The sequence below is a fragment of the Perca flavescens genome, chromosome 20 (genome assembly GCF_004354835.1).
Source record: "Perca flavescens isolate YP-PL-M2 chromosome 20, PFLA_1.0, whole genome shotgun sequence".
NCBI classification, from domain to species: Eukaryota; Metazoa; Chordata; class Actinopteri; order Perciformes; family Percidae; genus Perca; species Perca flavescens.
The window spans coordinates 19,694,924-19,767,012 of record NC_041350.1 but is presented as its reverse complement, the minus strand read 5'-3'; the positions used below and the strand labels follow the sequence as shown (position 1 = coordinate 19,767,012).

The 72,089-nt window shown below is 40.7% G+C and overlaps 1 protein-coding gene across 3 annotated transcripts; it reads left to right on the top strand.

Annotated features, from left to right (window-relative positions):
- Positions 1 to 15,797: 15,797 nt before the first annotated feature.
- On the top strand, positions 15,798 to 69,764 carry cdin1 (CDAN1 interacting nuclease 1). Of its 3 annotated transcripts, none has more exons than XM_028566793.1 (12): positions 15,799 to 15,957; positions 16,265 to 16,408; positions 26,220 to 26,265; positions 27,262 to 27,326; positions 28,164 to 28,224; positions 31,343 to 31,415; positions 38,871 to 38,950; positions 39,327 to 39,376; positions 40,948 to 41,015; positions 42,447 to 42,512; positions 42,767 to 42,872; positions 59,808 to 59,872. In XM_028566793.1, the coding sequence occupies exons 2-12, from the start codon at positions 16,302 to 16,304 to the stop codon at positions 59,842 to 59,844; spliced, it is 759 nt and encodes a 252-aa protein (XP_028422594.1). In that variant the 5' UTR covers positions 15,799 to 15,957; positions 16,265 to 16,301; the 3' UTR covers positions 59,845 to 59,872. The 3 variants fall into 3 exon arrangements, with proteins under 3 accessions (XP_028422595.1, XP_028422594.1, XP_028422593.1); XM_028566792.1 differs by lacking the exon at positions 59,808 to 59,872 and adding an exon at positions 68,776 to 69,764 and having other exon boundaries at positions 15,808 to 15,957; XM_028566794.1 differs by lacking the exons at positions 26,220 to 26,265; positions 59,808 to 59,872 and adding an exon at positions 68,776 to 69,764 and having other exon boundaries at positions 15,798 to 15,957.
- The last annotated feature ends 2,325 nt before the right edge of the window (positions 69,765 to 72,089 follow it).

Here is a 72,089-nt window from a genome sequence, read left to right as displayed (position 1 = left end):
ATAGAGTAAAAGAGAATCTGTGAGGCCTTTAGCCACCACAGGAGAGAGCTGAGAAATAGGGAAGAGGATGAAAAACAGACTGCATCATCCACAGTAGTTGCTTCACAAGTACTATATAGAAGTGTGGTGTGATTAGGCCGTTACCGTACCTGAGTCAATGTGAGCAGCATGCATGCAGTCATCTTGATAATTTAATTTGAGTGTGCCCTGAGGTAGAGCAATCTTTATTTCATCAGCTCAAAGGAGTTTATTTCATTAAAACGTCTACTTGTCCATCAGTAAGAACCTGTTCCTTTTGAGATAAGCTGGCGGAGTTCATCATAATTGCAAATGTTTGCCCATAATGTAAAGACCTTGTGGGGTCTAGTATTCTTTGAGATGAAAAAGGTTGTCATGCATACAAATCAGAACAAGTGACAGTAATTCCTGCCAACATTTTTCGATTAGTGGCAATTCATAAAGAAGTGTCAGAGTTGCTCAGACCTGCAGGGCATTATAATTTGGCCCCACGGTTAGTTTTGAATCTCTGCTTTTAAATGTATTCTAAACATAAAGTTATGTGAAAATTAAAAATGTATTCTTTTATTTACTTCTGTCTTTTTGTCAACAATTTTATTGAACAGTTAGGCATGAAAATGAGTCCTCCGCCGTCGCTTTTCATTTGAGTTTGACTTCTACTTCTCCTGTCTCCCACACGTTTACAGTATGCACATTAATGTACACAGAGGATCACACATGCTCACACACACACACACACACACACACACACACACACACACACAGACACACACACACACACACACACACGTCTACACCCCACTCCCACCCACATTTCATGGCGTAGCGGCTGAGACGGGACTAACTGACAGAGATTGCTGGGTAATTCAAGCCAACATGATTGACTTTATGATCACTTTAAAGCCCCAACTAGTCTTTATGCTTTCAAGAAATGCCAAAAGTTTCCAGCACAAAAGTGGCAGGGAATCAGGCATGAAGGGAACAAGAGGTAGAAAACCCCCACAACTGCTTTCACTTCAGAGTCCACCTCCCTCCCTTCCTTCCACCCTCACTCTTTCCCCCTTGGCACTTTTAATGGCATGAAATTATGGGCCTGCAAGAGCGACAACAACTGTCTAGGTTTAAAACATAATACGTTGACAGGAGTGACATGGCCATTTTCTCCTCCTCCATTAAGCATTGAGACGTGGCCACCTCATCATGTCATTACCCGCTGACACTGTGACTGCTGCTGCTTTCATAACGACACAAAGAAAAAATATCAAGGAGTTTGAAAGTATTTCAAGACTGGTCTCTCCATATTGTTACATGAATGCACTCCTTTTGGTGGTGAATGTGAAAATTTAGAAATATCAGTAAGTCTCAGAACAGATATCATAGATTTGGGGTTTTACAAAGAGCCTCACAATCACGTTCAATTTCAGAAAAAGAAAGGTCATTCTTCATGGCATTATTATCGCATATTGTATGACTTTACTATTGTAAAGTTTTCTTATTACTTAAAATTCAAAATTCAACTCCTTCACAGCCATTTTGCCTAATAGTGTAAAGTAATAGACCCCGACATATTTAGCACTGGATCAGGATCAAAAATGCCAACTGGTTCAAGCTTCTAAATATGTATGTCACCTAGTGCTTTGGGAAATAATGATGTGCATTTGTTCACTTTTCTCTGACATTTTATAGATTAACCGATTGGGTTATAGGTGGATTAATCGAAAAACTAGATGAATTAAATAAGAACATATTAGAAAGCGCATCTCTTAATACATTATTTGCTAAACTAATCAACAACTTGCCTTTTTAGACTAGATAATGTTTATGAGAATACTTGTGATTGTAGCCTTTTGAAAAGATTATAAACTTCGCACTTTGCTTCAAAGTGCCAGATACGTGTTAGGCCAGGCAGAGACATACTACTGTACTGTTTATGGCCACTTTACCAATCAGGAACACTGAGCTATCATAAGTCCCTCAAATAAGTCATCAACACTCCCAATGATATTGTAAATGTTGTGCTGAGAAACCTCCTCCCATCCCTGCAGGATCTCAGACCCATTCCAAACCTTTTCTCAGCCCTGGTGCTGTGATGATCCGGAGCATGAAATCTGTCCCGCGGTGAAAGGGCCTCAGCTTCTGAAACTGTAGATCTATCCGTTAGCTAAACATGTCGACCACATTCTGTGCTGTTTGTTTCTGCGGCCTAAGAGAGGGAGAGAGCGAGAGACATGGAGAGATCTATAATTCAAATAAACAGGATGAGGATTATCACTCATAAGCTGCATAAGAATGTCAGTTGAGAATGTTGGGTTTGCTGTTGAGACCATAAATAAACAAGATCTCTCGAAAGAGAAGAGAGTTCAGAGGCATGTACTACGAAGCAAGATTTGGCGTTACCAAGGTAACTTCAGGTTCAACCCAGGGTTTTGTGTATCACGACGGTGGATCACTTGTTACCGGGTAAAATCACCGTGGTAACTTATGCTGAACACCCTAACCTGCTCAGGAGATCAGCAATAAACCGGTGTAAAAGCACCGCCTTCTGACCAATCAATACTCGACTGATAACTTAGAAGATCCGGTGGAGCTCGGTGCACGCAGAGAAAGAGGTGCGCTCATAAAAGTTAAAACATTTGGAGACCGATAACCCAGTTAACATTCCCTGATGGGTATTTTTTAATGAAAGATATAGATTTTCAGCGGAGGGAATTATGTATAGGCTATTTGTCTTGCTTCTTCTTCCATGTGTTGCCAATGCGCACATCGGTTTGAATTATCTTTTTATATATTTTATTTGCTCTCACGATTTCTTACCACTGCCAGGTTTGCAACTGAAATAATAGGCTAAAGCAACGACAGTTTATGGAAAGCACAAGTGTAATTATGGTAAGATCTTGTGCCTGACTGATGAGGAAGTGATATTGATAAGCGTTGTGATTTAGGCATAACAGCGTCAGCTTTTTTTGCCAGCTTTCCTTCTTGTTTTAGGAAGCAGCGACCGTATTGTGTTTTGCCTGTAAAACCGTGTCTGTGTTCTTCATATTTATGTAGAATTATAGTTTGCTTTTCTTATGTAAAATATGCGGCTCTGGTAGATGTTTGCGATTGGTCATGCTGAGCAAACACTCTTTTATATAAACCAGGGTTGATTGAACTAGTTGTTAACCACCGTTGTGACACAGCTTATGTGGGACCAGGGCATGTTGATCTTGATTCGTAGTACAGGGCTCTGGTGTCAGCTTGTCCCGGCTTAATACGTGTGTTATTGTTGATCTAACTACGTTCTCCCTTACATACTGCCTTGTCCCAGTAGCATACTTCAGCAGAGCCACAGCCTTTGTTTAGCTAATGTCCTGTGGTGGCTTCTGATTGGTCTAAATGACCTGTGACAGCTCATTAGCTGCTCAAGTTGGCCTCTCTGCATTATATTATTAATGGCAACATTGAAAACAGAAGCCATATTAACCACCTCACACTTAATGGTGTTGGTTTTGATTAAGATCACCAACACTAAAATGACAGTGAGGTTAATGAGAACTTTGAACAGGACCCCTAAAACACAAACATACACACACACACACATACACAGGATAGGGTGTGATATTGGGAGATCCTGAGAAAAGCTGTTTGCATGAATTAACAAATGTCACATGTAAAAACTGCAAAAGTATAGCAGTTATTGTGCCAAAAAAAATAGAATGCAGGCTAGCACACAAACACACATACATTAGCATCTTCCCTATCTTGGCTGATATCATCTTACCAGGGATTTGGGTGGTTATCATAGTGAGCATGAAAAATAAGACTGAACGGCCCAGGAAGCCTCCACTGACTTGTCTATATGGAGCCTCATTAGGGACATTGATGGATGGGCTATTGCCACCACCGGGCTCGCCCAGAAAAGCTCTGGGTATTATTAGTGTTTGTGTGTTTATAAACTGACATTTAATTACAGGTACAAAATCATACCACATACGTTAACGAGTTACGGCCCATTGGGTATAATGCAGCCTGGATATTTAAGAGAAAGAAGAACTAGAATTACAGCACTGTGACCAAGAATTGGTCAATGTTTGATGATTTAATACTCAAAAGAAAAAAGGAGAGACATAAATTATGCATTTGACGATTTATAAAAACCCTTACTGGGATTTACTGCAGGAAATATGTATCTTGAGGCAGCCAAAATTAAAAGCCCTTTCAATGGAGGGGAAAAACCTTTTGAAAGTTAAAATACAGGAGCTGGCAGATAATTTGTACTTACTCTTTTATATTTCCAGGTTTGGGAAAGCTTGTGTCTTTTTGTAAAAAGTTTTACAATAACCTTTCGAATACTAGAGAAAATGGCAAAGGTTATGCTTTCTGAGAGCTTTTTTTTTTTTAAATCAGCAACCTTGGTTAAAAAAGGGCAGAAATCACAATTAGAAAAATGAAATGCATGGTATCTTTTTTGTTTTCCCATTCCCCAAAGTGCAGCTACTCAGCTTGAGTCCAGATGCAAACACCAGTACCGAGTTTTCACGTTCAGCCAGACATTCTGAAAGCGATGCAAGCATGTCAGAAACAAACCTGAAATATCCATAATACTTTTAGTTTCAAATAGATCAATATATCAAAAATAATTCTTGGAAATTATGTCCAACACCTTCATTGGATTTTACTGCAAGAAACAGCTGATCTTTATTTTACCAATGAGCCCCATGTCGTAGACAACTCACTTCCCTTCCACACACACACACACACACAAAATCGGATTTACAGCTGATAGTTTTCTTTTATACCAGAGGAGGTCATACGATATGATATTTTCTGTTTCCCAAAATGGCTTCAGCCAAGGACCCAGACATATAAAACATACTCCTGAGTCCTGACAGCGATACATTTCACGTGATGACACTACTCTGAAACAATCTTGATATTGCCTTTCCATGTCATAAACAAAACCTGACCACAGTTCTGTTCGCCGGTGTGTGTGTTGCTGTCGATTTGTCTATCCAGCATGTGTGTGAAGGGGAAGGGAGAGAGGAAGAATGGTAGAGGGACATGGAGACGAAAACTCTCTCAGCGGTAGACAGAGTAAGTAGATGGGTTCACTCTGGGGAGAGCGGTGGGAATGGTTGTAAAATGCACAACTCCATGGTAACTGAAGGAGGTGTGGCTCTGCTGAGAAAAGAAAGGGCAGGAGACAGGAAGGAGAGAAGGATGAGAAAGAGAGAGAGAGAGAGAACGGAGGAAGGAAGAGTGAAAGAAGAAAAAAAGCGAGAGGAAGGTAGGCGAGCAGATAGACAGAAAGGGATGGAAAAGACATGGGGGGAACTCTGGCAGGTGCTGCATCATCTGCTAAGGCTTTGTCGGGCTGCCCGTAAACAGTCATTGGGCTTCTCGAGGGAGCAACCTTCTCCATAACTAGCACAGGTATAAATCTGCCTCTTAGCCACTAAATTAGACACATTCTTGAGAGAGTCTCACTCTGCAAGTGCTGCAATAACCTGAGGGAAAAAAGGAAGACAGAAAATTAAGCAAATCCACCGAGAGCAGTAACGGAGGTGCATGAATAAGGTATAGCCTATGTGAATTCAACCAGATGGCCACTTTGATCCATATGAAAAATTGTTAATGTTTTTACATGCAAAGCTGTTATGAATAGTGTTCTTTACACTGAGCAAGAATTCATTTCCCCACCATCTCAAAGAGCTGTCACCGACTGCATCACGTGTAAGAGCCTGCTGTGGCTCAAAGCCGAGGGCCAAGTCCAAGGTCTGCGCTCTGTCACCTCGTCACAATGTTTATCCTTCATTACGACTCTTAAAACAGCGACACACCCATGCTTTTTTTTTTTTTTTTTTTCAATGAATTTTTCTAACCTATATGAAGCGGTGACATTGTGCGACAACATGACACTTGGATATTGTTTTAACACTTGCAGGGGTTGGTGAAGGGAGGAAAGGTCAGGGTAAAATACACCAAGAAGAGTGATCTAGTGTTCTGACATAAAGTTTTTACGGCATGTGTCTGTAAACGTGTAGCCATGAGTGCATACTCTACAACCCAAGCCTGGGAAGAACATTACATTCTAAAAATAGCAGGACAATATGTGGATTTCCATTAGAATTGTATTTGATGAAAGGCAATTTAAATAAAGTTTATATATAAGGTTGCCCAATTATAAGAAAACTGTGACACACAGATACAAATACACACACACACACACACACACACACACACACACACACACACACACACACACACACACACACACACACACACACACTTTTAAACAACATGTACTGTAACTCAGTGAAAAAGTAAAACAAGTGTACAAAAAAGATTTTTTGATAAAGAAGGAAATAATTGTTTACTTGGTGTATATGTACATGCCATATCTGCTCCACTCAATGCTATCTGCTGCTTTGAACAACTTTTTTGAAGTCAGAGGTCCGATTTGTCATAGAAAAGCCCTGCAAACCTGAAACTCAAGTGTGCTGCTCTGTGTTGTAACAGGATGCTAATCTCCTAAACACTCCATCTGTATTTGCAAAATGTGCCTCACTCACAACCTGTTTGCTTAAATGGCACTTTACTTAGTCATGTTTTCAAAAGGTATCCTGCAAGTCAAAGGAAGGGGAAAAGTAGGTTAATGTGCAGGTTTTTCTGTGATGGGGAATAATTAAATACTTTTTATTTTAACAGCTATTTTCAAAGTGTTTAATGAAAAAAGTTGCATCGACAAACTGTCTTTATGATGAGGCTGTTGTAAAAAATAAACATAAATATAAAGCACAATAAAGACAACCACCCTTAGGTATTAATTATAGGCAACATAAAAATGGGAACACACTGACAAAAAAAAACCCATTATTTTATAATTCAAGCGGACTTTTTAATTATATATCAGTATAAAAAGATAAGAGAAACAAAAACTTATCTTCAATATAAAAAATGTAAGTACTATTATGCATTATGTAATTAACACTTTAAGTCTCCGGTGGAAGTTGCAAACAGGAAAACATGGACTGTATTGATCTATGCTAGCAGTCTCGGCCAAGGTTTTGTCAGTCCTCCAGTTTAGCACGACTATTTTATTAGTTTCCCTCTCAGAGAGTTTCTCTAAAAAAAAATCCCCTCAGGACTTTTTAACATTCTAATAAAAAGAATTTACAGAGTGGTGTGAGTGTGAATTTTCGGGATGATGCCATGGAAAAAAAGAAAAAAGAGGTGAGCACAAGATTGTCAGTGAGGGACAGGAAGAATAAAAGGAAGGTGCTGAGCATTTTTACTCATAAATCAAGAAGGCACCATATCAAGCGATATGTTAAGTTGAACCATGCTGAGTAATAATAAAATGATCAGATCAATGCACTCACAGTAAGTTAATGCTGCTGTGCGCTTCAGTATAAACAAATATTAAAATAAGAGATCATGCCAATGTGAAAGTTTTAAACCAACTTTAGATTGATCAAAATGAAGATTTTTTTTCAAAGTAAAATTTGAAATGAGTTATTTAAGGGAGTTTCATTGCATTTTTCTGATTGATCACACAGACAGTAGTGCATACTAAATCAACCAAGCCCTAATCAACCTTTGATACAATAAGCCTAGTGCTGACAGAAATAATCCACTGGCCACCTTCTTAATGAATAATTGATGTCCATCGTAACAGGCTAATGAATGAATGTGGTTTGGGTTTGAGTGATAGCCCTCTCGTTGGAGAGCTATCCCAGGAGGGACGGGGCACTGGAGACGGAGGTGTCATCCTCTATAACAGGTATAATTGGTCATTTGACATGAGGGACTTGACTGTGGGTCCATGCACCGCCAGTGGAGAGTGACCCTTTTATCCTATTGTTTATTAGCACTGTTCCAGGTTATCACACCAATTAGGACTGGGATAACAGTGATCAGGAAAGGAAAACTAAAAAGTACAAAAAGGCATACTATTAGCTGAGGGAACAGGGATCAGCTCAGCTATGGCAAGCATAAGAGAGTACTCTTTTGACCTCACTAAAAATATTCTAAAAAGAATACTTATCCAAGAAGTAATTATAGAATGGGATGAAAAGAGTCACAGATGCAAAAAAAAAGAAAAGCTTTTTGTTTCAAAGTGCATGTCGTGTAATGTATCTCAGCTGAAAGAAAAAAAGAAGTGTAGAGAGGTGACAAGGCTCCAAGGCTGTTCCCTGTGTGCATTTGTGTTGGGCTTGTCCAAACAATCATACTTACATTTTAGCACTATTATGCGCTCACACCCTATTTTCCACAGCTCTGATAACATTCTCACTGCAGTTTCGGTGTGGCACTCTCACTAAACAATACCTTATTGACATGAGCTCTGGCCTCACAATAGCCACAAAACATCAGGGTTCCTGTTTTTGTTGACACTGTTTGAGCCCTCCATTGAAGGCAAAAGCCACTGTGGACACAGCAATGCATAATTGGAGCTCTCTGTCATACAATACAACAAATCAACCTTTTAAATGTTTGAGCATGATAAGGCAGAAAGAAGGCACACAGAGGGGGAGTGGGACAAAGACAGGGGGAAGTCAGGTGAATGGAAGTGTGGAAAGTTGATCGAAAAGGAGAGAGACTGTAGAGTGGTGCACCACTAGGGGACAGTAGTAAGTCATGGACGGCAGCAGGAGCGGTGCGCGTGTATGTGTGTGTGTGTGAGTGTGTGTGTGTGTGTGTGTGTGTGTATGCATGCAAGTGTGTGTGTGCGGCAAACAGTGAACAAAAGACTTTCTTTGTTGCACTCTCAGATAATAAAAGAATTCAGAAATAGCTACTTGACTGCTTTAGAAAAGATCTTGACAATGCGTCGACCCATAATGCACAGGAAAAGCTCCAGATTTACATAATCATATGTAATGTAAACCACTACGAGGCTCCACAGCCAACAAACAAACTGACTGGGGAGAGTGTGACAGCAGGAGAGGGATCCGCTTTCCCCTATGGACTTGATATACTTACTAAAAGTACATTTCGCTTCATCCACTCACAACAATAAGACGTTTGCAAATTTTGTGGGCTTGTGTGCTGATGATTCAACAGAAAATAAGCTTTTCAGGTATATACCTAAATATGCTAAAGCACAGAATGAGAGGTACCTATTTCAAACAGTATTTTTTTTTTTATTATTATTTACTTACAATGATTTATAGCATTAATTATTGCAGTTTCCAAAAGAGAGAAACACATGATTTAATGCTGATTCAATAGTAACAAGAAATTATATCTGGTATAAAAAAGAAGCCTGTGTGTTAATGAGACACAAAAATACAGTGTCCTTTTCTTTGACCACAGATCAAGTTGAATGGCCAGAGGATTCCAGAGGATTCCACCCTGCAACATCCGGCATTACTACTTATATCTACTCTCTTTGTGTTAACTGGTTAAACAAGAGAAGTTAACACCTCCACGTACCTCTGACGTTGGATATAACTGTCAGGAGGGAGCCAGTGTTTCTTTTTTTGCTATGGTAACCAAGGACGTATATTCAAAACATGCTGCCTCCTCCTCCTCCTCCTCCTCCTCCTCCTCCTCCTCCTCCAGCAATTAAAAGCTGAACAATAACAATATTCACCAATGACAGCAGCGTCTGTACAGTAGTTATGCCCTTCGTTAGTTTCACAATGTTCCTCATGAATTAGTTAAGTCTGTTAATTGCACATTTATTACACTCAAGGCCACAGAGAGATACACTAAATGGCTCCAGAATAAAACACTTGCACACATATAGGAATCATGAAAAATAAATTAAGCTTTTAGATTACAGCTTAACCTTGTGTTGCAAAAATAAGTCTCACAAATTTTATTTATTTGCCTTTTTGTCTTTTAGGGGAAAATGGAAACCTCTTAACCAATCATACAATTGGAGTAAAAAGGGCTTAATTCATAATTCCCCACATTTTACTTTAGTCTGAAATTATTGTTAACAATATGTATGCCTTATGAGCGGGACAGAGTGAAAAATCACAGAGTAATAAATAATAAAATTACATTTTAGGAACTTCATTTTCAAGAAACTAATATAATATATAAACAAAACCAAGAGCCCTAATTATGTCAATATTTACATTTGTGTCGAGTGCTTCGAAAAACAACGTGGCAACGATCATATTTATTCAGAGACAAGAAAAAGAAGGCAAATATCAAAATCACCCAGCAGCATAATCTCTTTGTGTTTACACTTTATCATCGCCTTTTCTGATCTCCGCGTGTTTCATTATGGAGTGACGTGTGAGTGACACTGCGCCGGCTGTCACAGCCATGTGCTGAGGTTCCCTCTCATTTCCAGCACCAACAATAATAATGACTATTCCATTGCTAGCCCCACTATTTGTGTTATTGTTGTAGGGTGTCAGACACAGGCCCTGACGTTTGCTATGCTATCAGCAGGAGTGTACAAATACAAACACATTTGCCTGAGTTATTGACCTTTATCTCCCCACTTTCTTGACAGCCTTCTCCAGTTATTGACAATACAAACACATGGGACGACGCATAACCTTTCATTTACAGAGCACGCTCTCTCTCTCTTTGTCCCTCTCCCTCTCCCTCGCTCGTTCTTTCCCTCAGTCTGTGTCTCACTGCTCTTGCAATTTGTTTAAATAAAATGGGGCAGACAATGGTACCGCTCATTTCTGCCATTTTTCTTTCACTCCAAATTTCAGAGGATAATATCATTAGACCGATACAATGGCTGCTATTCAGCCTTAGATACACAGATATTTCAAGTATTCAATATAGTTTTGACATGCTGACATTACGGGAGAGTGTTGTTTCCCTATTTGTTTGCTTACAATGTTGATTTAGTCATAAATCTTAGATTCCTGAGGCAACATGTTTGTCTTGATGATGTTATATGAAATATAAACGTGGTCAGTACAATCAAAACACAAATAATATGCAAAAGATGCACAAATAAAAATCACTTGGAAAAGTAAAAATTCCAACCGAAAAATAAATATTTACAGTGTATATATGTAGCATTTACATTTATGTTTTAAACACATAGAAAATGATGTCGAGTAGTTTTATTTATGCAGAATGAGGGGCAACATAATTATTCTGAAAATGGGACTGAATCCATAATTTACTGCATCTCAATACTGCGTTGAATAACAATGGTCGTAAAAACCACTAGTATTCCACTAATGATTCTCCTCCAGAATTTATTGTGTTTTTTCAATGTGCTCCCTTTTGCATTTCAGTGTAAAAAATAGCATACATAAAATACGGGTGTCCCCACCAGTCAGCCCTTCTGCAGGTACTTCAGAGCCCCAAAATTAAATTTTAAACAATCCAGACCAGTGTTTGGTGACCATGGTTAATCATCAAGAAACAAAGACATCAAACAATATTTGATAATGAGAAAAATGCCTCCAGGATATTAGAGGATGGGGGAGAGCACAGCGTGAGCCTCGGCAGCAGAGCTAGGTAGAGAGGCCAGACCAGACACAAGCCGCATTCACATGTCTGTGTGTGGTGATGGTGGGCGTCTGTGTGTGTGTCACACAAAAACCCACATACACACGCACGCACATATGCGTCAACTTCATCTGCACATACACACATGCATATACACATAGACCCCCCCCACACACACACACACACACACACACACACACACACACACACCTCTTATGGAGTTAAAAAGCCATTAAAACATTGCCTCTTTTTTTTTAAGTTCATGACGAGATAATTAGAATTCAGTGTATTGAGCCAGTGGTGAGGTTACAGCTTTGTGAAATTGTGCTTCATTTTGAACTTGCATCACGCCTCAACCCAATTATCCGCAGTTAAAATGGCTTAGTGATGCTCCAAACTGTGACTGACAAAAAAAAGAAATACAGACCAACCAAAAAAGTTTTCTTATTAATAAAAGTCATTATTTTCCCCCAAATTTTCTAAAAGGCTACACTTCTATTTGATGTATCATTCAAACCAAATAGTATTACATTTGGATGGTATTAATTTATCTTAAATGTGTATTCATATACTGGAAAATTAAATATTTAAAATATTCAAGTATTTCAAAATAAATCTTTAAATAACACTCAAATGTATAGTTTCAGTAATAAATGTAATATAATGGTTTCATTTTTCATCAGACCAGTGTAATTAGTGCTAACTAAAATGAGAAGTTGGGCAGACAGGGAAAGGGTGGGAGGGGAAGGAGCGTTGGGTAATGAGGAGAAAATGTTTTTTTCCCCCTCTTCCTCTGTCATATTCTTATTGGGTTATCCTTGATTGACACAGCGTTAACGGTCTGGCCAAATCGAGGCAGATCCAGCAACTATAGGCCGAACGGCAGCATGTGCAGCCACCTCGGACATGCAAATTGCACCCAGGCAACCCGTTGACTATGATTAATGAGCCTGGGCTTCAGCCTTTGTTTCCGTGTGCAGCCGTTTAAAGGGAAATACAATCCCAAAATATTATCAATCCCCTATTAATCCAGTCATTTTGTTCACATCACACATGTTGTTTTGAGCAATTTACAGCCAAATGTGTGCATGTGTGTCTGCACGTGCGTGTGTGTATGTTATTGGGGTGAGCACGATTGCATTTAATTACATGTCCTGTAATTAAATTCATTAAAGGATAATAAAATAAATGGAAGAAACAGCTTTGAAAGCTAGAGTGAAACACATGTGTCTCGTCTCCCGTGACGTAAAATATGGATGTGGGATTTTCAGGGGCAGTCATGCTGTTCAGGGGGGAATGCATGAATTCGATACCTTGCTAATACTACAGGCATTTCCTGGTTATGGCTTGCCTCATGTTTAAACTGTGATTTTTAGAGCTGAGATCCCAGACTCCCTGAAGATTGGAGAGCAATTCTGTGGTGCAGAGGAGTGAAGTCACTGACTTCCCAAATGGAAAAAAAAGAAACATTATGACAGTAATGTTGACGATCTAGTGTAACAATATGCTCTCTATGTATGGTGAGTAATATCACTGGATATGGTAAGGAGGGACTTATGTGCCAGACATGGTGGGACCTGCAATTTCCTTAAACTGTGTGATGACTAAAGGAAATTACACAACCTCACAAATCTTACATTCATCGACTGAAGATGCTGTCGATAAAAAGCTATTTCTCATGCACACACTCTCCACAGCCACACACTTTACCTCTGCTGCAAGCAAAATGTTAATGTTTCCCAGGCATTAAGGTATATAAGTGCCATTAGTGGCACAGTGCTTAGCACTACAATGGTGTGCCGAGAGCAGTGGAGCAGAGATCAGTGCAGCGTCTCCTGGATATCAGAGGGAGACATCCTTTGTAAATTCATCTCCCACTGTGAGCAGGCTTCACAGCTGGTTAACGGCACTGTGTGTACCACTGCCCTGTTTACACGCAGCCTCCAAAGCACTCGTCTTTCCCCCTGCATCCTTTCCCTGTATCCCCTCCATCGCCTCGCTCTATCCTTCAGCTCTCATCACAGCCCACTGTGGCTCTCATAGCCATCAAAGATGCACACAAACTGATTCAATGCAAGGGTGTGTGTGCGCACACAGAAATACATACATACACACACACACACACACACACACAAGTAGACACCTACACACAACAAAATCTTTGATCCCCTCGCTTTTGGGGCCATTACAGTGCACTGCCTTCCAACCCCTTTGCTGATTTTTATCTTTTTATACCATCACATTACACTGATCCTTTTATACCTATTACACACGCAGCTCCCCACCAAACCCCCTGATCCTCTGATACCTAGATGAGTAAACTGCTCCTCCTGCCCCTGACCTCAGCCCTTTGTAGCAATCAGACCAGACTTCCTCAGAGGCCCTGATCTTATCTGGCCATACCAATCCCACTACACAGCTCCCTTTTGTAGCCACCACAGAGCACTGAGCCCTTTCAGGTCCAGGGACTGTGCCGGTGAACACACAGCCCGAGACCTCAGCTCATCTCAGACATCATACTACACTGCCCAACAACAATGAGCTCTATTTTCTGATGCACCACAGGTCAGATAGAGCCTTTCTGCTCACCGATGCATTGTTCACCCACAATGGAGGAAACCAGCAATGTTGTTGTCAAAAGAATGTTTGACTCTACCACAGAAAGGTTTGATGTCGTCATAGGCTTGCACACAATGATGCCAATTTGAGTTGGGATTTTAAGGCTAATTATTTGCAAAGATGATTTTGTTGGTTTATTTTTTGCTAAATTTGTTGGCTTTTTTTTAAATTGAGAAATGTGAAACTCACCATAAAATGACTCTGGGACTTCTCTGAATCTGTCTGTTAAGAGGAGGTTAAAGAGAAAATCTATTAGGGAAGACTGAGGTTCAGCACTGTTCAGAGACTAATTACACAACAATGCCATTGTAAAATTATATTGATCTCAAGGGATGTATTTAACAAATTAGGTCTTAAAGATTGTAGTCCTCTCTAAGTGTTGTCTAAAATCAACACTCCAGACAAAAGCAACCATATGGTTCAGAGGAAAATAAAGAAACAACATTAATCATTAATTAACTATTGACTATTTTCCTTCAAAATCTGTTTGCATTTGTGACTATTATAGATATAGATATAGATAGCTATTTCTATTGAAATGCAAGCAGTTTGGAGTTACACATGCAGGCTGAAAATGCATTTGTCCTTTACATTCAATGTTATTATTTTATGTTTTACACATTTCTTTTTACTACAGTACTCTACAGTACATCATCATCCTTAGCCTAATTTACATATTTCTGCCGGGGGCATTTAAAGCTCTACCTTCACTGGTGAGGTGAACAGTGTTGATGATTCTGGGGACCCATGGCTTGGGATAGCCCACAGAAATTCCTGCAGGATGTAAGAAATAATTAAGGAAAGCCCAGGCCAATATTCTCTCAGGAGGGCAGAATTCCTGCAAAGGTAAAATAATACAAATACAAATTACTGATGTGTCAATGCAGTGGAATTTGGTACACTGTATGTCTCCTTTAAAGAAAATGTAATCACTGCACTTACATGGAAAGTAATCAGTATAACAGCAGTTTAAGAGGTTGCATTTTTTAGGTTTAATATAATAAAATAAAATTTCTGATGGAGACACTTTGTTTTCATGGGGCCTTTTTGTTAAGAATTGCAATTGTTTCAATTTAAATTTTAAGAAAGGCAGAATTGACAAGAGCCTAGGCCACTGAAGTTACCACACATCAAACTTTGTTAACCATTAAATATAGCTTAATTTAAATGTATGCAGGCCTACTGTATGTCTTAACCATGTGTTTGAAGTTCCATTAGACTGTAGGCTATCTGTATACAAATATGACCATGATCAAAGCGAAAGAGCATGTCTTTTTTGGGTGGCACCATCTTTCAAAGCATGCTGTCAGGCTATTTTGTCATAAGTGATTGCAAAATCTATGCAAGCACAAAACTAATACTGTCTTAAAACTATGGAATTATTGACAAAAATTGTGTATGTAAAGTAGGCCTCCAGTATAAATTCAGCTATGTGAATTTATATTGGAGACCTACTTTACATACACACCCAGGCTCTCCATTCTCTCTCCTTCTCTGTGCCTCTTTTTCTCAGTCACTCTCCCTCCCTTCTCTAAAATACAATTTTCCCCGTCCGTACAGTTTCGTCATTTTCATTTTTTTTTTCATTGTTCTGTCGGACCTGAGAGCAGACAACGAGCATTTCAGGTATGTCTACTCATTTTAAGTACCTCCTGCCTTTGTATCGCTTGTATTTGACGAGAATCCAGTGATGCTTCGGTGACGCAGTGAGCACTGCAGCATGTCTTAGCCGGACACCGCCTTCTTGCTGCCAAGTAACCAATCACCGGCAGTTATGCTCAACTCCTCGGATGAAACGACCAATCAACTCGCTGCTCACACAAAAGTCACCTCTTCAACTTCCTAGCGGGAAGCTGCCTATCGGGAAGTGTCCACAGACAGCAGGAATCAGTGGTAAACAACCCCTTTACATGTTACATATTCCTCTAGAGTCATATCTGACAATGTGTTGCATACATAGCCATGCAGTAATCTCTTTCGAATACGAGACGAAATGTTTTTTGTTTATTTTTATGTTATGATTTGCGTTTGGTGTGTCGCGATAGCATAACATAAAGCTAAGTGCAGCAGTGCAGGTAGCTACAGCTGTTATTGACAGCTGTCTGTCGTCTATGGTCGCCTCTAGAGAGTTGTTTACCTCTCGAAATCAGATAGCGTCATGAGCATCCGTTAATGCAACTCTCCCTCTGTGTTCTCACAGTTAGATACCGTCAAAAGCATACAGTCATACTAATCAAATGAAGATGAGGCTATCCCGAGCTGAATATAAAGAGATTGTGAGATGGACTGATCAACTGAGACCCACCCGCCAATGCATGAAGATGCTGAAGGAAAGATTTCCAAAGTAAGTTATAATACGCTGGACTGTATTTTGTGAGCTTCCTTACATGTGCGAATGTATTGTGTGTAGCTACTGTACAGTAGATGTGTGTTCATGTATGGCAGTGTGAAAACGCTAAACTGCTGTCCATAAGCATCTTTTACAATACCTTGTGCATTGTGAATAAATAATCAATGTCTAATGTGTTTAGATAATAATTTAAATACATTTAAGACCACAATTCATTGATGAGTTTACCATCTGTCTATCTATCAACTCCAACAGCATTTTATTTTTTATCTCCCATTATTTTATATTTATAATCCCATTTAATTCATTACTTATGATCGCTAATTAATTCCACACAGGTTTCTGCATAGGCTTCCACCACAGCATTAGCCAATGTTTTGCCATGCAGTGCTTGCACCTCCCAGAAATCGAAGAGAGAGGTTAATGGTTGTGTTTGCCTTTCTCCTTGACACTGAGGGCCTTCACTTTATTGAACGTAACATGTGTAATCCCCCAAGGCCACCAGGACACCATGGCTGATCCTGCCGAGGTCACTTACAAAGTCGTATGTATTTGGAGCTTCCTACTTCCATTGTGCCCTAATCACCAATCTAGCAGAAGGTATCAGGTCCCCAAAGGGGACACAGCGGAGCTTGAGCTTGTCTTTGTTCTCACCGTCAGCATTTTACAGAATATGTCATGCGTATAAAGTTCGTCCTATATCCTGTATGTTTAGGCACCAACACTAGGAGGTCCTTTTCGTGTTTATTTTGAGTGTTCTTTCTCCTTTTTGGTTTCGTAATCCAAACTGTCTTTAACAAACAGTCCAAATGCCAGTATTTCAAAAAGTTGTACTGCTGGGTGTAATAATTAAAGGAAAACATTGGGCCGTTTTCATTCCAATAATTCTGCACGATCTCTCTCTCCTAGAGGTGCTGGCTCTTTTGTTTAGTCTTGCTGGTTATTGTTATTATTTCATTCACCATAACCAATCTTGGGGAGGCCCTTGCTCTTTAAAATCCCTGAGTCTCGTCACTGGGCCTGACAGACAGGCACGGCAGCAGTGTTTTCACAGCCTGCAAAATTATTCTGGTTGTCCAATCAGCTGAGCTGGGCTCTGGAGGGTTAGTGATTGGACTGGCAGGAAATCAGGCTCTTAAGACATAACATATCGACTAGGCCATCCATCATCTCTTAGCATGCGCTCAGGCACGGCAGTCAGCCACCCCCGCCCCACACCCCTCCTGTCCCCTCGGACTGTGTGGGAGCCCTGCCACTGCGTAAATATTGGCCAGGCAGGGGCTGGCAGGAGGGAGGGTGGGGGGTGGTCGAGGGGGGTTAGGGGTTTGTTGTGGACAAGCCTGCACTCCATCTCACTGACTATAATACTCAGAGAGATAGAAAAGACAGGTATCTGGATATCAAATCATTTCACATCGCACTGGGTCGATTTCCAAATGATGCAAGCAATGTTATGTGAACTATAGATTCATGTGTTGTCTACCAGCATCATGGCGGAGGCTGTGGTAGTTTTTTTTTTTGAAGGGGCATGTGCCATATTTTTGTTGCAGATGACACCTGTTATTTATTTAATTGCTAATTTTATAATAAAGTATTATTTCTTATATTTTTAAGCTTCTTTTGTTTTTTGTTTTTTTAAATATGTCGAATCAATATATGGAAAGTTTGGGGTGCGCTGGTAGCTGACCTGTTTTAGCATGTGCCCATAAGGCTTGGTCCTTACAGCAGTGGCCCTGGTTAGAGTCCGACCTGTGGCCCTTTGCTGGATGTCGTCCCCCTCTTTCCTGTCTTCAGCTATTCTATCAAATGAAAGCCCAAAAAATGATGAAAAAATATGTATTTTCTAAGCTCAGGCAGGAAATGCACACTGATAGTATTTAGTTGCAATTAGAGGTGGACTATAGTTCGGTATTATCTGTTATTGACTTAAAGTGTAATCATATTCTGATGATATCATGGTACCGTGTTATCATTTTTTTTTTTTACATTTTGCTGACTATATTATTGTTTTTTTAGCAAGTTGTGATTAAAACATAATAGACTTGTGTGTATTTGATTAGTATATAGTTGATTTAAACTATATTGCCTAGTTTTCTTTATATTAATACATTAGTTTTGAGTTCTTATGATCTAGATCAATATGAATACTCATTATTGTAAATCTCTGAATGCTGTATTGAGTTCAAGACCATTTCATAATCATTGCTTTTGATTGGGGACTTAAAGGGAGGAAAATTTAAACTTTGAACAAAAGGATTGTTATTGGCCATTTCAAGGTAATTTCCACGGGAAGTCTGTCAGTCTTTCTGTTGTACTAGGAGTATGGGCAGTGGGAGGGGAGAGGGAGTGTCCCATACACAGACAGAAAGAGAGAGATTGCGATGTGGAGTCCCTCATCTGTAACGGCTGCATAACACAGATGTTGGGAGTCATCTGTCAGCCTGGCCTCTCTTGCCGGGCCCGAGCTGCTCTGGGGGGAAAAGAATTGGACACGGTGCTGTCACTTTTTACCCCCACTCACAATGGAGGGACATGCAAATATCAACCCCCATTCTTGCCCTCTCTTCCTTGCCCTTCTCTTAGCCAGCCGTGGTGTCCTGCCTAGTATCTGGACCGCGGCTAGGCAGCGAGGGGGGTGGGAGGGCTCATCGCAGGTCGGTGCGGGGAAAAATGTGACATCAGTCCCATCAGGTCCTTCTCTTGCCACGTATTAGAATTGGAAATGATGGGCTGCTCTCTGAGGCCTTGCCTGGCTTCCCTTGGGTCTAGAGGGGACCCCAGTCTTTCCACCCTCTGTCCCCAGAGAGAGTCTGTGTAAGAAGGGCAAGAAAAAGAGGGAGGGAATGTGAGAGTCCTCTGTGTCCTTCTGTGCTGTATTATGAATGAATTTGGATGTAATGATTACCCCCCTTCCATTCAGCTCACTACTCATATGGCGTTCACAGTCATGAAAATAGGAGGGTGTGCAAAAAGGGGCAGATGCCTTAAAAAATGCTTAAAAAGTAAAGTGTGAAGCTCCCTCCCCTCTCAACACAGCCACTGCCTCTCTCTCTCTTTTACGCACGCACACACACACACACACACACACACAGCTCCCCAGTGAGGAGTCCCTGAACGTTTTTCGAATCGGGCCCTAATGTGCCGTTTTCATCAGCACTGAGGCGGGCTGCAATATGGTGCTGGGGCTCGCTCTGGGAATATGAATGTTGATTAAGCATGCGTTCAGCCTTTTGAAATTCTGAAGAAGTGTCAGAATAATGGATGTTGAGCAAATGTCAAGCATTTGTTAATTTCTCTGTTATTTGGGGTTTATCTGGCATGATCTTGGGACAGGGTTGTTGTGGCATGTGCCATTGATATGGTGATTTCTTGGCTACAGACACTTTGTTTTTGATGGTAATATCTCGGCTCAGGACGAAGCTTAGGGACTCTCATTGATTATTTATTGTTGCTGTAGTGTTTATCTGTTTTTTTTACAATCCAGTTAAAGCTAAGGATTTGGTAACAGGCACGATGCATTAAACTGGCAAGCTCTTCATACATTTAGTTTAACTTCATAGCTCCAGAACTCAACAAAGACCTGACAGATTATGATTTTTATTTTTTATATTCATCAGCAAAATCCATGTATTTTTAAAAATCCCTTTTTTAGTATTCATTTCTACCAGCCTATATTTAACAGTGTGGTGCAGAGATTTGGGATTCCAATTACAGTAATCTTTTTAAAAAATGTGTATCTTTTTCAGACTCACACTATTTCAGACCAAGGTGCCCCAATCACTTTGTCAGTCAGTATCAGAAGATTAGGAATCTTGTTATATAACTTAATTAGAAAGTCAACTAAAACATATGCAAATCAAAAAATGCAGTAGCCTTCATCAAACAGCTAAATTATTTTCTGTAACCATGTTTGTTGTTATATTTGCCCACTTAATATCCTAAAAAAAATATGTTTCAAGTTCCAAAACCTTTCGCTTGGATCAAGGTTTTTAAACACGTGCCTTTTTATAACTTGAGAGGGGACCTGAAGACGTACACACACACACACACACACACACAAGCGCACACAAGCGTGTGTGTGTGTGTGTGTGTGTGTGTGTGTGTGTGTGTGTGTGTGTGTGTGTGTGTGTGTGTGTGTGTGTGTGTGTGTGTGTGTGTGTGTGTGTGTGTGTGTGTGTGTGTGTGTGTTTTAACAGTGCTGGTGCTAAATATCCCAGTTGAAGTGTTTCTATATTTAACTGTGATCGCCACTATTGTCTCTGTGGAATCAACTGAGTTGCTCTATTGTAGCTCTTGTGAAGGTAGAATTCTACAGCTTTTTTGTAGACTGGAAGTGGCAATGACATTACCCAGAGACTGATCTAGTGCAGAGCCTGTGGGGGCAGCCACGACGGCCTCCGGTGCAAGGTCTCACACTTCTGGTCGCCCATATTGAACAAAACACAAACTGGCAGTTGGGGCTTAAGGGTACAACCCTTGAAGGCTGAGAGGCTGGCAAACTAATTCCACAGCTTTATGTGGTTAGATGAGCATTGGAAGGGTGAAGGGATGGATGATGTGTTAGCAGAGAGGAGAGATGTAGAAAGAAGAGAAGCTGTGCTGAGTTTACAACTTCATGTCAGGCTAAGAAGTTAATGAATAATAGATGCAATCAATTACCTGATTAGGAAACCCAAGAATGACTACTTCCTCTTCAAATCTTAGGGACGTTGTCTAAGCACACTATAGATTGTAAAATCCTTTTCGGCTCATTGGGCTAAAACCACTGAGGTTAGCAGCCTGTTGTTTAAGTAAGCGATTATAAGGGACACTATCTTGAAGTATAAAAACTGCTGTTCTTGGATTTCGAGACAAAATAAGATGTTAATATTAGTGGGAAATACAGGAATATGAGCAATTGTGAGTAATACCAACATATTATGTGCTGTATTTGGCGGTAGCATCAGTGTCGTCCCCCAACCCCCAAAGCCAAACACACACAGAGGGATACCTAAAGCATAGAGCAGCACGGTTCAGCCGGGCAGCTATGGTAGAGTCTCTTGCCCCGGGTTCTCTTTGCATACTGGGATCAATTGCAAAAGAAGAATGAAACAAATTGCCCAGAATGGTACAAGTTCCTTAGCCACGCTTGGGGGGGAGTAGGCAATTGGTCAGTATAATGTGTTTCTTTGCCAGACCAGTGGACGCTCGGCACTTGACAGACAACATGGACCTCATTTTCAATTTCCACAAGAATTTGCAGAAGCGCCGATGACAATAATTACACTATAACAATGGCAACGCACCGTAATAGTTATAACATGTTTTGTCACACACAGAGTCATGAAGATGCCTAGCTTTCAGGAGGAATCACAATTAGGGTGGTGATCGTGGGATCTTTCCCGCACTTTTTTACCACCGTTATATAATAGTTCTGACATCTCAGGGCATCTCAGCAGACAGAAATTTTAAAGATTGTAATAAAGTGAAGAGGGCTGTGTGGGATCATATTTTTCATCTATTAGGACAATTGTAGGCAGTGAGATGCCCTGTTGTGCTTCTGCTAAAGCCATTTCTGTCCACAGTCCCCCGCAGGCTTGTAGGTCTGTATGGCCTTCTGCAGAGAGAGAGTATGGAGGGGGGCTACTATGAATAAATGTAGTGGAATGTGTACTTTCAGTCAGGCTTTTTGTAAATCTTTCTTCAGTTATGGAAAAAAAGCTTGAAAATATAGTGAAACTGTTGATTTTCTCATACTTTATATGCTAACTAACAAATAATAAAAATGAAAATAATAAAGCATTTCTATGACTACAGTAAATGTCATACATGACTGTTGTTTCATTGACTGTAATAGGAAGAAGGATTTACAGTTGTTTTGCAGCGGGGGAAAAAGTAAAACTAATTTGAACTGTAAACACGTGTGCTCATTGTGCAAGTATTTGTTTGAAGCTGCGTGACACACTGAGATTTGTGTTTGTTTCTATCTCTTGTCAAAATATATCACATTTATACATTAACATGTAAAGATTGTTTTTGGTACACATTTGTTTTGCTGCTGATGACGGTAGGCTTAGCTGAGAAACAGATGTTAGCATTTTGCCTATCAGCATGTGTAATTAGCAGCATTTGCATATCCAGAGTGTTTAACCCGTATTCAGCTGTTTTTTACTTTTTATAATATTGATCTATAGGAAAGTAAATGCGCAATATATTATTGTCCGCAATCTTGCTTGAATGAAATGAGATATAGATGAGATATTAACCCTAAGTATGCTAGGGAAGCATTAGGTAATGACTAAAGTGATAAAGGTGGGGATAACAATAGAACAAAGTATTAAAACTAAGCAATATCTCATTCACTTTGTAAGTGTGAATCATTTCATCCATGCCATTCCCTTTTTTTTTTTTTTTTTTTTTAAATAGCTTCATCGCCATTTGTAAAAATATGTGCTGTGCCTTAATTAGCCAGTTCCATGCCCTGAAGAGTCGCACCATGCAACACTCTCTGCATGCAGATCCACCAAATGCTAAGTACTGTCGCAGCATATGATACCAATGCCATTAGCCAGGTGGCTTTCATTACCTAAATTACAGCTATTGTTTATAATTAATTATTTGTAAATAGGAAGAATCTGAATATAATTGATAGCTTGAATTTCCCCAATCTCCTATTAATTAGGTTGATGGGACTTTCTAGGATTTTCGCTACTGCTTTTCCCTGTATTCTTAATGTACTGTAATGCTGGATGCACGAGGAGATAAGGCAATTCAACACTCAAACACGGATTTGTCAGATTCATAAGCAGTGGATAGCCTAACTTAATAGGGCTTAAAGCACTGACCAGACAGGCATACCAGATCTGTGACAAAGTGAAAGTCCCTAATTGTTTTTAATTTAATCTGCTGCTTTACTATTTTGGGTGCCAGTGCATATTAATGCTCTGTCTTATGTTGTAAGGAAGGGTAATTAGGTTGAGAGTGAATGATTCCCTAACCACTCTTCTGTCTCCCAACCTTCTGTTTCCCCATGTTCTAAATTATATCCAAGAGGGAGGGATTTTTTTTTTTTTTTTTTTTCTCCTCACAAAGGTCAATGTAAAGATGCGCTGCAGTGTCACACTCTTTTTGAAATGTTTTTGTTCAGATATGTTCATTGTTTTCTTTAATACATTTTAATAATATAACACTGGTTGGAAACCAAACCATCAAACGTCTCTCTAATTCCTAATATACAATCAAGTAGACTAATTACATACCGTAGGACGGAGATTGATGAGCTCAGTTGTTTACATAGACATACATTAGATAAAAAAAAAATTAAGATTTGTCTGTCCAGGATGTTGTTTTAGGTTTAATTTTGAGAAGAAAATGTTCAAATCTAACAATTATTTTAGATAAATGAGATCTTGTTACCTTTTTTACTTTTTTCTATTTTCTATTTATTTCATATCATAGCATTATACAATGTTTATACAGAAACTAATCTTTCTGCTGAGCTCATCATGTGTACACATCTGAATAAAATGATGCTCATTAGCTTTGGTTAAAACCAAAAAGGCAGAGAGAAATACATCTGGTTTTGGTATAATTGTAAAATAACCTTTCATAATGTAATTTATTAAAATTAGTTAATTTATTTTTTATAACCACTTGGATAGAACAGTGCTGCAGTGAGTGAGCAGACTGTGCCCAGGAGAACACAGATTGGATATACATTATTGTAGAGCCCGCAATAATTTACTATTAATGTCTGTTAAATGGAGAAAAAACAGGGCATTATACAATATGAGTGCAGTGTAAAAGTTGACAGACTATAAAACGCAGACAACTCTTGGTTTGGATCCAGGAATCTGTCCTTATCTCTTTACATTGCTCCCATTATTATTTTTTTGTCTCTACTTCAGTTATTTTCAGCGTTTGCAATGCTTTTTTTTTACAGTTTTGATGTCGGCAAAACCTGATTTGTGGTAGAAAAGAAAAAACAAAAGTCACCAAAGTTTGTAGTGTTTTTGAAACAGATATGTTTTCCCAGATATTTAGAGCAGTTTATGTCCCTTTTAAAGTTAACAGGGTATAGATTTAGCAATTAGGCAGTAATCATGCTCATTATAGAGAGTAATCCATTTAAAACCTAACAGATGTCTGTTCCAACAGGGGGATCGTGATGGTCCCATGCCAACAATAAGGCTGTAATGTTGATGAAATGCTCAGGTGCAAGATTGAAGTGTGGAAGAATTTCTTTTTTCTTCCCTTAAGTGTCCACATGTTGACAGTTGACCATTTAATGGCCCACTTAATTGCAGTGGCCCCTTCGTCCCCAAGCATCATTGTAAATTAATGCTGAGTTGGCAGTGTTTTCTCAGTTTCCCCCTCTTCTCTTTTACTTCAAACATTTGTTCATTCACTTTTGTATATGTAACTTTGTGGTCGACGAAACTCATCTGTGTGATGGGTCTAGCCCCAGAGAGTTTGAATGGTTGAGAACTAGCTGTTCTCCAGCCAGAGCAGTAAAACACTTTTAAACTGGCATCTATATGATGTCTTTTGTTGGGCTAAGTAATTATAAATTGCTAAACAATTCCAGTGGTTGAAATGTTTTTATTAAGATATGGTCACAGACTGAGACTCCAGACAGAAATCAATGTTTGAGATTCCTTTGGCTTTGTTTACATGCCACATGGTTATTTCATGGTTTATAATGATTGATGGTGAAGGCCTATGTGGACTCAATATTTTAATGCAGATTGAAAGCTTCTCGTCAGTATTTACATGCCATTCTCAGGTGACTTGTAACCAAAAGTCCATTAAATTTAACAATCAAGTGTTGGCTACTGAGAGCAGTATATGGAGACACAAAACCACTGGAGACTATCCCAGAGCAGTTTGCGTATGTCCGTGTGTGCATGCTTCTATTGCATGGTGTTTTTTCATTGATATGCAGGGTGGAGGTATGTATCATCCAATTAGAATAATATCTTTCACCGCTTTAAATATCTTCCCAAAAGATGCTGTGGGGGTTGGGGAGGAGTATCGAAGGGGCTGTGAGTCCATGTTGGAGCTGCCTGTTTTCCAGTTTTTCCTCTCTGCCAGGTGTTTGACATTGACTAGAGCTGGAGATGAATGTAACTTATGGCAACCCATGGAATTGACCGACTCCTGGGAGTCCAAGCTTCCTGCAGTGAAAGTTTCCATTTTCAAAGCCCATCAGTTGCAGTGGGAGGGCTCCAGAATGGCCCATATGCCAGCTCTGACTGTGAAGCGGGAAAACTTTCTCCTACACACACAAACAAATACACACACTCACAGTGGTCAACCCCCTTTCCAAAGAGACATCTACCAATCCAGGGAGAGTAATTGCCAGTGAATGCTGCGTTTCTCTCGGTGATCGGTCTTAAATCGTATCAATTATTTGCATGAATGTCATTAATGTCTCTATAGTTTTGTCATGTTTAGTTTGGTTATGAGTGAGCGTTCTTTACAACAGCAGAAACTGCACTGAACAATTTAGCTTTCAAGACTCTTACAGAAGAGTGAGGGGATGGAGGAAGATGGTATGTATGAATGAGTGGGGGAAAAAAAAAAACAGGGTATATTTTTCTCATCTCTCATACCACACAACCTCCCCCTTTTCTCACCACCCCCCATGCCATCGTGGCAGGAATCCTTTGTCAGAGGTGTTCATCTGGAACAACTTTGCCACACTTGTTTTCATGTTCTTTTAGATTACAGGGCAGCTGGCCCCAGCTTTGAAGCTCCCCCTCTTCCTTTGTCTCTGTGCAATGCACTCTGGTAATTAACTTTGTCCTTCTTTTATTTGTTCCAGTCACTCGCAGTCCACTCTTCTGAGCATCTTCTCCCTGGAGTACCAGGTTAGAAGTTTTCTTCCTTTGTGAGCCCTGACAGGTGCCTAATTGAATGATGAATGTCCCTTTATTTCTTTGTAATTGAACTGCCAGCTCTCTGATTGGTTTGGAGAATGCCCGCCCCCACCCCCCCTCGCCATACCTCCGTGTATTTCACCACCCCCTCCTCTTCCTCACGTTCACGTTGAGGACCCTTGCCTGCCTGAGCCTCAGTGGATGTCTGCCAAGCCTTCCCATCCATCTGTCTAATAACATCTAGCCCCTGCTTATTTGGTGGACCTGTAATAAATTATGCTAAACCATTATTATTCTGACAATAATAATTTCCCCGTGTAGTGCGGCTGCGTGTGCTAAATGTTTGCTGACTCGCACTGTCACTGCTGCTTTCCACGGCTGACAGCGGATGATGATAAATGGCCGCTGCCGCCAGTGGCAGAAGGCAGCACAGGCAGAAAATGGAGTCATTTATCATCCCCCTGACAGGTGTCAGTCACACTGCCGGTCTCTGTGGAATTACATTTTCTGTGTGTAGTAGTTTTTAAATAAGTTGTTTTTTAACCAGTGCTCTTCCTCTTTTATCCCTGTCCTCCACCTTCTCGCCGAAGATGGCAATTGAATTGCATGGAAATGTCAGGGTGTGGAATGTGGAATAGGGTCATTGTTTGATCGAAAAAGGGGAAATGAATACAAGGTTTGAGTGAGGGGGGAGACGGCGATGGGGGTTTGAACAAGGTTGCCTTGGCACACTGTGACCTCCAGCAAACTTATTGAAATTAAATTACTGTGACCCAAGATCCTTTGCGCTTGTTCATATACAATGAAGCATGAATGAGGAGCCAAGGCTGAACAAGTGCATTTTATTCAGGTGGACTGAAAAAATTTAAAGCTTTTACCTCCTAACAATGGGAATAATGGAAATATATGGAAATGAACTACCATTATTGGTATTATTAGTATTATTATTACATTATTATTACATTGATGTTCTCTTCTTTGTGACAGAAACGAACCAAAAGAACGTTCTCAAGACACAATGCACCAGATGTTATCGAAAGCCACTACCAAAGGTACTGTATTATTTTATTGCTCTTATTTCTTCTGTCTTGTTCTCTGTTTTTATCTTCCTCTCATCTTTGTCGTTTTTCTCTTTCTTCCTCTTTCTTTTTTGACTTTTTTTTTTTTTTTTTATCCGTCTCCCGCTCTTTGTCTTCCCTGGTCTGTGACTGAGGAAGGGACTTGCCAAAGTTAGAGAGTAGGTGGGCCACCATGACAGATATAATCTCCCCCAAACAAATCACCACCCTCAGGATTCATTCCAGACCTCCACTTGCACCTGCTAAGCTAAAGCTCTGTTATCCATGTCAAATTGAAAGCAGAAAAATAAATAAATAACCAGCCATTGGACATTTGCCTTACACAGGCTTATGATGGGATGATTATCTGTAATTCAATGAATACGGATAAATAAATAAAAAAGAAAAACAGGCTGCAGGGGGGAAAACCCTCTTTGCATATTGCAATTAGCCTTTATCTAGCATATTAAGCCATTGTTCTGGGGAAAACAAGGCTGGATAATGCACTTCTAATCCACTTACAACAACAAACCTCAGAGATGATCTGGGTAAGCTCAGAGGGGAGCTGCAGTTTGAGCTGGCGAGGGAAAAAAGGCTTTTTGGGTGGCAGGGGTTAACTAACTAACTATCACCATCATCTGGCTTCAAGGAAATTTGAAGCCCTTCAAGCAGTGCTGTTTTAACCGCACCGAGCCAGCCATATGCCACCTAGGGCAAAGTCATCAGGGACATTAGCATGTCTTGGCTAGCCTGGTCTCGTCCCCTCTACCCTTCTGTCTGCCTTTGTGGTCCATGTTTTTTTCACTGCTGTTGTTCTTTGTTATAATGAAGGTATCTGAGTGAAGCAAAGGCACATCCCACTGCTCCTGTCCTGCTAGAGTTGGCCAATGAGGTAATAACATAACCTTTAGTTTTCTCTCTCTCTCTTTTCTTATCTTTGTAAACCAAAAAATACCTGCTTTTGTTTTTATAAATGGATAGATAGAAAGTGGCTGCAGGTTTTAGCTTTTCTCTCTTGTCTGTTAGTCATTATCAAAATTGGTAAATTGGTCCGCTCCATTATCAATTATTTAATGTAATTAGCTCTCACCTCCATTAAGCAGATGTGAAAATACTTTTTGTGTTTTATTATGTAATTTACAAAATTGCACTTCAGACAAAGTTGCCGCAAACTGCGGACAGGTGAGGGCTGGGTCATTGGTTAATGCTTCTCTTCATCATTTGTTTACTTTAGGAGGTTGGTGTAGGAGTTGTACTCTGGTTGAGCAAATGGTATTCATATGTGAACTTGGTACATAACTAAAATAGACTGTAGTGGATTTTTGTGTGCTTGTTATGAAACCGCACAATGCTTCAGCACTTCAATTATTCACATGACCAAGTTTCTGCATTTCACAAAAATTAATTTACTCAGTGGCCTCTAATGTTTCTTACATTTTGTACCTATTCAGTAAATTAGCCTTTCTGTTAGGGTAGTACCAAAAAACAGTTCCTACTATGTAAACAAAATGCAGCTAATGTGGCCGAATAATTTAGGAATTGACGTTTTAGATTATTAGGCTATTTTTTGAAGCCAGATACTGCATTGTTTTTACATTTATTTATTTAATTTTTTTGTGTCATTTGATCACATTGTTAGTCTTGCAATTTCCTCCTACTTTGATTGTTAGAATAGGCTGTGTAACCTTTTAAAACATTTAAATGCGCATTTCAATTTTTATTGGTGCTTACACCAGGCAACGAGATTTGAGCGTTTCTTAATCTAAAATCAGAGTAGTTCATATGCATCAGTGGCACCTCAAAGCTAACCGCCATTATTCATTCTCCATTTAATTGACACGTGATTTTTTTTTTTTTTTTTTCTTTTCTCCAAAGGATTAAATTCAGCTCAGAGATAACTGTCTATGAACCATTTAACTGTCATTTTAATATGCTACTTAACATTTAAACCAAGCACTCATGGTCTCCCAGACCGCTAATTGATGTAGTTTCATCCCTTTATGAGACAATATATCTCTAACAGAGGGAAATGATTAACAATGATGAAAACTGTTCATGGATTTCTTTCTTTTTTTCTGCCCCCAGAAGTCTCCAATGAATGAGGGTCCTAAACTCGACATTTGCTGTTTTTTTTACATGCTTTATATGGTGCTTTATGTAAAGGTTACTTAAACATACAGGGTTTAGAACAGGTGCAGTTATGCTGTATTGTATGTGACACCCATTAGCTTTGTGGGCTAATAAAACCAGAGTTTTACTGAACAATAATTGTTTTCTGCAGGAATTCAAGGTTCTGTGATTCTTAGTCACATGTTAAGCTCATGAAGTGCCACAGTCTGACTTGAGAATGTAGATGGACTCATGATTAATATGAAAATTAGGGAGATGCAAGTACCTGAACTAATCAGGTGGTCCTTATTCAGGCTGGGCCAGCGTTGGTAATGTTGCCATTTTTCATGTGTCAGCCCTTATGCAGGTTACCAGGAATCTGATGCTCTCTCGTTATCCAAAGGTGTGAATGGAGAGCAGGCCAATGCGCACAAAGAGGATAGGATTGAGAGAAAGAGAAGAAAGGAAGAGAAAATGAGAAGGGCTGTGGAGAGGAGGGCGAGCTCCAGTAGCTGCAAGCTACAAATGCAGAGTTTAAAACGCTATCAGAGGTCTTAATGAAGATATAAACTCTGTACTCTCCCCTTAATTATTATAGACATGTTTGGCTTTTTTACAAGCTGCCTTCTTAGTGCAATATTATGGAGATGTTAACAAATACTACTGCGGGTAAAAAGACATTGTTTAGACAGAAGCTCTCTGCTCCCAGCGTTACCAGGAAGCATCCGAGAAAAGATGAAACGCACCATTCTCAGTACAGGCTGAGGGCAAATTCACTTTTGGTCCCCAATTATGCTAACAAGAGAAAAAATGATGCTGCAAGAACATTGTGTTTCATAACGAGCGTGCTAGGAATGGCTAATCTTCAAGCAATGTTTTAATACCCTCCATACTGAAGTGGCTGCGAGATTTGGCAGTGAATGACTTAATGTGTCTTATTATTTGCAGTCAAAATGCAATGTTTTTTAAAGATAAATTAGCTCCATACACTTAGTTAACCTTTTTAAAGCTTATACATGCGTCTGAACATTTGGGACCTTTTTATGGATGCTGCCTGTTAATTGAAATGAATAATAAAACAAATGATCGCTGTTGGTTTTTCATTACATACCATACTAACACTTTCATGGTAACGTCATTTGAAAATGTGTGGGAAGGCATTGTGTTTATGGGGTCAGATAGACACCTTCCGTATCATTAGTGCTCCCTTACCTGTCAGGGCATCTCCCTGCGCTCCAACTAAAAACATTGCACACCTCTCAAGGTGTCTTTCTGTTCAAAGAGTTTTGCAGCCATAGGTTCTATCCTTCCTGTTAAGGACTGCATTCCCACAGTCCCTCCGGTGTGTCCTGTTGGTTCTGCAAGTTTTGCCTCGGTGATCATCCTATGATTAAAGCTCCCCGTTGCGTCTTGCTCGGGCATAGTGTGTGCTGCTTTTTCATACGAGATGAGAGACTACGCTTGTCCGTTTGACAGAGGCGAATGCAATTCAGCTGTGTAGCTTGGCTGTGTAATTGGCCAACTCTTGTTCCTGTGGGAAAGGTTATTGCAGAGTAACGCTTTCAAAGACCAATTTGCACAGGGATTGTCGAAAGTTAGGTCAAGGTTTGGAAACGCAATAATATCATTTAGAGCCATTGCAATCATTATTATCTGTGTGACATCAGCCGAAGGTAGACTGGCCGTGTAACTTCAGCGCCGTAATTCTTAGGCTCTTTGAAAAATGTTCGCACTTCCAACTGGATATGTGGGATTTAGTCTGAAGGTTTGTAAATGGAGTGATTCTCCAGAGAGGAATAACATTTCCACTATACCTATGCTTTAAACTAGCATTAACTCCCCATTGAAGCCATAGCCTGTTTTTTTAAGGCAAATTCTCTTTTTTTCCAATCTATGTAAAGGTGGATCTGTCTCCTGCACTGATGGCTCGTATCATCCTGGACAGGTTCCTTCAGGGCCTGGAGGGTGGAATGCGTGAGTAACACTTTTCCATTTTCCACTCTGTCCTTTCTATCATTCCCCCCATCAGTCTTAATTGTAGCACTTTGTCTTTTGAATCCCTTTCTCTTTGAGTCCCAATTCCAGTTCCTGCTGCTGTATGTCCAAGCTTAATGAGAGACAGACCACATTTAGTACTAGCTGCATCCCAGGGCACATGACTAGCAATTAAGAACTGGGTGGACCACCCACCTCTCAACTGCAGTGTGGATCAATTCTAGCTCACCTCATCAGTGTTATTTATAACACCCCTGATTTCTTTCCTCGCCCTCCTTCATCCCCCAATGCATCCATCTACCCCCTACCTTCTTCTCTTCCCTCATCCCCTTCTCTTTCTCCGTCCCTACTGGGCTCCTCTGAGGAAATTGAGTTGAGGAAAAGTGTGGCAGAGAAAGCAAACCATTTGTAGGTAGCGCTGATGGACACGCTGCGGACAAAATTCCAGATGCAAATATTTTTGTTGAACATGTCAAAGAGATTGTCCAGAAATGTACATTCTGGTTAGTGTCTTTCTTTTTTTTTCTTTCTTTCTTTTTCTTCCTCTAGAACTTTCTTACGTCATCTATCATATTATTTTTTGGCATAAATACTGCCATACTTTTGCAGTTTTTACATGTGACATTTGTTAATTCATGCAAACAGCTTTTTTCAGGATCTCTCAATATCACATCCTATCCTGAGGTGTGTGTGTGTGTGTGTGTGTGTGTGTGTGTGTGTGTGTGTGTGTGTGTGTGTGTGTGTGTGTGTGTGTGTGTGTGTGTGTGTGTGTGTGTGTGTGTGTGTGTGTGTGTGTGTGTGTGTGTGTGTGTGTGTGTGTGTGTGTGTGTGTGTGTGTGTGGTAGTCAGTTCTTCGAGAGTGAATCGTGTGATGTCAAAAAGACGTGATTCCAATTTAATCAAGAAAGAGATTAAACTGGATGTGTGTTATTTTCAACTTCGCCACAGCACAGCCATTTGTCAAAGTCAAACATGTGATTGCTTTGGACCCACCGTTATCCACTGCCTGTCAAAATACTAGTCTGAGCAGCTTGTAGAACAGGGCATTCATCCAGGAGAAGCACTCTGTCTCAGATAATAGCACACTGCATCCCTCCATCTCCATACAGTGAAAACATGCTTTATTATTGCTCAGAATAGATTTGTAGCGGATGAAACTTTATGGATGATCGTTGTTTAATTTCGAAACAGTAGAGCTAGATGGCTTTTACAGGATAATCATAGATCCCAATCAGCCTAACTAAGTCTACACGCTGTGACACTATGATTTAGATCAGATTAATATCTAATGTTTTATCTGGTAAAAGAGTTTGACGGCTCCCTGCTATAATATATACAGTATATTCCCAAATGATGATGTCATTATACTGTACCTTTCTGCTGTAGCCAGCTATGAAGTCAGTTGCTTTGAGGGTGACTTCTGTTTTGACAGAGCTCCTCTGCAATCTCATGACCTGCTCGGCCTTTGCAAATGAATTGCTGTCCGCATGGGCTGCGCGGTCAAATCGTCCAATCTCCCTGTGTGTATATTAGACTCCAGTAATGTGTTTCCATTATTAAACAACGCAAGGATAATTGTCTTTGCTGGCAATTAGCTAACAGGTTGGTTCAGTGCTATTGTATATCCGTCATGCCCCCCTCCAGCCCCAGAGTGCACTCCAGTGTGCATGTGTGTGTGTATTTGTGTGTTTTTGTCGGACTCCAGAGGGAGGGCGGGCGGGCAGGCACATTGCAAAGATCAATAGACTTCTATATAAGGGACATTACCCCCAACTGGGTGAGTGGCTTGCCTTTGCCTAGCACCATCGTTTTTTTTTTTAAATTTTATTCCCCTTCTCTGTCCCTTTACATTTAAGAGACACAGGAATGGGGCCTTTGGGACTGTGGAATATATGTACAATCACTAGTACTGGATCGATACAGAGTTTTAAATTGTTTTCTGTCCCTTCCTTGTTTTGTTTTGCTCGCTTGTTGTTGCCCCCCCCCCCCCCCCCCCCCCCCACCTACCCCCTCCAGCACCACCCCTCTTCTCCCTTCTCACTAGCTGCACACACCACCACAACACCTCAACATGACAACACCACCAACAAGCTGCCCCCCCTCCTCTCTTTGCAGCAGAAGTATTGGAGAGAGCATCAGTCAAGCAGAATGAAAGACTATCTGGTGGCGCTTGTAAATAAATCAATACATTCAAAGCAGTTTTATCACGTATTGAATATGATATCAACATCCATAATGCTCCTTGTCTCATGAAAACAGACTAGGCAGTTGGGGAGGAAAGGTCATGGACACTTTTATACTGTTTATATCCACTATTTTAAGTCACCCTAAGCTGCACTGTTTTATTTTTTTAGGAAAAATTACAGCATTCTGAACAAGTTGAGACAGCTTCAATGTGTGTGCCAGAATTCCTCTCAGGATTGTTATGGACTAATGGCCCAAATAGAGGACATGAATGTGATAATTAAGTTCATAAGGCACTATATGAAAATGTTAAATTTGATGACGATAAAGATAGAAACACAACTTAGGCAGCAAAACATATATTTTATTGCATATGATTCCATCATTGTGATATTGAATTGCTTATTTTTCATGTATTCAAATTGGTTATCAAAAAATTATATTATACATTTTAATTTTTAAAGTTTTATTGCCACTGTCTTCTTTTTTTTATTTTCATACTAGAATGACAGGACTACGACTCATTATATTAGATTATATTATGCCAATAAAGTTGAATTGAATTGAACTCAACTCAACCAAACTGAACCAAAAGTGATTTGCTTTAAAATTGTGAGATGAATAAAAAAAGCAGTAAATAAAACTTCAAATTTGAAAGGCTGAAACAAGCTGAAATTACTTGAAATTGATTAATTGAAAACTAAACCAAAAATGAAATGAACTCCGTAATCTAAATAATTACGTACGTAACTGATGCACTAACTGTACTCCAGTATAAATTAATATTTTAAAATGTTTACGTTGAGGCAAAGATGGTTAGCATGGAAAGATATCATAAACTGGATTCAACCTACATCATGTGTGCACAGAATGTGTCTCAGCCCACTGCTAGGTTCTGTAAATACGACAATTATATTGTAAACTGCCGTATTGTCATTCCAACTCTATGTCGGTAGATACTGCCTATACTGCGTATTGCCTCACATTGGGGGAGCTCCTGCTCTTTCTTTTCCATCTCCTACTATCTCTTCATCTTTCCCTCTATTCCTCCTTTGACAGCAGCTCTAGATTTAGACATACTTTTTTTGAGGAGGCAATTTTGCTAGCTATTTGACCTTTTCCATTTTCCCAAGGCCCAGCTCCAGATTAGATTGCTGCTCCATGTTTTGTAACTATGTGATTCGACCGCCTTTAAGATTTATTGTCACATTCCTTTACAGAATCCTTGTACGCAAGGTTATAAATGCCCTGTGTTTGATGTTAACACTGTGAGAATGTTAGCGTCTACTATGATCCTTTGGTTCTTTGACAGAACTCATAATAGCGTCTGTGTTTTGCAGATCAGGCATGTTGATAACTGAATATTGTCTTCTGTTCTATCCAGTAAAATCTCAACTTTGGTATCCACTATGATTTTTATGGTTCCTCCTCTCTTGTCTTCAAGTGCTCCTCTTTTCTCTCTCTCTCTCACCTCTCCACTGTGGTGGAGCTGGTGTGTATATGTAGCCTTTTTTTTTCTCCTCAAATAATGAGAGCAAGGGCACTTCATTAGCAGGAAGGGAGAGAGTAAGGAGGCAAAGGCAGGATGAGTGTTTCTGTGCGTTTGTGTGTATGTATGCAAGGGGTGGGTGCAAGGGAGGTAAGCAGCAGCGTGGCACTTCACTTGACAAGTATACTAATTACTCCTTTTCAGCAGAGAAGCTCCAGTCAGCCTCTGCCACAGTCTAATGGCCTGACCTACGAAGCCTCTCTCCATAGCAGAGCCTCCCCAGATCTACCATTACTACTGCTACACACACACACACACACACACACACACACACACACACACACACACACACACACACACACACACACACACACACACACACACACACACACACACACACCGAAATGTAGAGTCTCATCTCACCGCTATCAGGGAGAATCAGGTGGAAGCAGATCAGTTCTGCCCCAGTAACCTCTTCAGGGACTGGGCTCCTCCTGCACAGGAGATACCACCTCATATCATCAACTAGCACCTACACACCACCACAAAAAAAAACACACACACACACATTTTTTATTTTTTTCCTTCTTCTCATCTCCCACTTTCTCTCTCCTTCCCATCTTCTGTTTTTTTTTCAATACGGGAGGATAAATTTAAAAGGAGTAAATTGGAAAATCAAATGAGGGCTTTAGGCAGCCGCAGAGATTTGCAGAGCTGTCGGCCAGCGTCGCAGAGCCTCATCCATCATGTCCCACAAGTAGTCAATTCCTCTAGTATCTGTAAATGTTTTCAGATATTAGCCAATTTATATGCTCCGAGATTCATCATGGAAAATCAGCTTTAGCGGCGCACATTATCAGGACCTGTCTCTCCCTTGCTCCATGAAGTTTGATGAACGAGTGCCCCTCCACAGCTCAATGGCTTGTGCATGGGGAGTGTGTGTGTGTGTGTGGGGGGGGGGGGTATAGAGGAAATAGATAAGCGCCCCCCCCGCTCCCACCCGTGGAAAAAAAGTGGATTTTTAATTAATAAACAAACTTGCAGAGGAGCTCATCAGTGTCAGGGGCAATAACATTCGTCATCCGTTATTGTTTATTACGGTCCTCCCTCAACAAATGTTGCTATCTAATGAGGTTTCTCAACATTTTCTTGTGTTTGAGATAATGACTTTTTCACCCTCTTGGAGAAAGGATGAGTAGTTACAAATGACACAAGTATGCAATACGAAATCAACCCAAGGTTATGATGTTGTTACCTTGCTTTATATAGTTTATCTTGTTTTGGAGTTGCATATGAAAACAGGCTTGTGATTTGTTTACACTGGTTGTTTTCTTTAGCAAATCCCAATGGAGGCGTAGCGATTCACATCTCTTATTCTCCTCTTCTCTTTTTTTTTCTGTTCAGATGTTGACGGTGTGATACGGTGCCTTAGTCAGAATTTATACCAACATGGTACAATTACAGTAAATTTGTTGAATGTTTACAAGGTGCAAAGTCGTGCTGCAGGGCTTTGTTCTCTGTGTCTGGTGTTCTTCAGATTATGCTTTTTATTTTCCTGCACGTGTTTTATGTGTGTGTCTGTGTGTACCTTGAGTGTGTGTGTGTATTTAAAGAGGTGTGTGTGTGTGTGTGTGTGTGTGTGTGTGGGGCGCAGAGAGGAGCTCAGGGTGTCATAGAGGAGTGCTGCCGTGCAAGGCGGGGGCGTCTTTAATAAATGTATGCTGATGTTGGAGGCTGCAACGATGCGAGGGATGCAAGGGGCCTGTTGTTATTTACTGCTGTGTTTGTGCACAGCAGCGAATCCTGGTCCCACAAATGGCATTACAGCCTGTGATGAATGAGCATTAGGGTAAACTCATTTTAAAAGCATCCTGATTTATTAGCAGGCTGGCCTTCCATTTTCATCAGGTCAATGCTTGGCTGAAATTCCACAATGTCAGCGCCAAGGTCACCTCTTTATGGCTATTTTTAACCCCATCACTCAAAAAGAGCAGGAGGATGGGATCCTATCACTTATTATGGCCATCTACCAAAAATATCAGGCAGAGAGAGAGAGAGTGTCTTGGAAGTGTGTGTTTGTGTGTGTTATGTGAGAGACCAAAATGTGGTAGTGGTCAACCCCCAATTATGAGCGCTAGTAAGACAAGAGCTTTAATGGCTGCCGTTTGCCTTCGGGGAGGTTTATTACACACTACTGTTTTGCAGAAGCAGCGTCAAATCTATAAAATGACCATTAGGAAGAGGGAAAAAATCAATCAAAATGCCATTAAAGTGGAATAAGTTGCCAATATTGCTGATGTGGTTGCGGGTCCTTTGATTTTCCTTCAGATTATTAGGCACAGTCGAGTAGTGACTTTGTTAAGGGAAACCAGTGTTGTTGGGGAGTAATATGTCTCCTGGCTTCATAAAGTTTGCTGCCTCATATTTCCCACTTTATTGATTATCCATTATCATTTGTCATGAGGTGTCCTAACTCAAGGGGAAAATATAACCCTCTTTCTTCACAGCCGCCCGCACTGCACAGGAGCATGGTATGGATCTGCGTGTGAAGGTACCAATCTCTGAGAAAAATGAGCAAAGAAATAAAGCACAGCTCTGTGCCTTGCAGCTCTAAGAGGGAGTGTGAGGTTATGAGGTGGGCTGGGGGAGTACCATGACTGGGAAAGACTAAAACAGAGAGGAAGTAGCAACAAAAAAAAAAAGAGGTGGCAGAGAAAGATGGAGACAAAGAAGAAGAAACGGAAAGAGAGGAGGGAGAGCTGAATGGGCTTTGTTCTTCTTCCACCCTCCTGCCTGTTTATTTCAGCATAAGGTAGACGAGGGATCACAGCACTGTATGTCCCATCTCTGATAGTTTTATCAAGGAGTAATGCTTATGAAAGAAATGCAAAGGTAAGACAGGCAGACAAGAGTCTTTCTAAATGTTCCTCTAAATGCATTTCTATTAATGAAATTAATTTAAGAGACGCATAATGTTCCAGTCAGCATTTGTAAATGTACACCCCAGTCTTTTTCAATTGATCCTTTTTCATTCATTTTTTTTTTAAGCTCCCTTTTTTTTATCCATTTTCATAAATCTTCAAAAAAGCTGTCTTGTTTTTTTTTTTTAACAGTTATATACTGTGCACAGTTTATTAGATAAGCTCGGAGCTCTATTTTCAGTGTTGGTACAGGCACCAGCCATGCCTGAAATGTGAATAGAAACATTCCTTGTATTGTCTGCAATGCTGCAAGTCTGTCAGCACCATGTATCACTAAAATGGCGTGCCTCAACCATTTCGTCACACAATGATACAATCCATTTAATCCAAATCTTTTTAAGAAATGATTTAAGGAATTTTTTTGCTGTTGCGGTACCAGCGAATCAATCCAGCAGGCTTTCCTTTCTGATTTATAATGTTAGTAGAGCAAGAATGGGGGTGAGAGATGCAGAATAGTCAGCGTTCATAACATAGATAAACTACATGGGGCTCCTGTGCTCTGGACTGAAACATTTATCTATAGAAAATCTGTATAGACACCAAGCAGCCATCTAATGGACTAGTGTGGAAATACTGCACTAACAGTGGCATGGTGAATTACAGTATGTCACGCCTGTCTTTTGTCTCTATGTTATCACTGTTTGCTCTCAATTTGATGCAGCAATTAGAATGTGTTTATTTATGTGTAGGTTAGACAAGCTATAATGTTTAATGTCATTTGCATACTAATATTTATATTTAATTTTTTTCCCTCCATCTTGTGCCTTTCTGTCTTCTCAGCCTCTAAAACAGTCCTCAACAGCATGCTTAAGGAGCCTTCGTTAATTCCAGACCAAATTTTGGCGAATAACATCTACCAGGTAAGTTTTAACTTTTGAAGTTAAACTGAAGTATTATAAGGATGTATTTAAAATTGTTTTGTGTCATGGAATTCTATATTTCTTTTGATTACTACAATTTAATTGTATACTATTTTATAACATTTGTTGCCCTTTTCCCATGGAACAAATCTCCTTCTTAGGTACAGTGAGTTTTTAAGTGTTATTGTACCACCTGGCTGACAGACGGCATCAGCCGCTCATGTTTGCTGATGAGGTCACGTGAGAGCCGGCGGTCATGCCTGCCAATCTGCCAGCATCTCCTGTGTTTTCTCCTTTCCCAGGCTTCCTTCCCTCACCTCCCTTACACCCACCCACCCTTTTCGCACGCCATAATATTTCTTCCCCCTCTTTTCAGTGCACAATAAATGACTGCTGTTATGGACCGCTGGTAGACTGCATCAAACAGTATCCTATCCCATAAAATTTTAAGCCTGAAATTGACGAGGAGCTATTGAAGGGGATGAGACGTGTCTGGCTTCACCTGACATAAAAGTTCTGCTTCACAGAGGAAGTGTTTCATCCTGCCTGCCATCCCACTATCACCGGTACAGCGGCTGGAAGGCGATGGAGGGAAGAGAAGGAGGAGAGGATTGGCTGATCTAAATGCATCTCTATGTGCACACAGTGGATCAGACCCAATGTTCTATGATTTAAAAAAGAAAAAAAAAAGATCATTCATAAGCCTTGTGGTGGTAAATGTGTTTTTTGTTTGGTATTTCATTTAACCCAGATGTTGTTTTATATTACCTTAATAACAAAAAATATCTTACATGCTGATTTTTTAAAATCCTTTTTAATTAAATAATATTTAGTACTGATGACGCTTATGCTGTTCAGCACCATGGAGAGTTCTGGGCACATCGGTTTAACCTGAACGATTCATTTTAATCGCACATTTGTTTGTTTTCACAACTATGCATGCCCCTCCTTATCTAACAGAGGCTTGGCCTTGACTATAGGGGCAGAATGGGACTCCAGGTTATTTAGGGGCAAGCAGCTGGGTAGCAGACCAACTATTTCCTGGAGGAGGAGACTTATTTAAATGAGTTTACATGGGTACATCTGTATGTTATTGTGTCTGTCCAAGCTTTCGTGTGTGGTGGTGGGGCTGGGTTGTTGTTCATAGCCAGTCAACCCTGTCCCACCATGCCCTCCTTCCACATCCCCCCTTTTTACCTTTCTTTTGCTGCTCTCTCGTCAGTGTCAACTTAGAGTCAGTTACTCCGCCACTGAGAGTTCATTATAACCGCCCCACTATGTGCTTTGAAAGAGCTCCATCCTAACATGAGAGGAATAGCTCTTAATGCATTTGTGCCAATCACCATATGGATGTATTAATTAGAATGCATTTGAGAGATTAGTGTTTGTCGGGGGCAGTATAATGGCATAATAACTTTTTTTCTCTCTCTCTTTTCGAAAAAGCAAGTTTTGCATATATGATATCCGGCCTCTGTACATGCAGGATTCCTTTCTGTGGCATCAAGCAGCATGCATCCTGATGCAACATGGCATTTATTCTAAAAGCATTTTACTTCAAAGATTTTAGCGGAATGAGTGGAGCAGCCAGTGCAGGCGCTCTATGCATTTTGCCAAATTGGCATTTGTTTCTTCCTCATTTAGGTAATGCACTTTGGAGATTTGTTGTAAAAGCAGATTAAGGTTGACCTGAAGACTCTGATCTGGCTCTTTCTTTACATCAGCAAAACAAAAGAGAAGTAGCTTTCGCTCTGCATAGTAAGCCAATAGTGGAGGAAAGGCAGATACTTTAACTGATGTCAAGCATACACACAGCACAGTTGAGCTTATATCCCCTCACACCTATCTTGTTACCACAGCAAACTACGCTGTACTTTGTGGTTTCCATAGTAACCAATTTTACAGGTAAATTGACTGATTCTATTGTGAGCAAGTTTTCTCATACATATATAAAATACTGTTTTTGCTATATGTTGGAATCCTTGACTCTCTTTTCTCAGCGCTATTGGTCAAGAGCATGAGGTGCTGCTCTGTGACAAACTGAAGGAGAGGAACCTTTCCTTTCTTGGTAAGCCATCTCTTGACCTTCTCATCATAATTCTAAAGTCAATCTAGTCATGGCAGTGTAGTCTTTTGTCTAAGCTTAGTAAAGGAAAACCTATGACTGATGCAGTGGATGTTATCTCTCATTGATTCGCTAACAACAAGAAGCTGTTACCAAATATCCTTGGATGCTTACGCACCAGCATACAATGAATATTTATAGAATAAACGTTTCAAAGGTAGGTTTTAATGTTTTGTTAGTGGTAATGTTTGATCCTCTCAGGTTGCTGTTCAGTTGTTTTTCTAAATTGAATTAAAAAAAGGCAGTTTCTGGTTCTGGATTTATATCTTTGATCTCATCATCTACTTTCCTAACACCATTATCTTGTTCCAACAATATTAAATCAAGGTAGAGTGTCCAGGTGTGAAATTGTGAAACAGGATTTTTAACCCTCCCTTCCTCCCATCACTTCCATCCCGTCACCATCCCCTAGGTCAGATGAGCGATGGAGGATAAAATTCATTCCCCCTGTCATTAAGACCATATCATTTATTTGAACCTGGAGTGCTGACCTTTCTCCAGAGCTGTACAGACTGTTCTAAAACTGTCAGAGTTCGGGCGGCACAAGGGCCACTCAGGCAGCCCCACACCATCTGATAAATGGATTGGAAATGAGCTCCCCAACAGCAGGGATGGCCCATTAATTTTAATCAAAGGTGATGTAAAAAGGCGATCAGAGCCACATGACAATGTCAACAGCCCAGTAGGTTTGAATAGAGGCTCCCATCCCACCACATACACGTCTACACCCACATTACCACACCCAGGGTGCCCCTCTGTACCACAGGCCAGTGGCAGGCTCTCTGACCTCTCTTTGTCCCCCCTTGGCTGACGCTACCTCCTCACCACCACTGACACCGCCACCCTCCATCTCTTCTCAATTCACTTCCATGCCCCATTAGTTGAGCTTGGCTGGAGACAAAGAGGCAGGCCCTTGGAACTGAATGACCTGGTCAGCCTGAGATTTAATGGAGAAATCAGGTGTTGTAGGGATAATGGCTGAAGCGCACCAGAAGTCAAGGACAATGGCTGCGGCCTGTGCAGGCAGGGGTCAGGCTTACACAGTCTATAATGCCAACCTTGTCCCCTTGCTGTATATTTTATAAAGCTCTGCCAAACTGCAAACTGGAGAGCAGCTCTGTAACTGGGCTTTACAGGTTTTTTTTGTGCAACGACAGCGAATACGTGGCAGATGTAGTTAATGGTTTTACTGTGCTTGCTGTCCTCTACTGGTATTTCTTCTGCTTTGCTACTAAGGGATTTTGTTACCAGCGCTTGGTGAAGGCTGTTAGGTTACCTGTCTGTGATTAATGCAACAGAACTTGTTTGGTGAAGAGTACAAATGCTTGCAAAGTAAGAGTCAGATGGTAAAATGTTGCACTTTATCTCCTGTAGATGAAAACCAACTGAGAGTTATGGGCTATGACAAAACACCCGACATCATCCTGGAGGTTCCCATTGGTTAGTATTTACATATATAACAGAACAATATTTCATATCTGAAATAACTGCCTGTTAACCTTAGCTACCTTGTTTCAAAGTGGATTATGCAGTTGTCAAAATATCATCATGTCAGCACCAGATTTTGTTTGTTTTTCGGTGAATGACGGGAAAAAAATCAAAGAAAATGTCACTTGTCCCTTCTGGATCTTGCTTGTGTGGCTTTCTTGTCGCTGTTTTTCTGAGTGTTGCTGTGTTTTACTGTTTGTGAACAGCCGTGGAGGGACACATAGTACACTGGATCGAGAGCAAAGCTTCATTCGGAGACGACCACAGTCATCGCACCTATCTCAACGAACAGTTCTGGAGCTACTGGAACAGGTGAGGCTTTTCTTCATATGCTCACCTCCTTTTATTCTGTTTTCATTTGCCTATCTTATCTTAATTAAACATATCATTCTGCAACTCCTATTTCCCAAGTTTGCTTTGTGTTTACAACTTCTCCTTTCTGTGACCACAAACCACAATCAGCATTTCCCAGTATTACAAAGGCAGCTCATATCTCTGTCTAACAACGCTAACCACTTCCTCCCTGACATAGGCCACACTAACACCATACTTCCATATGGTACATCTGTACATCACACGACTTCCACATCCCTCCTGTCAGTGGAGCCTTTTACAGCCTGAAGGGTCTTTTCTGTGAGCTTGATTGTTTTCCAGAGTACACACATTGTTTTGGAAGGGAAGCTGGGAAATGGGTGATGAATCCGTCGCATCTGTTGTCATGAGAACCTTTGGACAGGAACGGGCCCTCGTGGTCTAACCCTGGGAGAACAGAGGTGTGTGTATGTGTGTCTCAATGCTAGAAATTAATAAGGCTCATAAAATTCATACTTATGTCATTGTCTCTTGAGAGAACATAATTTTGATCTAGATTATATATACACCGTCTACCCAACAGAAAACAACAGCTTTATTTGTGTTTTTTTCTCATCACTGCAAAGCATAGGGCTTACAAGGTTATAAGGTTATGCCCCTTTTTATTTGGTCATTCATGTGCTAGTTCTTAGTTTTAACATGTCCTATAGTGTCCCAACCATTGAATATATTAACGTTTACCCTATTAAATGCCAGCAATAAAGATATAAGCTATATGCACCTGTCATACAAAGTGTCATCGGCCATTATCAAAAGATTTAGCACAATAGTCAAGTGTTATCTAGGCTTAATCTCAAACTGAAGTATCTATGTTGAGGCCCACACAAAGAGAGAAGAGTAGGGGTCACTCACACATGGTCTTCACATCCCTGCCTCCCTTGGCGCGGGGTTCCAGTCACCAGGTTGGAAAGTCGCCCACACTGCCTCCGTTCCCCTCGCTGCGGCCCCGGCCCCCCTCAGCCGTGACGGCCAGCTGACATGTTGTGACATGGTGCTGGAGCGCCAGGAGGTTCCAGACCCCAGGCACAGCCGGACTCTCTCTTTCTCTCTTTGTTGTTGTTATCTTGGTGCATGTGCAGCACCAGATACAGCTATGTCAAGACTGAAAAGAAAATGAAAGAGAAATAACGGTTCCACATTCAGAAAGTGTTACACCTGCCAATAGATGACTGACCTACTGATTGTCACTCAGAAGCTGGCAGCAGAGCAGCCGTTTGATTTTAAGAGAAGATGACTCATCCCATATCATTGAGCAGTTAAAATGTGGGAGATGAGTTCAAGGTCATAATCAATGGTGTGTAGAAGTAACATAGTTTTATTTGGAAATGGCGTGCTTAAGACAAAGGCTTTGTCATTTCTTTTCTTGTTTACTATTGTTGACGTCAGAAACTAAAAGTCACTGAGGTGTGAATTTAAAAAGGGACAATCTTTGATGGTTACTATTACTTTGTTAGGCATCATTAAATATCACTTAGAAAGTTAGCGACAGTAAAAGGCTTTGCTTAAGCTCCAAAACATTCCCAGACAAAGTTTAATGAGAAAGTACTTAAATGACGTCATGTCTCAGTCAGTCTAACTTAAAATAATTCAATAAATACAGAAGAGCGCTTATTTGATTAGCATGAAATGAAGATCAGATGTCTTCATAAATATTTTACTGTGTAAGTCAGTGTTCTTTCTTTGTTTGGATTGAAGAAAGTGGCATTAATCTGTCTTCCTCTTTGCTCCTCGTGGCATTAGTTTACAGTAGGTCAAAATATCAGAATACTAACAGGCTGATTGGACGGGAGAGTTGGTCTGAGCCTTACATATTTGCCCACGGGTGTCTTTCATTGATATTCACTGGGGCGGCCTTGTCCGAGTGTATTAAGGAACTGACAAAGTAGATTCCATCATGTCAGCCCACAGCCCGGTCAGATAAACATTGTTGTGTCACAAAAGAAAAAATGTCAGTCCCTTCAGACCCTACCTTTTTCAGCACCCTTGTAATTTTTAATTGACATTTACTGCTGACATTTGAAAATGTGCCTCATCTTTCTCTTATTGTTAGACCTTATGCATTATCATCTGAGGTACAAGTGTGTGTGTGCACATGTGCGTGTGTGTGTGTGTGTGTGTGTGTGATAGCAGTGAATTTGGGGTCATCGCTTTGTAGACGCAAAAATATAAACCAATAGAGAAATAGGGTACGAGAGAGTGATGAGGTGACATCATCCTCCTTTCACTTCTCATTAGTTGGTTTCAGTTTATGAGACGGGCCCTGAAGGCCTGATGTTTAGGGTGTTTCATTCCTTCATTCCTTAAACTCACATTTCAGCGCTTGACTCTAAACCTTCGGTTTTCTTTTCGACTGGCCTTGGAATCGCACAGCGGTGTTTGTAATTACTTCATTGGCCCTGATTGACATTTCCAGTGATTTGCTTATTTTTCATGAATTCCCTCTTTGCTTTAACTGAACTGCTTCACCCATTGCTTGTGTTAATTGTTCTCAGTTTGCCCTCAAGCATTGCAGAGTGAGCTATAGGGACATGTTTTTGTAGACGGAAAGAAAAAAAACATAACTAATTTTCCCTCCAAAGCCCTCACCAACTGCATTTATCATCCAAACAATAGTCTTGCCAACACACTAACCCCATAATGAACCCCTCTTCAGTGGAGTGAGGGGTAATGACGCTTCACCTACAATGCTCCCAAGAAAAAAAAAAGAAGAAAAAAAATGGAGAGAAAAACGGTCTTCTTGCAGAATCAAACGGCGTGTTCAGGCCCAGTGCCTGGATGAGATGGCGAAGCAGCAGCTATTGGTGTCTACCAGCCATCAATCTTAGCTGGTGGCATTCCAGCGCCAGCGAGCCCTCTGCTCTGACGGATGTTCACATAATTGAGTTATCCATCTCGCCCAACTATCAGAGTTGCATAAAAATTATTCACCTGCTGGTGAATATTAAACACATAATGAGCCTCTTGTGTGTTTTAGGAGAAGTGGGTAAGGTTAAACACAGCATGTAATGAAATATCGACCCTTCTGTGGTGCCACCTTAACAGCCCCTCCTTGATTATGGCGTACTTAAATCAATTATGGTTGGCAAAGTTCCTTCCCTGACTCTCCGAGCAACTGAAGTTCTGCCCTTGTATTTGTGTGATTAGTTTAGATCACCAAATACTTAATCCCGAAAACATTTAGATATTCCTGAATATTTGCGCACTTGAATAACTGTTGAATTTGGAAATTATGTAGAAATACAGATTAAGGTTTTTTTCATTGCTTTGACATTCAATTTTTGACCATGCTACTGTAGTGGTCCCTGTGATGTTCAGTTACTTAATATGTTGTTGTCAGTCCTTTTGTAAAACGCTGTGTATCTGGAATGGAGGACAAAAGACACCAGAGAAGTTTTGATACTTGATGGATGGATAAATAGATTGATCTATGGATCAATGGTTGTTCATTCAATTGCTCATTGTCAGGAGTTTGTGTATCACAGCTTGTACAAAACATACTCAAAAAATCAATCAGTCAAAACATTAACATTACAGCCTTTCACATCAAAGCAGTCACAAAGCAAACATCTGACAAAAAGGGCTACAATGGTTCCTCTTAAATTGATATAATGCTTTATTTGTCTAGTCTTTGCTTGTTTCATAGTCTCACAACATCTCTTCTCTGAGAGTCCACTCTATTAATTTGTCAGATTATGAGGGATCATTGTGGCCCTTAATTGCCCTCCATGCAGCAGTTGTGTAACATGAAAGAATCGATAGAGTGAATCAGAATATACTGTTTACCACAAAATAGCTTTTCAGCAACAACACTACTTTGCACTGTGGTATAGCAGATTAAAAGGGTAAATGTAGAGTTAAATTAATAGATTCAGAGCTTCTTCGCTGTTTGCTATTTCTTTTTCTTCGCTGTTTGCTATTTTCCCTCCCCCATTCCACCCAATCCAGCACAATGGACAGCCTGTGTGGAAATGAGCATGGACGCCAGCGTGCCCCCCTCCCAAAGTAAATCAGCTGTGAGATTCGTAAACTGCAAATGTGTCAGAGTTGAAAATGTTAGCACTCTTAATGGAGGCTTGAAAAGGTTAGATCTGATAAAAAGCTGTCAGCCGTCCACAAAAAATGATTTATAGCAATATAATGGGACAGTATGCCTCATTTCTCCCTCATATGAAATGGGGGTTAAGACTTTTGGGTTTGCTATTATACATCATCTGGCTTGACCACTTGGAAATTTGTTGAGACTTGAATGCACGCACATGCATTGTGTTTCATGTGGCTCTTTTGTTTTAGTCGTTTTGAAAGGCACGCCCAGTTGTAATGTACATAATTTATGTTCTCCCATAATTACAGGCAGAAAATTCTCATGCTCCAAAAGTGCATATCGATCTCCATTCAAATGTGTTTTGCGCAAATTAGATTAGTGCTTGTCCTTTGTTGCAAGACTTTTTTGCACGCACATAATGGAAGCAAAACTACAATTAATGAGGAAGTCATAACTCTGTAGACTCTCAAACCAGACAGTTCCTACAACATCACTAATCTGCTCGCTGACACATTGGCTAATGAATAGACAAAAATATGATTTATGTGATGTTTTATATTAGTTGACACAGCTGCAATTAGACATCTCTTGAGTTCTTTGTGAACTTTTTCCAATTATAGGTGGAACTGTACGCTGTAGATTTTACAGCTGAAATTGCATGGTAATTCTGTTATATTTCACAGAACCGTCAATCCAAATATGTGGCATCAAATTAATTTTTTGATTCAAGATATTGCAGATTGCCGTCCTTTTTTAATGGACGTGTCCATCATTTTTTTGTTGAACTTTCAAAAGCAGTAACGACAGGAATGCTTAATTAATGACACACTGTGTTGTGGAAAACCCTTATTGCATTCAACTGCTTTTACCTTTTATCTTTAAAAAGGGTTTTACTGTGTGCCTCGAACCTTAAGATGTGCAGATAGTTTAATTTTACACGTATAACTTGTTAAATAGGAATAAAGGCATTTTCTTATATGTATAAATGCTTAAATGTGCAATAGTAGCATAAGAGTAATATAAGCAGCAGCAGGGCCATCATAGAGCCAGAGCAGATAGGGGATGTCACCTGAGAGAGGGCGCCCACAGGCCGCGCTGCTGCTGATCCAATGAGGCTGGACATTACAGGGCCATCCCCGAGGACAGGTACTGGCGCTTCTGGGGTGACAATGTGACACCTCCAAGACCTGTACCCTGCCACGCTTTACCTCACCTTCCGTCAGAGATGTGCACAACAAAGAAAGGGGGAAAATAAAAAAATAAAAATCTCCATTGCAACAGTGGTTGATGTGCACCTACCAGCAGTGTATTTTATTATTTTTATTGTGATGTTGATGAGGTGGCTTTTCACGGTTACAGGTTTTAAGTTTGTGAAGTTTTTAGTTACTTAATATGCACGGAAATTCTAGTTAGAGCTTAATTCCCTCTGTTGTTTGATAGCACAAATATCAGTTTTCCTGGGTAAGTGAAAGCGCCTCTGACATTGCCTTCCTCCTATTTATAGTTATGGATACCCCATGCAGTGTAGGAACGTGGCGCCTTTTATTGTTTCCTTTGTCATGACATCCTCTCGTAGAATATTCCACAGCTAGAAAAATCGCTATCCACAATGGTGGTTCCTTTAGGGCTTTGCGAGTGTTTGTTTTAGGGCACATCGGCACACAGAAGTGCAATGCTGGCCCCCAAAGCGCAAGCAACTTGGAATATTAATGGCAAATGACAAGTCGGCTGTGATGCTTCAAGGATTTCATGCTTTTAAGGATGCACATTTGGGTGCATTGTTTAAGGTGTCTGGGGTGTAATCCGCACTCTCAGGTCTCCAGCAGCCTCAGGATTTAGCTCTGGTTAAGCCTCTATGTCTCCTATTTATTTTTGTAGGGTTGTATGTGTGCATTATCCAAATTTGTCATTTACCATTGAGTGTGAGAGCAGCTTTGACACGGCTGCTGTGTGTATAAACGAGGAGCGGGACAGAAAGCGGCACCCCAGCGATATATAACCCTTCTCCTGTCTTTCTGCTTGCCTGTGACACTGTGAGATGGAGAAGAAAGCCTCGAGTGAAATGAGGTGCAAGCATGTCTACTCCGTGAATTCCTGTTTTGCCATGGAACTTTTTAAAAGATTAACGTACATTTTTTGTCAGCTTTCACCATGTATGTCATCAGACCTACAGAGACACACGTCCCCCCGACACCACCACCCCGCCCCCTCATTTGTTTCGGCCTCGCTGCCTTTTTCCCCTTTTTCTTTTTCCTCTACAGTGACCTCCTGGGTTTTATTCCAGGAAAAAAGTCAGCAGCATTTGTCAAAAGCCCAGAGAATGGTGGGCAATGATTAAAATGGCTCTTTGTAAAACTCAATCTAATGGCTGCCGGGAACCAAAAGACATTCGGGCCCACATTACGTTCAATGTGACATTAAACTTGCAGTGATATTTTCTTGACACAGAGATAGTCTGGACAAAAAGATTTTCTATACACACACGGCACTTGCTGTGCATCAAACACGAGCCTTTGGGCACACTTATTGCTGCTGGATATCTTCACATCTGTAGAAAGTTAAAGAGAGATAACAGGAATAAATAGGAATATAATCATAGGTATGTCTGTTATCAAACAAAGGTTGTGCTCTTGTATTTTGCTGAATCTATCATATCAAAGGCTAAAAGTAATTTAAGAGGATTTTTATAGCCGCATTCCAGCCACATATACACACGTTTAAGCTCTGTAGACATAAAGCTACCACACAAATATTTAATGCTTTAAAGGACCTTCTTTAATGAGGCCTTTTTAAGTATTTCATTTCGTGCACCTCCACAGCTGCTTCCAAAGCATCTTAACACCGCCCAACAAAAAGGGCTTAATTGTGTCTTAACCCTTTCTGTAGAGCGGGATGAGGGAGGCCAGGAGTCATCAGATCATTCCTCCAGTGTCCTCCCAAGGCCTAAGGAGAGCATTGGACCATGAGTCCCGTAGCTTGTCACAGGAAATGAATGCGACCAAGAAAAAAAATCCCAATTGAATGAAAACAAGCTGGTCTTTTGTTCTTCTATTAACCAATATTGTCCTGACATTGTGTTTTAAGGAATGGCATTTGGTAAGAGAAAGAGGGCTTTTATTTTTCCATGGTTCACATGGATACAGAAGGAATGCATATTTTGGTTCTGGTTGTGCAATTTCATGGCATGGCATGCAGCTTTTTGGGAAGATTTAGATTTCCTTGTTTTTTTCAGACTTTTGATTTTGTTGGGTTGATTTGTCTCACTGCGAGTAGCATTGCTCCATGTAGGTTACTTGTGCTTGTTTTTAATAGTATACTTCAAGATTTAATTGAACCTTTTTAAGAGCTACTTGGGTTTAAATCAGTGGTGTTTTACATTTTATTTATTAAAGTTTAGCCGTTTTATCTTTAGAATTTATATCTCGGCCAGCATTGTGTTTGGTATTTTTGAGCACAAACACAGTAAACCCTCTTTCTATTTTAGAACAAAAATAAATATAATATTTTTACCAAATGACAGCAAAGGAAACAATGCTTCATATTTCTGCCTTTGTGTTTAAAGAGCAGCTCTGTGTGTACCAGATAATGTGCTGGTACTCATGGTCCGTGGAGGCCCATCAGTCACTGTGTGGAGCTGGTCGCTTGTGATAAGTGGTTCCTTATAGATAATCTAGACAGTGGGCTTCTTTTTATAGGCCCACTGTCCCTCACATAACCTTGTTTGTTTTGTACCGCCCATGCCCATTTTCCTTATTTTCCCACCTGATGTCACCTTCTTGTTTATCCTCTCTGTACATTTAAATCTTTTCATAGTCTTGTAACTCCCAACAAGTACTGATTACATTTCTGTGTAAACAATTGTAATCGGGAACTAATATATTACTGGCAGAAATGCAAACAGTACATGTGCATACACTTTTTTGCGTTTGTTGTACTATGGTAACCAGCATTGAGTGCTATGCTGGCTCAGCTTGACCTCTGTGTGTATTGACGCCCTAAAGATCCTGATAAAAAGCTTTTGGTGATTTATACCCGTCTATAACAAAGCTTTTGATATCCTGAACCAAGATGGCAAGGTTCTCCTCATTTTACCTGGATGTAGTTAATAAGATGAGATGATTTTAGCGAATAACCGACATACATACAAACAAATCTGTATAAGCCAGCATCATCAATCAGCTTCTGTATCTGTTCCACATTAAATGACGTCAAAAGCAGCAATGCTGTTCTAAATTTGCACCCTTTATTTTACATTTAGTTAGGTAGGGATTAAAAAAAAAAAAAAATTCCATTCACCATCTGACCTCTTCCATCTCGCAAAATAACGGTTTAAATTGTTTGTTTTTACTATGTAAGACCTATCTGATTGTACCTCATGGCAGTCAGTTTGATTGACGTACCATAAGTAACTGAATTTAAATACCAGAAGAAGAGGTTTTTGTGAACTTTTGCTTTTATATTTCATTATTAATTCACTTCATTGTGTTGTTGCCAGAAACACTGAAAGAGATACAAGTACATCTGAGTCTTTCCTCACCGGCCTGGCATTTGTTAAAGAGCTTCGTCAGGACTCTCTTCCCCCATCTTTGTTCCCAGGCAGGCCTCTCCCGTCTCTGGTTTGAGTTTCACGTCTCGCGGCGGTCTGATTGCCTGATAGCTTAAACATCTCTGCCTGCCTATCCCTTAGTGGGAGTGTGTAATCAAAGACACATGAGCAGCCTGTGTCCAAGGGCTGACCTTCTGATTTTGCTCATCAATTCTGAGGGTTAATGTACAAGATCTATCAGGTCAACAGATTTGTATCCGCAAGCTCTGTCACGTCTATAAATGATTAGGGGGAAAAAAAATGCATTTGCCCACTGAACCCTATTAAAACTTCTTAGAATAAATGTGCACTCAATATGACTAATATATTCTTTCCACTCTCTTGTGATAATAATGCTAATATGTTTTTTTCTCTCTGTATTATGTATTTTAAATGAGCACCATAAACCAAACCTTTGTGACAAGGGCTTAAGGAGTTAACGGGGGTAACAATATGATCCAAATTCCAACTCCGTCCGCTGTCGATGTAACGTTTCATCATAGGCGGGAAGTTGAAACGGGCGATACTCAATCCTTTTCCTTTTGGACTGATGCAAGATAACAGAGGCATACATTTCTGAACAAGTGAAATATAAACTCTGCACAGAGTTTGGGGCTTTGAGATGCGCCCCCCCTTTGAACGGCCGCCACAGAGATGTCTGAGAAATCTATTTCTCATTTTGAGTGATATCTCCATCAGCTGGCACGTTCGCACCATGAATCTTCCCCCATGTTAAACCCCGAATCTGTCTCTTCAATGACGGCTGGTGTGTTTAAAATGACCACTCTTATTTTTTGTAATGGCCGTCTTTGTGTCATGGAGGTTACAAGTGAAAGGGCAGAATAGAGCTGTCTGGCGAAAGGCCTCTGATAGAAAGTGCCACTTCAATTTGAGCACAGCTGCAGTTAAGCCTGGCCTGGCTCACTGTCCGGCCCGACACTTCACATTCTCTTCTCCAGCGACTGGAATAGATGTGAAAACTGTTAACTTAAGACAGAGTTCTGGCCTGAGCAGTTCTGATCCCTTCCCCTTATTCATGGCTTATCTTCAGCTTGTTTTGTCAGGATTGCACACTGACAAAGACTGTCTCAGACACCATTTACATTTTGTTTATTCAAGTTTGCGGACTGTTAGAAGCCTCTCTTAAAACTTGGACTTGGTTTTTAACTGGAACAAAACATCACATTTATAAATATACTGTCATGCACCATTTAAATGACATCTTACATTACTTTTTATATCACTTTTCCATTAGAGAGGCCATTGGACTACAGACTACACATCTACTAATTTGGTGATGAGGGGGTTTAACGGTTTGAGGAACTCTATCCCCAGAGCTGCTGACAGTCCTCAGCCCCCCTGAGTCCCAGCTAAGGATGGAGCTCGCGGTTAGAGAAAGACTACTGGCTCTGTTTTAAATATTCGTTGTGGTTTGAATTAGAATGGGGATAAATTCTCTGAATGATGATGATCGCAAAACATTTAGCTTCAGCTGCCCGGGTGAAACAAAACACGCTTGAGTAAAACTTTGAACTACTCTAACCTTTTTTTTTTTTCTCCCACAGCCGTTTTGTTTTCAAATTGTAGTGCTGAGTTCATGGGAAACTCACTCCGGGGTTACCTGCGCCCCTGAAAAGTGATGGGGGGGCGGGGGGGGGAAGCATTACGGCCACAAGAATGTTTTTGCAGTAAGTTGAAATATTACCAACCTTGTCAAATGTCATTTTGAATGAGAAAGCAAACTTATTTTAATCAGGGTTTTAAAGGCAGGGCTTTTCAAACTGTGACTCTAGGAGAAAGGGGTCAGCTAATTGCAACGTTTGATGTCATGTTTGCTCTCCCTCTCCATTTTGATGCGAGTGCCTGAAAGCATGCTCGCTTCGCTGTACGTATCTCTATGTTTCTCACACACACACACACACACACACTTTATCACACACAGTCAAATGAAAAACTACTGAAAGGTTCGAGAGTTCTCAATGCTGTAATCTTCATAAAGTCTTTGCTTCTATTTCCTGTCAGCCCTTCTCTCAACTTCAACCTTCAACCTCTCCTCTCCTGCATCACTGCTCTACACAGACCTCACAGTGCTAAGAGTTACGGATCTTATTCATGACTTTGTGAATGAATGTGTATGGGAATGCCAGTCTATAAAAAGTAGGATATGTCAGTCCTCAGTCTATAATACATCTCCCAGTTTTCTTGTTAAAATATGACCAAAGATACGTGCACAGTTCTCTCACCATCCTACAACAGGTTAATCTTCTAAACACACAGTCCCAAATCTATTTGGCTCTCATAATTACTGTTTTAACAACAGCAGGGGGGTGGGAGGTGGGGGGGGGTAGAGGGATATACATTGTAAATTGTGTTTGACAAGGTGGGGTTAGTGTTTTTGTCGTGGCTTGTCTTTAGTTATTACTCATACTTCCTCCTGCTATAGATAAGGTCTGCTGGTGAACATACCAAGGTGAGCGCTGGCGCAGGGCCCTTATCGCCAGCATTGATTTAGGGCAAGAACCCAGTGACAGAGGTCATTGTGCAGTAAAGCTATCCATCATTCAGGTTTGATTTCTGCTCCGACCTGTCTGCAAGTTGTCTACACGTAGGCGAGTCACAAGGAGTAGAGGCCACAGGAGGGTTAGACCACTGGGAGGTGTGACGGTGTATTGAGGAGCCCTGGATAAGACTAACTGGACAAGAAGTCATCATTTTTAGACCGTTATTACAGGTTGACTCATATTTAAGAATTATGTTTAGACATAATAGTTAGAATAATTTAGAATTAAAGTAACTGTAAACTTAATTTGATCCTCTAATTATTGTGTGGAATCCGCAAACTATTTGTCTTACATTTAAAGCTTTGGATGCTTATAAAAAAAAATTTAGCCTTGAATTAGTTTTTCCACGGGTAGCTGATTCTTTCCACTGTTTAGCTTGCCACTCGCTGTAAAATCTCCATGTGTCCTAGACGATTTCTGTGTATGTGTGCTCACATTTTCCCCGATTAAAAAAATAAAAATAAAAAACTCAAGGCAGTTCTCAGCCTGTGGTAAATAAATTTGCAATCATAAACACAATTTTTCCCTCTTTGCAGGGGTATTTTTTCAGATGTCTGAAGATGGGTATTTATTGCTGTTAATGTTGTTAGTGGCCTTTGTGGCTAGACTTGTAACTTTTGGTTTAAATGTTCTATTTATCCTGGCTTCCAATTGGGGAGCTCAGATTTACAAATATGCCATGAGTCATATTATTGATTTGTCATGAAGATTATTTATTGCGGGGTTTTTTTTTCACTAACTTCTGCAAAAGTTGGAAGCTGTCAGAGATTTTCCTGCAGTGATTGCATGCAAATGGCTGTAAACTGTCTGTGCAGAATCCTCAGGGGAAGGTATTCTTGTATCTTGAGTTATGCTGAAATAGCGAGCTACAGTGGTGGTACTGCTCACTCCGACCTGCCAGAGGATAACTTAAGTAGCTAATTACACTTCAGTCTGTAATCAAATCCATGTCAGGTTGTCTGAGAACCTGGATTTGTGTGGTGGATTTCAGTTAAATACAGGGGCAGCTTAAACATTTTATGGTTCTCTCCTTAAATTAAAGTTTATTTCCGCAATCCCCTCTAAAATGTGTCATATCCCATTACGCAAATTTGGATATGGTAAATTAGCAAGGAGAGTGCTTACGCTATGAATATGTTGACTTTTTTGTGCTGTGTGCAGAGGGTTAGCTTGCTGGGGGTTGGGGGGTGTGTTTAACTCTAAAAAGTTGTCTTCAATTTTCTCCCCTCGCAAGATGATATGTTTTTGCAATTCAAATATTTGCTCATTCTCTTCTCCGTTGCAAAGCTCCCTTTGAAGCGGAAGAGTTCTATCAGGACCAATGACAGTGTGAGTGTGCAGCGTGACAGCGCAAGAGGCAGTGCTGGACTATTTCTAACTGCATATTTAAATAGCAAGGAAATCCAGAATCAAAAATGTATGCAAATGGCGGCATGTTTTGCATGCTGATATTTTTATGATTTGGAGCTTGCATATTCAGGTGGTGTTCAGTACGTGCATAGCTTTAGCAACATTAATCAGAATTACTTCATGTCTTCACCACATCCTTGATCTCCCTCTAAACAAACATTCCTGGGGGTGGAAGGCCTGCAATTTGGCAGATTTACTTTTAAGAAAGCTGTGCTTAATGTTTTAACGGACTGTTTTAAGTGGAAAGACGTACTGAAGACCTTAGGCTTCATAGGAAAGTGTATAACCCAGAAACTCAATACTTCCTTCCTAATATGATGTTTCCCTATTCCACATCACGGAAGACCTAAGTACCTGATCTCATTTACATTAACCACAGCTATATATATATATATATATATATATATATATATATATATATATATATATATATATATATATATATATATATATATATATATATATATATTCCTCATGTTGTATAGAGAAAAGTCTCTTTTTACTTTAATGAAGATTTTAGATGTATGCATTATATTGAACATACAGTATGCACAATGATGCAATGTGTGGGAGCTTTGGGAAATGTACATGTTTATGCAATGAACAACATATCAAGACAAAGCCCTCAAAATGGGCCTTAAGGTATTGAAAATACAGTATAAAATAATTAATTGAATTGTCATTTGTATGAGCAGCCCTTGCTCTCTGCACCCTATAATTCCAACCTCTTTCTCCCCCTTCCCCTCACCACATTTTTTCCCTTCTTTTTTTTCTAAACAGCAATTAATCTCATTTTTAGTCCAATTTCCAGCCCTCTGTTGGAGTCAGAGCGAGTCCCGTGTTTTGTTCCTATTTGGCTTGGTTCCTCTGCATAGTCATTAAGGGCCCAATTAATGTCACCCTTTAGCTGAAGAGTGCTCATTTTTATTGGGGAGCTGACAGTCACCGCCATGAGTGCCGCAGTGTAATATGCATTAATTGCCCCGTAACACTGGTAATTACCAGTTCTTCAAGCCTCTCAGTAAACTGTCATGCCCAGACACGACTGCTTTGAAATAGATTACTCATTAGGGGGACCTGCCCTGTTTTCCAATGGGGGCTCGCTGGGTTGGCATAAAGATGAAGAAAAATCTGGTGCTTGAACAAATAGTTGCCAAGAGCAATTTCCTATTACAACTTCCCGGTGACAGCTTTTCTCTTTCTTTCACTCTTTTTTCTTTTTTTCCTCAGATGGCATTCCAGCCGTCACTTAAGGTAAAGATCAGAAGTAGAGGTAGATGTCCATCACGGACCTCGCTGATAGCAGTTGGTTTTGTCTTCTCGTCCCAGTTTGACTCCTTGAATGAAAATGTGCCTTGGGATTTCACTATTAAGCATATTGCCTGGATCTTTGTACAACACTGCCTGGAATGCCCAGAGACTAGTATACAAGCGCTGCATTGAAAGTGTCAGCATTGTTATTTCATGTCAACATGTCAAGGCAGTGTTGATGTCAATTTCTTGCTCAAATATTGAGGCTAACTTTGCAAAGGTCTTGTGTTTGCAAACTGTGGAATCTTAAACATAAGCTTGTGCTTCACGGTTGCTGAAACGTGTCCCGCGTACCTGGAGAAAAAGTAATTGATAGCGAATGCAAATATATGAATTTAAAGAAACGGTTAGAGGACAAAAGGAGGGGATGTAGTGTGGGTGTCACCGTTGTTCTGTGATAAGATATTATAAAGGAGAGACCAAATCAAACAGCGTTAGCTATCGCACATCCTCTCTATAGAAAAGGTGTTGGCCTGTTTAGTCACGCTAGAAACAATATTTAGATTTCACCACAGCTTTGTAAATGCTCCAAGTGTGCGCTGGCCCCATTCTTCTCTGGTCCCTGTTCTTTATTTCTTTCTTTTTTTACAAAACACTTTTGTGTCATTACCCATTTACCATAGCAAGGAAAAGAACAGAATGTGAAGACCAAGGAAAAGCACACACAGAGCTTCTCAAAGGTGCTGCTTTTGTTTTATCTCCCTTATAGCACCTGCTTCAGGCAATCTGCTCCCACTCGTCTCAAATGAATTTTGTCACAGCCTTTTAGATTCTCAGCCAGCGATGCGCTAATGAAAGGAGATAGTACAATTTGAACTGACCAGGTAGCAGCCAGCAGTGCACAGCTGAGAGCAAGGGATGGGGACACACCCCTCCTTGAAACAAAAGACAAGTCAACCGTCCGCTGATATACCCATTACCCTTCTCATTAATACCCTTCAGACCTCGGCGTGTGTGTGTCCGTGTGTGCTTGTGCGTGCGTCTATCTGTTTGTGTTGGTCGAGCACTTATCGAATTGTTTATGACAGGCCTAATTGGGCTAATTGAAGACATTAAGATTACCTGTCAGCTGTGTGTATCCAGACTCCCTGTCTGTCTGACAACTCCTGACAAGTGAGGGACCCCGTAGCATCCGTCATGATGGAGCATTCCCAGGCCGTAATAGGGACAATAGGGGCCACTCTAATTTGATGTGGACAGCCTTTGCTGCACGGATCAGTGTGTGTGTGTCTGTGTGTGTGTGTGTGTGTGTGTGTGTGTGTGTGTGTGTGTGTGTGTGTGTGTGTGTGTGTGTGTGTGTGTGTGTGTGTGTGTGTGTGTGTTAAGTATAAGTGAGAGTTGGGGGCTCTGTGCATGGCCAGGCTAATGGAGTCCCCCTTGGCAATGTGACAAAGCGATGAGGCAGTCTGAGGGGAAAAGTGAAAGGGGTCTTCATGTGTTTAAGGACATGAGAGGGGAAGGTGCTCGGGGTGACGGCCTTCACAGATTGAGTGACAAGAGCGGAGCGCTGACATCTGTGTGTCTGTATGGTTGTGGACGGTCAGCCATACTCCTTTATCAGATAAACCCAAACTTTTTCATATGTGGAAAGACCTAAATGTAACTGACATGCCCACTTTGGTTGAATTTTGCATATGTGTGCGTTCAGTCATTCACAGTTACAGAACACCATAAATAAGAAATATAATGTGCATACTATACTTATATTTAGTGTAGTTTATATTTGTTCTTAAACCTTTTCAATGGAAATGTAGTCTAGTAATTTAATGTTTTCCTTCTCTGATCTGAGGTGCAGATATTCATAGATCAGGGTTGCCAGATCTTGAGCAGAGCACGGTCCTATCTTCTTCAGGCTTAAGGAATGTGCCTCTGCATATTTGTATCAACCCTCGCTCGTTTTCCTCCCCACTCTCCTCTCCTGTGTGGGCATTGTGTGTGGCTTTGCAGCGTTGTCGCTATGACAGATCAACGCTGTCAGCCCAGGAGATCCCTCTGTTTGTTTGTTCTCCTCCAAAAGGGGTTAAACTGTCAAGTTGACAACTCACAAGACCTTTAGACTCTAGCACTACCGCCTCTCCCCGTCTCGTTCTCTCTCCATGGCTCCCTCCCCCTGTCCACCTTCATCCCCAAACGAGTGAAAATCAATACCAGATTGCCTGAGGACCACTGTTTGGTGTGGGCCTGACCCCTAGATGTCCCCCACTCTGCTTCTTTCATTACATGTAGCCCAGTATTTAACTTCCATCCTCATCCCTCGCCTAATTAGTTTCGATAAGCTCAGAGTCTCTCCCTCCCTCTCCCTCCTTCTCACGTATACGTGCACCCACACAGAAGCACCACAAAAAAAAACACACGGGCATTTTGCTTTCTTGCCCTTTGAAGGGACACTCTGGGCTGGGAGTAATAAAAGGACAAATCCCAAACACGCGCACGTAAGCCCCCAACGATTCTTGAACGAGGATTATTTTTTTGTTTGCATAGCAAATTTTTAAAAACTACAATGAAATTAGATTTGCACCCCAGATCATCAGTGCAAACACTGGGGATATCCTGTGTTGTCCAAAGGCTAATGGTGCTCTGTGGTGGGCCTGTTAGCAAGACTACACCCTCCATCTGTGGGTTTTCCACTCGGCCTCCAAGTTAGCTTGTCTCTGTGAGTTCTGCAGTCACAGACAGAGTAGCCATTGATATTATGTAGAATGTAAATGTGTAAATTTCCTATATTACTAAACCTGGTAAATAATTGATTTGAACAAACACAGACAAACCGTTCCAGTGATTTTGTGTGTGTGTGTGTGTGTGTGTGTGTGTGTGTGTGTGTGTGTGTGTGTGTGTGTGTGTGTGTGTGTGTGTGTGTGTGTGTGTGTGTGTGTGTGTGTGTGTGTGTGTGTGTGTGTGTGTGTGTGTGTGTGTGTGTGTGTGTGTGTGTGTGTGTGTGTGTGTTTATGTACCACCCACATGTCCAGGTGCCGCCACTGCGCCGGCTGGCCGGTCGACTACTGACAAGCCCCAACGACATGTCGGCCTCCACTGCTCTGCTCCCCCCCCCCCCAGGGGCTAAAATTACCCTCAGGAATGTAAACATACTGCCGAGTAAGCACACGGCTTTCTGTGGCCCTTCGCCCGCGTCCGTTTCCAAACTCGCCCCCCTAACTGGGACAGTTCCATTTTGGACTCAGAGGCCAAGGTTGATGGTGAGGATACCTTTAACCTGGCGTCTTCTGCGTTGTCACAGCAGTTCTTCTGTTCAACAGGACTAATACAGTGTTTCTGTCGTGATAATTATATTTGCAGACTGAAAATGTTCCACGCTACAGATGAAAAAGAAATATCTTCTTTTTTTTTTTTACTCTTTCTCCTCATATCTCCTTTCCCCTTTTCATTGTAGCAGACAGATGGGCATTCACACCAATTGATTAGGTGTGTGGGGTAGCTGTAAGCGGTGGAGTCTGGGTGAAGAAGTTCACTGGGCCGGGCGCTGACATGTTGATTTAGTGGTGGTAACACGACTGCACTTCCAAAGGTGCTGACTTGGACGAAAGCCAGGCCTCTTTTTCTCCCAGGGAGACATTAGAGGCCTCACTCTAATTTTGGGGCAGGGTTCTACTCATGGATGCAGAGGCCAGGGGGCTCTACACAACAAATATTCACACCTGCCTATCCATGCCTAACTTTTGATTCAGCCTTCACTGGAGTGGCAGCAGAATTTAAGATGTAAGGCTTTTTCAGAATGGAAATTCAAGTTCCTAATAAATAATTAGGAGTGACACAGACATGTGCATTTGTCACTTGGTTAAACATTACCTAAAATTAAACATAGGCATATCAACTTTATTTATCAAAAAAATGAGGAAAACTGAATATTTTCAGTGTTCCCAAATTGATTTGAATGTTTAAAAAAAGAGCACTCAATTGTGCTGTTGCATTGCGTGTGTATGGATGTTTGTATGTTTGTTTCAATAGCATAACCAGATGTGTAAGACAAACAGGCCCACATCCTATGACCTCACATATAAACAAGATATCACCCATTCATATACACACATAACACCATTTCTCTGCTGGACACACCAGGTTTGCAGGCGCCCGGTCAGGCTGACGCTGCCCTCGCAAGGCCAGATAGGGTTACAGTACAAACTGTTGTTGATTAGGGCCGTGCCTGTAGTGGGGGATCATCCTTAATTGAAAACACGTTAGCCGCCAGGGTTAAGGACAGGATTAGGACCACGGCTGCGTGGGGCGAGGAGCAGCGGCAGACACAAAATGGCCGTCCCTCTGCCTGCCTTTGACTGTGTTTCCCTAGAGACAGGTGGCAATTATCGGCCAGGGCTGCTGGGAGTTCACAATAACAGGTTAAAGGAGCATGTATCCCCTTGACGCCGTAGTCCTCTCCGTCTGAACAGGCTCCCAGCCCCCAGCTTGCTCGCCTGCCACCGCGGGGAACTTCCTGTATCCAAGCAGAACGTACAGACATGGGGACTCATCAAAGGCCAGAGGGGACTCCAAATTAGTACTGCGGCCAGTGTTTGGCTTTGGAGACTAAATAGCCTCATCTGAAAACAGTGAAAGACATTTTGTCGTATGTTAGTTTTACTTCCCTTATCAAATATAATAAAGCTCATTTACATTCTGTGCAATTAAAATGTGTTCACACTAGGGCTGTCAAAATAACGCGTTAATTTTGATTAATTGATCTGAGAAAAAATAACGCGTTAAAAAAAATAACGCAGATTAATCCATTCCATATTGACGTTTGACCCGGAGCCGTTCTAGCCACCATTCGACTGTAAAATGAAGGAGGGTGAGGAGAATGTGCTGCCTGCATCATTGATTGGAACATTTAGCTACTTGTTACTTCTTCCTGCCAACCCTGGCTACCGAAATCTGGTGCCCCTGATATGTCTGCTCTTCTCTCTGATGCTCTGAAACGGACGATACAGGCAACACAAACACTGCTGCACATGACAATAGTTAAAACTATACTCGACAGCAGCTAACGTTAGCCTACCGCTAGCTAGTAGCTGGATTAAACACTGTTAAAATGCTGACAGCTAACGCTAAACGGTGTAAAGTTTGACTGTGTTTTACTGTAGAGGATTCAACACCGGCGGTATGTAACAATCTGCTAGCCTGACCAGCCAGCTGCCACTAGTGTGCGTCTAGATTTCTAGGCTAACAATCTGCAGCTGCCGTCGGAAAAACAACACAGACGTTCAATGAAACTGGTAAACTACAGCGTCGTGGTGCATTTGAAGTTATTGTAAGTTATGTCCTTTTCCCATCTGGTGGTTGTTTTTGTCGTTCAACAGCAATTTACCAGTGAAATAAGTTATTGTCATTGTTATAGATTATTATCAAATCATTTAATTTTGACCATATGGCCTTAGCAATAAACAAGCCCTTCTTTAATGTCACCGACTGTTGTTTAGTACCCTTCTTTTTTTCTTTTCTTTTTTTACTTTCTTAAAAAGCATAGGTTCAGGCACCGTTAATTATGTGTGTGATTAATTTCGATTAATTAATCACAGAGTATGTAATTAATTCGATTACATTTTTTAATCGATTGACAGCACTAGTTCACACACATCCAGACTCACAGACAGATTATTGCCGACTGATTTCAGTACAGTACTTGCATAGGAGACACCATGTGAAGCCATCGCCATAATAGAATTTAATAATATCAGCATCAAGTGTTAATGAATACCCACTCAGTGTATCATAACTGAAGAGTTCAAGCCATTTTCATGATGTAGAGGGTCATTATAGAGGATGAGAGTCGATATCTGAGAAATGATCAGGTGAGCTCTGACCGACTGAATGTTAACCCTTAAACAGCCAGGGAATAACACACAGATGGAGCATTCTTATTATAACATTCATATTACAAAGGCTGAATGTTTACGTGGTACTGTTTGTGAAAGAGGAAGATGAAAAAAGAGGAAAGGTTTTGTCTGAAAGTCTATATGTTTTTCCATAACTCTAACATAACTTTAATATAGATTGGTCTGGTGTCATCATAGAGCTGTCATCAGTAGGTTGTTTTGTCGTATGCAGTGTCCTCGATACTGTTTGGACCAACTTCGGAACACTAAACAGACAAAGCCAAAGCCAGACCACACCGTGTTTGGTTTCGCTCCACATCCAAAGCAGACCAGAGTGTGTCAAAGCGCGTTGGACCGTGACGCCGTAGATCTTAGAGGGGACCAGCACACGTTACACACACAACGCACACTTGTCCCTCAGATATGTGTTGCTAATGCAGTCGGCGACATGCTCAGTTAAGGGACTTAATGAGTTCCAAACACTGATTAAGACTCCTCCCTTTGGCTGGAGGATGTTTGGGAAGCATGTTATTGTACAAACGGATCCTAACCAGGACCAAATGGCGCTGTGAGGTGGTGCTCTCTCTATGTCTTGCTATTGTCCTATCGAAATAGAAATAAGGCTAATTGTATTAGCTTGTGTGAGGAGATAAGATTTAGGTTAATGTGAGATGGTGGCTGAGGTGATAGGTCGTGAGGGAGACTGAGGTCAGAGAAAGTGATAATTTGTTAGCGTGAGATAAATACTGCAGAGTCCCATAGCACAGCAATGTTGGGGGAGCTTAACTGTGTTAGGAGTTAAAGGTTATTAATAAAATGATATCAATGATTTGTACCATTTATCATTCCGAAAAAAGTTAGATAACTTAAGTGCAAAGCTTAAATCAATTTGTAAAATTAAAATGCTTATTATAGTTTGTTTTATCCACAACTCTGTGGATTTTAGTATGAGTACCAAAAGTAAGTAAGTTAACTAAATTCTGTGCATCCCTCTTCAAGAGTACATAAAAACAATTAATGCAATCCTAATGCAGTAGGTTGACACATATGACCCACCACTGTAATGAGAATTATATAGAGAGTCTACAGAGTTGGGCGATATATTGTTAGAACACTGTCCTGTGTCATGATTTGAGGCAAGATATTAGTATTAAATTACTACATTTTTTCATGAGTAAGTGAAATTGACATCAAATACCTATTTTCTCATCAAATCTACATAATTATCAATTATATTATTTTTCAATGTTTTATGTATTTAAATATCTTCTGAAAACACCAATAGTCATCTCCCAAATGTTGTCCCATAATGTCATTATATTTGATTTTGTCAATATCACATGACTGGTTTGGATGATATTCTCCCTGGCATGACATGGCTTCCACCTCCTAATGCAAATATTAGAGCTGGTGTGTCTTACTGTACAATAAAGTGTCCCAGAGCTAACGGTAGCATTGACTCATTTTGTGGTGGGTCAGAGAGCATGTCTTGCCACAGAGGTTGGTCGCTATGGTTACCAGATAAGGCACTGGAATCCTCTAGTCTCAGTTCTGGTGTTGGTGTCACGCATCAGTGAGGAGGAATTATCTCTTTGTGCAACATACAACACACCGACTTCCACACCTTTCATACTCACACATTACGCCTCCACACCTCAATGTTAAACCTAACACTATACACTACACAAACATACATTCATGTAGAACACTCTCTCTACCTCCAGCAGTGATAAAGACAAACCTCATCCGCGTCACGTTTCATTTCCATACCACAGCCACAGAAAACATAAAAATGTCGGGGAGAATTACATCTGGCGGAAGATATTTTATTTTTTATTGCCTTCTATTCCACCTTAATTACGATGCTTGTGTAGGCTTGGGCGACTTATTTAACATACGATCGTGTGCTACGACTGCCTTGTATTTGTGTTTTACATACCTGAGCAGAATTAAAACTTTTCCTTGCCCACAAAGATGTGAAAGATGTGACTGAGAGAAAAGAAGATGTTCTATTCTTAGCTCTAGTCATGTTAATCACTTGTCTCTGGGAGGTTAACTCTTCCATTCAACTTGTGTTATTTATGGACAGGAGGATGTATAGTTTGGAGCATGGGATTATTTACCGCCCTGTTCGTGGACGCCCCTCCGGGCAGAGCCAGCCTTTAAATATCCTATTTGTGTGCACGGAAGCTTGTGTTATCAGGGCGTCTTCATCATAAGGCTGGCTGACTTGCTACAAACAGCTACTGCAAGGCCATTAAAATACACATGCTGGATGTACAGTGATCAGCTACGGGGCCATATCACCTGGCATGCAGGCCCTGGGTCACTGCCCCCCTCTAAACCTCCACACGTACAAAAACATCACACAACCATTAGCTGACCCTATAAATAAACTCCTATAGGCAGCTGCCTGTTTAGCATGGACTCACTGGTAAAGAGCAGGTCATTTGTCACTAATACACACATTTTATCTCTGTCTTTTGCTGTTGTTGTACATAGTCGTTCTGTCTCCGACACAGAAACTTTTATCCCTTTATACATCTCACCCCAATTACTCTTAATGTTTTCTGTCTTAAAAGAAATTGAGCAGGTTCCATACCTGAATTTCAGGGAGCAGAGAAAAGGCTGACTAAAGCTGATGTTTGGCAGTGCTTTAGTGGGCCTACCTTATGACCTGATGTATGGATGCTGAAAACAAAGAGGTCTTTGTGGGGAAACCTCAGAGACATAGAGTTCATGCTCAGGTAGAGGCTTACCCTGTCTAAATCATTGCTGGGGCGTTTGTTTAAAATGGGTCTGCGCAGTATGTAAAATGAAGTGACGGTGTTTTAAAGTTGAGCGTAAATTCATCTTGATTTTATTGATAATTTGTCATATTGTGTAATGTGCTTTGGCAGAACTGCTCGGCCCCCAGTTTTTTGTTTTCACCAAATGTGGCAGATCAAATTAGCCTACCTGTTTGTTCGGTAGAAATGTTAAACGGCAAGTTTTTTTTTGGTGGGGGTGTATGACCTCTATCAACCTTAAATTTCTCAGAAAATGAGAACGGCATACATAAAATCAAGAGAGTAAGTTTGCACATTCTTTGAAGGGTACAGTTTGTATTTTACTGTATTTTTATTAGATTTTGCAGTTCATATTTTTACTGGTGCTCTGTGTGTGTATGCCTTGTGCATATAAAGATGCAGAGACTTAATTCAGTGCTCCAGCTCTGTGTGAGGCTTGGCTGCATGACTCGCTGTGTGTGTGTGTGTGTGTGTGTGTGTGTGTGTGTGTGTGTGTGTGTGTGTGTGTGTGTGTGTGTGTGGGTGTGTGGGTGTGTGGGTGTGTGTGTGTGTGGGTGTGTGGGTGTGTGGGTGTGTGTGTGTGTGGGTGTGTGTGTGTGGGCAGGCAGACACTAATAACACTCCCTCTCCTCCATTCGAGAGTTTTTGTTCCTGAGTGCCTTGCTCTCATTAAGCTGCCGTAGTAAGCTGCTTGGCACCTGCTTTAAATGCGACCACCACCCGCTCATTAACACTAACGAAAGCGTGGCTGGCAGCCGCAATCCACGCCCAGGCTCGTCAAGTGGGCCCCCCTCGCTGAAATTAGCTACGTTTCACAAACAATTTCACCAACTCGTTACATAGTTAGGTGTTTATTTGAAGGCTGACTCTGACTTAGAGGTGCTGTGTGTAATAAGCACACGGCATGGTAAGATGAGCCAGCCGAGCCCACATAATAAACCATAATTTGCAGATAAATTTAAACTTAACCTCCAGTCACTTTGTCAGGCGTTATAAACACTAACTTCAGAGGGACTGTAAATTATATATGGCATCATTATAAACTGTTTGTTTATAATTGCTCTTTACAATGGAACTTTTTCTACTCATCAGGCTCAGTCTTGGCCTCCTGACCATTCCCTTCCACCTCCGTGATGTTTGTATTCCCAGGCTTAGATTTTTACCTCAAGCTCCCTGTAGTATTGACTTGTATTAATTCTGAGTAGGATTCAAAGTCCATTTATTTTCTTTACGGTATGGAAAGGCCTTGGTGACATGGCTCCCCTGTGTTTATAATTTTGCTTGTTTCAATTTGTGCTCGGCCTCCCCTGACAGAGCTGGGACATGATGTATTGTACACCGCTGCCTTATCTGTTGATGTACAGTTTTAACCTTTTCAGAAGGTTGCCTCTCTCCACTCTGCGCAGACGAGTCTCCCTTTTCTCCCCTTTTCAGCCTCACCTCCCCATCCAGAGCACAGGAAATACATACAGCACGGCGGCTGAATAAAAAGAAGAGCATAACCCCTTTTCCAAAGTCATCTAATGTAAATGTTTAGGTTTTGTTTCCATAACATTTCCATATTAAGAGTTGGCGGCCATGTGCAGCAGTGGACCATGGAAACGATGAGAGTTTGGGGGCTTGAGCTTTGTGCAGTGCTGAGAGGCTGAGCTATGAGTGTGACATTGTGGTGAACTTTCAGTGTGCATCTGTGGGCTTTCTCCAGGGCTGTTAGCTTTGGCCTGCTTGCTCATAGATACAGCACCGTAAATCACACACTGTACAATGTAGAATCTGGGGATGGGGTGCAGAAGCATGTACTGCTGCAAGGGCCTCTTGGAGGGAGCGGTGTGTGCGTGTGTAGTCGCATATATTTTTCCTGCATGTCTCTGTCTCCATACAAGTACTGTATGTAAAACATGCACTGCCTCAAGGCTCAGTCAACAGTAGACATACATAGTTGGCAATGTCACGACAACTGATTCTTGCACTCACATTTATAATTTATGTGGTTAGAATACCCTGCCGAAGTTGCAAGGGTCAAACATCTAAGTATTTTATAATAAGCTCATAAATTATAACCATATAACTAAAGACTAAGACTAAAGATTCAATTAATTATTATTAAAATAACACCATAAGGTGTTTGAGTCTGTATTTTAATATGAAATGATTGATCACAGGTTCAAGGTTTTATGCACTTTACCTTGGAGCTGAACTTCTGTTGCTCTCTGTGGCGTTTTGGCTAGCTTCCTGTCTAGGTCTCCAGAGGCTTCACAACATTGTTAACTGTCTGAGGATAGAGTGTCTGGGACCAGAGCACTGTCATCCCCCTTGAATCTGGTCTTGCATGTGGGGGCTGAGGTGCTCTCCGCTCAGAGTTCAACTGTGACATGTCTTTATGCATGGCAGCTAATGTTCAAAGAATAGGTATGATCTATATGAGGCAGAGAGGGGCCACCGGTAGCTCTTTGGGGCATAATAAATAGCTTGAAAGATGATTTATTGCCTTTGTGGGGAGAAGTAGTGAAATAACATTGCACATTCCCTATGAAGAACTCCTCTGTTTTAATTGTTTCTGCACCTTTTAGCAGACCTTCGGGTGTACAGTAGCTACAGTGTCAATAAGACACAATAGAAGCAAAGTGATGTGAGGGAGAGAACAAAAGATAGAAAGAAGAAGAAAAAACGTCTTATATTTAAATAGTCTGAACTTGACTTCTCAGTTGCTTGGCAAGTCATTATTTATAGCTTTTAGGAACTGCAGTGCTTGCCAACTTAGGCAAAGTTGTTCTGGCTTTCAAAGTGGCTGTGAATGAAACAGCTGGACGCTGTTGGATTGGCTAACATTAGCCGCCAGATACAGTGTGTTTTAGTCTCAGACTTTGTGATGAACTCTGTGTGCTCTGTTATGTGCCAAAGGCTTCGGATGACAGGATCCGGAGGCCTTGGTGTAGAGCTTTGTTATTTCTCCGATTATTGTTATTTCACCGCCATTGTAATGTGATCAAGTGTGTATCACTCTGTCAGAAACATCTTAATCTTCCTGGTGGCTTTTTTGTTTGTTTCAGCACACGTTTCCTGGATGGTGATCAAAGGAAAATACCTAAGGACCTTATCTCTCATATATCAATCTTGCTTGTGTCCCATCTTTCTATCTTTTTACTTGACTTATTACTGCTTTTTTTGTTTTGCCTTCCAAATCCAAAATCAACAGCCATAAGCATTTTGCAGATATGAGTTTAAAAGAAACTGTGCAACCGATTCATAGCTACTTCAGAACTGTCAGACATGATGTACTAACAAAAGACGGGCTTTGTTTCTTTTGTTTTACACCGCAGGTTTGGCCCCGGCCTTGTGATCTACTGGTATGGTTTCATAGGAGAGCTGGACTGCCAGAGAGACCGAGGTATCCTGCTCAAAGACTGCTTCCCTACAGACATCGTCACCCTGTGCCATGCCGCCGAGCAGGACCGACTGCCACAAGAGCCAGAATAAAGACAAATAGTGAGAAAAGCAAAACAAAGATGGAAGGAGAGGAAGACAAGGAGGCGGGAATTGTAGGAACAGGGATGGATATCTAGATCCGGGAGCAATTTGGCTTTCCTGCAGTGGCAAAAAATCTGCCCTGAACTTCACCTGACCCTCCGTCTCTGTCTGTCTCTCCCTTCCTCTCTTTCACTGCCCCAAAGCTACCACATGTAAACACACACCATCTTTCTGTATATCTGACAGTACAGGGTCAGATTCATACCTGTTTGCGAAAACACCGTATTGGAGGCTTTCCTAGTTGCTGGTCAGCTCCTGGCCCCTGGATGGCCTCTAGTAACGGACAGCCTGGGTGAGAGCCAGGGCCAAAGCAGGACATAAGGCCCTTCCTTATCACACCCAAAGCCCTGGCCTTTGTCACTCTTTCCTCCTCCACTCCATAGGCAGATAAGAGAGGTGCGGTCTGGGGGCTGGGTGGAGGCCTGTCTCTCACCTGCGTCACTCAGTGCCCTCTCAGTCACTCTTCAGGGGGGTAAACAGAATCATTTCTGTTTAAAAATGGCCTCACTGTGACCTTTTCTACTGAATGTATTGAGGTTGTTGTTTTTTTAGCACATTGGGTTGAAGCAGGGGTTCACACTGCAACTACATTTCATCACATAATTATTATCCACTTTTTTAGTGTTGTCTTAATTAACTATAATAAATGAACTATAAATCTTCATATTTTGGGTACAAATTCTCAAGTGGCAACGCTTTCGATGCTATACATAACAGGTGTTTTCAGTTTTTCTGCTTGGCTAGCTTGTGAGGTGTTGAATAAAGGTACGGTTGAATAATACACGTTTCAAATTGTACTTTTTGTCACCATTGATTACTGTTGAATATTTTTTCGATTACAGTTTTTTTCGATTGCTAAACAACAGTGGGCACAACTGGAGTCACATGTGCAAAACACTAACTACAGTCTGCACAACAGCAGTTCATGTGGACCAAACTCTAGTTTGTTTCATTGCTTGAACACAGTTTTCAGAACTCTACACACTTATCCCATGACTTTAACCACAACGTGCACAACACTGTAGATTTACAGCACTTTGTTCAAATGCTAACACACTGCTGTCAAAACTGTAAACCACACATTCAAAACAGAATAGCCTAGATTTCAGTCTGGTGCCTATCAAACACTGCTGATTGCAATTTTAGCTGAAAGCCTAAGCAGGTGTCTTATTTTAAACTAGTTAGTGAACATATACGGTATTTATACAGAGAAAGCTCAGAAAGCCTTTTTTTGTATACAAACACGAAATAAGAATGAAACAATTATACCCTGTACTGTTTGAGAGAAACAGGTAAAAGAGCAAAGATACCAATATGTCCAGGTAAGATGTCTGAGGTTATGTACACAGCTATAAAAAAAGTGAAAAACACTATCTTTACAATAGTAAAACTGTGTTCTTACTGTTTTTCAGAAAGTAATGGAGGTGAAAGCAATAGAAACACCACATTCATTTTTATTTAGAGATGATGCAGACATCCAATGTGATGAAGAAAACTTGCCACATGATGCTGGAGCTAGGCAGGATTAGTCACACTATTCTTTGGTACTGTTACGTATGTACCTTTAGTTTTTTTTCCCCAGTAATTCCATAAATTACTAGAGACAAAATACTATATTGAAGAAAACTGCTGATTTTCATTCCTTCTTTTTTACCTTATGTAAAAATTGGTATGCTATACAATCTATATTTTTTCCTTAAATAAACCGTTGAGTAGTGTCAAGTCACTCAAATTGTTCAAACTGTAAAGATGAAAAAGTTTGTAATTTCTGTATTGGTGTTTGATGCTAGTGTTTTTACCCTCAGTGTGTTCTGAGTGACAGTGTTTGTTATCTCAGTGAGGCTTGTGCATAGTGTTTGGCTGCACTGAGCCTGTTTTGCAGGTGATGTGAACTGTTTAGCTCAGTTTTGCACATGTGACTCCAGTTGTGCCCACTGTTGTTTAGCAATCGGAAAAAACTGTAATTGGTTAATCGCTAAGTGTATAAAAGTTGGAGAAAAAGGCCATCACAATATCCAAACCAACAGTCCAAAACCCAAAGATATTAATTTGCAGTGATATAAATATCATTATGTATAGTCTATACATTTTCTTTCTTTGTATCGACTGACTGATTAATCGTTTCAGCACTGATCATAGTTCACTAGGTTTATTTTATTGGCCTAAAGTCTGTACTAAATATATATCTTATGAGCTGTGTTAGCTAACATTTGCTAACATCATAGCAAGTCAAGTAGCCTGAAGTTACAGTCTTCTGCACACAACGAATTAGGGTGTCTTTTGAGCAAGAAATCTGAGGTCACAGTCAAAATGCAAAGTGATTAGGTCCATGTGTCGCCTCCCTGAGTGCTTTCCGGGATTGTAAAAACAAATTCTGTCCTTGTTACGTTCTATACTTTACACTGTGATCATTTAAAAGAACATTTGTAAGGGTTTGTACTGTATGTGTGTTTATTATTAATAAATATGTTTTGATTCTTGATTTTGAATGTGCTCTTGTCATGAATGTTTATTATATACTTTAAGCTTTGTGAGTGCCTCAAGGTACGTACATTAGAAACCCCTGATTTCCGTGTAAAGGTGTGTGACTATCCAGCAGTTGTCTGTTGCACTTCTTTACAACCTCAGTACCTTTTTATGAGCAGATACCAATGGAAGAAACACAGCCGGGCTAGGGGAACCAGAAGTGAACATAAAGTTGAGTGATGCTTTAAGAGGCAGATATGCACTGCCTATAGGGGGTCCCTGTCCTGTCCGCTTCTTTATGGCACACGAAACGATAAGAGGAAAGAAAGTGAAAGGTTGAAGAACCCTGCCACCACCTGGGAGAATGCATTTTATAACAAGATGTGTGTATGTATTGTGCTCCTTAACTGTTGCAGTATTGAAACTGAGTAAAGAAGATCATTTGTTTTCTAATGCACAGATCTTTCAGTACAGAGTATTTGTATAGCTGTCCATCAGCGCTTGCCTGCAGAGAGATGAATTTAAAGCAGACCTCAGGTGAAAGGTATAGGGAATGAAATGATGTTCTCCATGTCTTCACAACAGTGAAATCATTACCAAACCTGAGCCACTCCAGTTCTGTTACTGAGAAGAACTCCCC

Bases quoted from the DNA above. Each gene is read 5' to 3' on its own strand.
- cdin1 (XM_028566792.1), top strand. From the start codon at position 16,302: ATGAAGATGAGGCTATCCCGAGCTGAATATAAAGAGATTGTGAGATGG. The intron at 26,266-27,261 runs GTTAGAAGTTTT...TCTTTGTGACAG, and splicing joins TCTTCTCCCTGGAGTACCAG to AAACGAACCAAAAGAACGTT. The intron at 27,327-28,163 runs GTACTGTATTAT...GTTATAATGAAG, and splicing joins ATCGAAAGCCACTACCAAAG to GTATCTGAGTGAAGCAAAGG.